This window comes from Talpa occidentalis, unplaced genomic scaffold (genome assembly GCF_014898055.3).
Source record: "Talpa occidentalis isolate TD23 unplaced genomic scaffold, MPIMG_talOcc4v2.1 talOcc4.5, whole genome shotgun sequence".
NCBI classification, from domain to species: Eukaryota; Metazoa; Chordata; class Mammalia; order Eulipotyphla; family Talpidae; genus Talpa; species Talpa occidentalis.
The window spans coordinates 104303015-104375103 of NW_023604861.1; the positions used below are offsets into that span (position 1 = coordinate 104303015).

General features: G+C 41.0%; 1 long non-coding RNA gene across 2 annotated transcripts; it reads right to left on the reverse strand.

Moving 5' to 3' along the window:
• Positions 1 to 25017: 25017 nt before the first annotated feature.
• Positions 25018 to 56943, reverse strand: LOC119259936 (uncharacterized). Of its 2 annotated transcripts, XR_005128606.2 has the most exons (6): positions 56766 to 56943; positions 35070 to 35305; positions 34450 to 34524; positions 30072 to 30201; positions 27335 to 27509; positions 25018 to 25279 (listed from the first exon to the last, which is right to left on the reverse strand). It is a non-coding gene; the product is annotated as an uncharacterized LOC119259936 (long non-coding RNA). The 2 variants fall into 2 exon arrangements; XR_005128605.2 differs by lacking the exon at positions 30072 to 30201.
• Positions 56944 to 72089: the final 15146 nt, after the last annotated feature.

Below are 72089 nucleotides of genomic sequence, written 5' to 3' on the forward strand. Positions count from 1 at the left end.
GAGCAGAAGCAAAATAAAATAGGACATTCAATTCATTCATTCATTGACTCAGAGCAGCCACTAGTGTGACTAGCTCTGAAACACCCGATTTTTAAATTGTCTAATAAAAACAATCGAGATTTACTAGAGGAGAGCTCAATAAAATGTCCACCTCCGATGGGCTGGCCGGTGTTTCGGCAGTGGACAGTATGTACCTGGCTCCTTCCTTCTCGGGAGCCCCTGGTGCTTGGCCATGTTAATCTCATTAACCTTCCCTATCAGTTTCAACAGGACAGAAACGAAGACTTGAGAACGTGGTGTTCCTGGCCTGCAGAACTCAAGTTTTGGCTCCCTGCCAGTACATTTGATCTGCCTCCCCAGGCCTCTTCCAGGGTCTTTTTTTTTTTTTTTTTTTTTTGAGCAAAGGAAGAAAGTACAAACAAGGAAACCTTGCCATAGGAAATCTAGCCATGTTTGACCCCATGCTTCCCTCTTCCCTCCTCCTGCTCCAAGGCCGATTCCCAGGAGCAGCTGTGCTGACTGCCAGCCATTCTCCAGGGGCAGTCAAGCATACCCCAATTCCCTGGGACCCAATCCCTCGGAGAATCCTTTGGGGTGAAAGATGGAGGAATGGGGGAAAGGAAGAGAAAGGAAGGTTTTCCTCCTCAGCAGGTCTGTAAGGTGAGACTCAGGCACACTAACCATTTCCTGATGTGCAAAAACTGAAATTTGGACTTCTTTTCTTGTTAGCATTTTTTAGATAAGCAAAAAATGAATCCAATGAAAGGGAGTCTCACAATATACTTAACTTGGATGATTTTTGTCAAAAAATGAGAGAGATAAATCAAACAATTCCTTATTTTTGAAGGCAGGGTTAAAAAACCTTAAAAATCTGCAACGTGTAAGAGAATAAAATCCACACCCTGTAGACCTTAAACTGACACAGTATAATATGTCAATTTTATTTCAATGAAGCTGGGGTAAAATAAAATCTTAGAAAGAAAACCACAATAATAAATGCATGAACTTCTGCGAGACTGGGAGGGCTATCATTTCCTTCCCGAAATAACTTACTTGCTAATAGTTATTTCAAAAAGAGTCAGAATATTGCTATTGAAGAGGCAAAATCTCACTTAGAAAAATTAATATTTGAAGGAAATGGTAGCGTTTAATGTGCACCGCACCAGCTTGAGAAAAAATAGGTAGCTTTAATGGTCCAGGAAAGTTTCATACATTAAAATATTCCATTTCCTTTTTTTACTATCTCTAAACTGGAGGTAAAAAATCCAAAGTTCAGGCCCCTTAGAAGTTTCCTAAAGGTCCCTCCTAACAACTCTGAGAATCCCAGAAATGGCAGTGCTCAGTGTGTCTGGGAGACACCCTTTTCGACGGTCTCACCCATCACCCCACACTACAAAGGTTCACAACATGACAGTAGCACTAAACTCTAAACCAGCAATCTCAGTCTATTTGTAACTGGTCTGCATATTACTTAAAACTTTCCTTCCACTTAACTCTTTAAAATACTGGCCTAGAGGCCTCCCTGGTGGCGCAGGGGTTAAAGTCTCAGTGCTATCAAACTGTGGCCAGCCACTGTGACATGAGTTCAATTCCAGGCCAGGGAGATAACCCACATAGCACAGAGAAGACCTCCCATCTCACCTGCTGCTCCCCTCAGCAGTGTATTTCAGTCAATCCCCATGTTCTGCTCCCCACTATGCATCTCTGGTGAATCCTCTCAATCCCCAACCCCCACACCTCTGGCCTATACCCCAGTTTTGTCTATGCATAAATAAATAAAAAATAAATCTTTAAAATAATATAATAATGATAAAATAAAATACTGGCTTATATTTATTTTTTAACCTGAATTCAAATATTAATTACATAATTAATGTTCTGTGATTTTTTTTTTTTTTAATAATCTCCCAACTTCCACTGCCAGGACCACAATTGCCTGTGGCCTGTCACAACTATAGAAATTCTTACCTTCTCACAGTCCTTTCTCCATAAAGCAGTAAAAGCAATCTTAAATCAATCGTCGAAGGAATTATTCCTCCCACCCAAACACCCCCAAGCTCCTTGCTTAAAGCTCTTCAATATGCACAACTCTGCACTGAGAGTGAAACTAAGACATGCCCTCACTCGCATTGCCAACCTTCAGTGGCAGCTCTCTCCCCTCTTGATTCTTGTCTTCAGTTCTTCATGCTCAAGAGTTCTCCTTGTCCCAGGGCCTTTGCATATGCTTGGGATGGTGTGTCCCAACTCACTGAATGCCTAGCTTATCTTCCTTTAGGAGCTCAGCTGAAAAAACTACCCAGAAGCTTCCCCAGACGGTGCTCTCTAAAGTAGCTTTCTCTGACCCATTTGTGTCTACCTCAGTATCAAGTCCATGTCCTTCAAAACATACTCCTGTGTCCAGGTGTTTTAATTTTATGTCTGTTTTGGTCTATCTCTTAGAGTGATAGTGACTCTGGTTTACCATCCCCAGCAATCTGTACATTGCTGGCACAGAGCTGGGCCTCAGTAAATATTTGCAGAAGGAAGGAAAGCGTGAAGGAGCACAAGACTGAAATCAATGCTCTACTTCCCGACCCAGAAATATTCTGTATTACTCAAGGTAAAACCTCAGCTCTTACATTAAATAGATTCCAGAATACAGTGACTCATGTTACAGGGCAGGGTAAGGGGCACCCCAAAACCCCCAAACCTGCCCATTCTAAATAGGTTCTGATGGAGGACAAGGATAGAAAAACTGGAAAGGAGGCCTCACAAGACTAAAACCTGACTCACACAAGGAGGTGGGGGTCGAGGGGAATAACACGACCATTAACCCAGCCATAGAGGTCATGACCCTTAGGCACCAGTGCCTTATTACAAGGCTTGAGACCCAAGCAGGGTCAGACTGCTATAGGGAGTGCAGCACAGGCCTGAGGGGAAAGATATGGAGATTGGGCCCACCCTGGGATCTCTGGTCACTTTCTGGTTTTGCTAGTTATCCAAAATCAGCAACAAGCATGCCACTCCACAGAGGAGTGACCCCTCCCAAAGAGAAAAGGACTATATCAATGCAGTCTCTCCACAGACTTGGGGCAGCACTTCTTCTGCCCACCTGTGACTCTGCAGGTGTTTCTTTTCACCAACTCTCTCCCTCTGCAGGGCAGTAGCCTCCTGCCTGCCCAAGACCTGTACCATGCCGGGACTTCTCTTCACTGACCTCCCTCAATGGAGGCTGCTCTACTCAAGGCTGCCAGCCTGCAACTGTGCAGGCCTCTTAGCAAAACCTGTCCCTTTCCCTAATAAACCTCTTCTTTAAATATGACAAACATCTCTGTCTCATGGAGAAAAGCACCTGGGGAATCCGCCACGTGCCGCTGAAATTGGAACTCTGGTGAAACCTTTCTCAGAGTGAACCCAAGGACCCCATACTCTGCAAAAGGATATCAGGTTCTGCCATCCACCTCATAAAGACAAAACATACTCTAGTGCATAAGACCTTTAATGGAAAGTAACTTTAATACAACTAGTGTGCAAGAAAGAAAAGACAAAGAATATAGTTTCCAAATCAAGCACCTAAAGTTACCCATCCCCTCATGGGTAAATGTCCAGCCAAACAGGGTTGGCCCAAAGCATGACCACTGGGGCCAGAAAGCCTGTAACAAGTCTAAGGCACCTCCTGGTGGGGACACATAGAAAAGGGTCAGAAATGGCCAGAGAAGTCTGGAAGGAAAAGAGCAAAATCAAAATCAAGATAAAAGCTGCCATTGTTAACCTCCCCATGGGTCACTCACCCACATTTGTTCCTACCAGTCCAAGACCACGAAGCAAGTGCAGCTTCTTCACAGGTCTCTCTGCATCATGTGCCTCTTCCAGGTCTCCTTCTGGCTCTCCAACCTTCTTCCTTTTCAGTCTCCTCTCCAGCTTGGCCTCCTCCCTGCTCAGCTCCAACCTTTCTTGGGTGGGGCAGGGAAACTGGACCCGCCCCTTTTCCTGTGGGCCACCCTGTTACAATAAGATGGAATTGTTTTCTATTTTACATAACACTGTGGAGTTGGATAGCTCAGTCTGATAGGATTTTTGTTTCTCATAGTGATTAATAGCTCAAGATTCTTTCCCGATTGTTGCTCCTCTGGTCTTCAGAGCACTGTGAACCCACTTGGTTTAATGGGGTAGCCAGTACATCCAGGTTCCAGTGCATGAAAAAAAGAGAAAGAGGGGAGGTCTAGGAAAAGCAATTTCATTTAAGATGTGAAAGAGAAATGGTACATATCACATCTGCTCACATGACATAGGCAATACCTTAGTCTGATGGCCTGAGAGAGTGGTTGGGAAATATAGTCTCCTGCCAAGTGGATTCAGGTTCAGGGAGACAGAAAAGATGGATTTGGGAGAAATGAATCATCTGCCATATAATCCTAGAATACTGTCTGCATGGAAAGCACTGTGTGACCCATGTTGTGGTAGGAAACTGTGCAGACTCCGCCTTTGATTCAAGGAGGCAGAACTTCCACCCAGGGTACCCCCATCATACCTCAGAGCTCACCAGTACCACCTCTACATTGTCAATCACCACAACTGCTGTTAAGCACTGAAACTCAAACATCCTCAGTCCTTCCTTTCCTCTCTGGCACTACAGCTCAGAGAACACCCAGGCACATTTTTTTTCACACCTAAATTTTCCTATTAAGTTCTTCATTCAAGAAGAGAATGCAAAAAGCAGTTGATCAGAGTGCCCATTGTTCTAATTCACAGCAAGGCTATAGGCAAGCAGATCTCTTTCGTGTCCCCAAGTTAATCCCAGTTTAATGTCTTCCTTCAGTGTGATCTTGAACAAATTATTTAATATCCTTAAACCTCATTTCACTCACCAAAATGGGAGCTAAAATAACTTGCCATATGCTTTTTACTAGTCAATTAAATGATGCATGTACATGTAAATGCATTAGTTGATGCATATAAAGATCTTTGTTTTTTTTTAAGAAATACCTGGCACATATTTAATTTACTTTTCCTTCCATATTGATTTCTCATGCTAAATCTCAGCCTGATAAACTACTTCATTCAAATTCCTTCCTGTTGTTTAAACTCCTCTGAACTAGTCAGTAGCCTTTGTCTCTCTCCTCTCATTCCTTCCCCATGCTCATTCACACGTTTGGATAACACCTCATGCTCTCCATTCATTATCTCCCGAGTATCTGCCAAGTTTCGTTGGCTAGACTGCAAGTCCCCTGAAAGTAGTGTCAACAGATCTCATGTCGGTTCTGGTAGCTCGTAATATCTAACACAATGGGGTTCATGATAGTCACTCAACAAACATCCCATTGCGTCATTAAAACGGACACATCAGCAGATCAAAGCCAGGTCCACGTGACACAAGAAAAATAAATTAATTCAGCAGATTAGTCCTAACCTCTGGTTGATTCAGGATGTCTTTTTTAAATAAATAGTAAAATGAGATTTTTTAAATAGTAAAATGTTCTACTAATGTGAGCTGAATGATTAACTTACTATCTCTATGTAGAAGTAGCTGAAAATATTGCTGAAAATTATACAGCACACTGAAACTTCTGGTAACCTAGGATGTTGCCTTCTGGGTGGTGTTTATTTTGTGCCACAAACACCTGAATTACTGAAATTGAAGTCAATCCAGATTCTGTGTTTGGGGTTCCAGCACTTTGTGGACTGGCACATGCGCCTGACAAAAATCTGAGGAATGCTTGCTCTTTCATTCCTCTGAGAATTATGCCATTTTCCAAGAAATGCTAAATAGCTCATTCATGTTTCACTCTCTGTTCTTCCAAGCTGGTTTCCTGAGGATATTTTTTAGCCAGACTGGTATTTTTTTAATAGGTTGCTGGAAACCGGCAGTTTTAAACTTAAACTTACATTGAATGATTCTTGAGTGCATCATCAAGTGAAGAATATCATCCTTATTTCATCTATTGTAGATGAAAAAGTGTACACAGGAGCGATGTCCATTCAGTGACTTAAGTCAATAAATCCCCCCGAGTATAACTCAAATCCACCTGAAGTCTCACAGTTGCTAAGGGAAGCTAACTAATAAGTACCATCAGGAAATGAAGCTGTTACTTTTTTTTTATTTCTTTCTTCATCACTCTGTCAAGAGAAATGGGGAACTTCTATTTCAGTAGTTTGTTTTTTGTTTTTGTTTTTTACACAGGAAACACTACTGTAGCCTTAAGACACACAAAATCTCTGGAAAGGAAGTGCAGGAGTAACCTGAACAACTTAAAGAGAGAAGCAAAGCTCTTTGTCCAGAGAGCATCCATCAGGGTGTTCCAGAAGGAAACTGGAATATATAAATCACCCACAAATGTGGCATGTGCACCAGACCAACTAAATCCTAGAACCCCATTTTCAAAAGGAGGAAATTCTGTTGAACTTCAAAGCATGGAGCCCTGACCAGATTTACTCTCCAAACCTTGCCAGTAAATTTAAATGCAGACAAGGAAAATACTTGATTTGGTTTAGCAGACAGTTCAGGCCAGTGTGAATTGGGCAGATATTAAAGTCCAAGAGTCTATAAAAGTTCTTTAGAAAATCAAAAGGCACTGGTCCACAGAGGTGGTCTGGTGATAGTGAATTTGCTTCCCCCAAAACTAAATGTAAAGCCCCCCAGAATGTATCCAAAATGTTCCTGCTGCTTATGTATGATAGCAGATAAACATTTTAACTTCTATACTTATGTTCTCCATGGTCAACATAATTTTTTTCATAATTAAGAAAATAAAAATGGGGTCTCCCGGTGGCACAGCGGTTGAGTGCCGCGCTGCAAAGCACTCTGTAGCCTCTGCAGTGCCGGTTTGATTCCCCTCCGGCCAGGGAGAACCCCACATGGTGCAGCAGACCTCTCCTGTCTCACCCGCTGCTCCCCTCAGCAGTGTCTTCAGTCCGTCTGCCCGTTCTGCTCCCCCCTCTGGCTCTGGTGAATTCTGTCACTCTCCCGCACTTCTGACCTTTCCCCAGTTCTTGTATAAAATAAATAAATCTTTAAAAAAAGAAAAAGAAAAGAAAAATGAAAAAAGATAAAATGCCCCCTTCCTCAAACTGATGAAACCAGTAAAGGCTTCTGAGAAAACTGGGAATAAAAGTGCATCGTGATGCTGAGAAAGCTTTCGACAAAGTGCAACACCCATTCATGATAAAAGCCCTTGAAATTCTGGGGATACAAGGAACATACCTCAACATCATAAAGGCCATCTATGACAAGCCAACAGCCAGTATCATTCTCAATGGTGAAAAGCTGAAAGCAATTCCATTAAGATCTGGAACAAGACAAGGATGTCCACTCTCACCATTGCTTTTCAATGTAATACTGGAAGTCCTAGCCAGGGCAATAAGACAAGAGAAAGACATCCAAGGAATCCAAATAGGAAAAGAAGAAGTCAAACTATCACTATTTGCAGACGATATGATATTATACATAGAGAACCCCAAAAACTCCACAGAAAAGCGAATTCAACTCATCAATCAGTTCAGTAAAGTGGCAGGATACAAAATCAACACGCAAAAGTCAGTAGCCTTCCTATACACAAACAATAAATCTGAAGAAGAAGAAATCAAAAAGACCATCCCTTTTGTTATTGAAACAAAAAAAATCAAATATTTGGGAATAAATCTAACAAAAGAGGTAAAGGACCTATACAAAGAAAACTATAAAACACTGTTAAAAGAAATAGAAGAAGACACAAAAAAATGGAGAGACATCCCCTGCTCATGGATTGGAAGAATAAACATTATTAAAATGGCCATCCTACCAAAAGCAATATACAGATTCAATGCTATTCCAATCAAAATTTCAATGTCATTCTTCAAAGAAATAGAACAATTATTGATGAAATTCATATGGAATCACCAAAAACCCCGAATAGCCAAAGCTCTCCTGAAAAAAAAAGAAGGGAATGGAGGCATCAGACTCCCAGACTTCAAACTATACTACAAAGCCATAATCATCAAAACTGCATGGTATTGGAACAAGAACAGACATACAGACCAATGGAATCGAATAGAAAATCCAGAAATAAACCCACAGATTTATGGTCAACTAATCTTTGACAAAGGAGCAAAGAATATGCATTGGAGCAAAGAAAGTTTGTTCAATAAATGGTGCTGGGAAAACTGGGTCGCTACATGCAAAAGAATGAAGCTTGACCACCACCTCACACCATACACAAAAATCAACTCAAAATGGATTAAAGAACTAGACATAAGACCTGAAACCATAAAATATATAGAAGGAAATATAGGCGAAACACTACGTGATTTGCACATCAAAGACATCTTTACAGACACATCACCCAAAGCAGTGATAGTGAAGGCAAAGATAAACAGCTGGGACTACATCAAATTAAAGAGCTTTTGCACAGCAAAAGAGACAATAACAAAAACAAAGAGAAACCCCACCAACTGGGAGAACATTTTTGCACCCAACACTAATGATAAAGGACTGATCACAAAAATCTGCAAAGAGCTGATGAGACTCAACAACAACAAAGAAAATAATCCAGTCAAAAAATGGACAGAAGAGCTTAAAAGAAACTTCTCTGAAGAGGAAATGCAAATGGCCAACAGGCATATGAAAAAATGTTCAACATCACTTGTCATCAGGGAAATGCAAATCAAAACTACCATGAGATACCATCTTACACCAGTGAGAATGGCACATATTAAAAAAACTAGCAACAACAAATGTTGGCGAGGGTGTGGAGAAAAAGGAACTCTTCTGCACTGTTGGTGGGAGTGCAAACTGGTCCAACCACTGTGGAAAGCTGTATGGAGATTTCTGGACCTACTAAACATAGAGCTTCCATATGATCCAGCAATTCCACTCCTAGGTATTTACCCAAAGGACACAGAAACATCAATTCCAAAGAACACCTGCACCCCTATGTTTATAGCAGCACTGTTTACAATAGCTAAGCTTTGGAAACAACCCAAATGCCCAAAAATAGATGACTGGATCAAGAAGATGTGGTACATATATACCATGGAATATTACTCAGCATTCAAAAAAGATAAACACATGCAATTTGCAGCAACATGGATGGCGCTGGAAGGGATCATGCTCAGCGAAATAAGCCAAAAAGAAAAAGAAAAATACCGGATGGTCTCACTCATAGCAGGAATCTAGAAAACTTAAATAAGGGACCAGGAAAATGAATAACTATAAGAAAGTGAAAATCAAAATCAACAAAAAACTATGAACCAGAGACACTTTTAGGGGGGCGGGGGTGGGAGGGGAGGGATTGGGGTCAGAATGGGGGGGCTGCAATTGTATGGGGAATATAACAATAAAATTTATTAAAAAAAAAAAAAAAAAAAAAAAGTGCATCGTGAACTGGGAATGTCCAGCAGAGAAGGCAGGGCTGGAGAGAAAGAGTCCCAGGCACCACATTGAGGTGCTGGGTCACCCACCTGTAAGCTGTTGGGAGCTTGCTGACCTGTTCTGTGAATGAAGAGGCAATTCTTTGTCACTCCCTCCCATAGGAGGTGCTGAAGGTTGGCCAAGCATTGCCAACCACATCACTGCCTTTGAAGGGCATGCAAGGAAGGCATCCTTGTTTATAATGTATTATAATGAGACCCGCTCCTTATGAACAAGTCAGTCAGTCCTAGGGAGCAAGGTGACCTGAACCCCAATGACATTAAGTCCAAAAGAATGCGGGTGACAATAAGCAATATTACAGATAAACTGAGGCCTTGGAAGAAATGGCATTTTATCCCTAGCTTTGCCTCCTAACCCCTGTGGCAGTCGGGTCCTGCTAGAAAACAGATGGCCCATTCAAATAGGTAGCGGGGAGAGGCTAATGAAGGGTCTGTTTACAGAGATGTCCATAGGGTTAAGAAAACCAAAACAATGAGCCCTTATCACCCCTGGGCTTGAAGCAACACAGGGGAGGAGTGATGAAGCTACAGGGGAGAGGAGTGATTCCCACCCAACAGAAAAGCAATTTCATCACCCTCAGGCTAGCTAGCATTGTACCCTGACCTCATTTTGAGTTCTCCAGCTTCCAGTTCCTGGTCCAACTAGACCCTGAGGGCAAAAGGCCCTCAGGTACTACCTTTAATGGCTTACCTCTCCAGTTAAGCACAGTGCTGGGTGCAAAGGGAGATGAATGTTTCTGGAGGGGCAAATGGAAAATACCCAGCCCACATACTATTGACTTTTCTTTTAAACCTTTGTTTGTCATTGTCCACCTTACCCCAGTGGAACTTAAGCTTCCTGAGGCTCTGAGGAGAGAGTCTAGGTCAGCTTCTCCCGGCTGCCTCTGAGTACCTACAGAGCACTCAAAGAATGCTGAATGACCGAATGGGAGCAAAGAAGGGAACCAGCAAAGTGGAGCCCCACTTTTAACAGCAAGCACCAAGAGACACGCAACAATTTTATATAAGGTAAAATTATTCCTTAACAGGGTGTTTCCCTATGGTAAACTGGTTCCTATTTTGACTATTCTGCCCAAAGCAAAAGCTAGCCAAGATATATAAGGAGGCAAATACAGTGGGGTATAAGATTTGCTGCAATGATTCTATTTATGCTTTGCTTGGAGTGAAAGTTTTGGGAAGCAAATCGATGTATTTTAAGTTGCCTGAGAAAGAAGTATAAAAAATATATCTTTCTCTAAACTTTTCAAACCTGTGGTCTAAGAATGAGGGGCAGTTGCCAGGATTATTAAAGAAACTCTCTGTTAAACAGTGGAAAGATGTCAGGTTGTGGGTTTTTCTGCCATGGGAGGTTTTAGAGGCCAACATTGTCTGGATTTGATGACAGGTAATGACATTAACTAATTACAAAACTAATCACATTTGGAGCGGTGGAAGCTGAGATCATGATAAGCATAATCAAATCTCTGACTTCAGGGCTTCGGGAATCAGAGGATAAGTTTTCTCCCCTTGTAAAGCTTGACCAGATGCCTTTCCTAGGCCTTTGTCTGAATGTTTGGGTAGCTACAGATACCAAGGAGAGTCAATACCAGTGTTCTGAACTGCAGCAGCCAGTGGCTGGGCTGGTACTAACAGGGGAAGGACACTGTAGGGAGCCCCATGGGCTGGTATTGACCCATGGCCATGGCTAGTCTTGCCTGGCCTGTCATCAGGAGCTCATCAAGGTTAAGTTCCTGGCCCTCAACCTTCTTTCCCTTCCCCTAAAACATGAAGACCTGTATCCCCCATCCCTTTAACCATTGGTTGGGTCACATTCCAATCCCTTGGAGCCTGTTTCTTCATCTAAGAAGCGGAGATAGGGCCTCCCCTGGTGGCACAGCGGTTGAGCACTGGGCTGCGAGGCTGCCCGCAGCCTCTGAAGCGCCGGTTTGATCCCCAGCCGCCAGTGAGGGTCCCACATGGCGTGCAGACCTCTCTTGTAGCGCCCGCTGCTCCCCTCAGCAGTGTATTTCGTCAGTCTGCCTGTTCTGCTCCCCACTCTGGCTCTGGTGAATTCTCTTGCCCTCCCACGCTTCTGATTGTGCCCAGTGCTTGTATAGATAAATAAATAAATCTTTAAAAAAAAAAAAAAAAAGAAGCAGAGATAAAGATTTACCTGCCCCATTCACCTCAACAAATTGATATGAAAATCCGTTGAAATAGAGTTAGTGTGGTATAAACTGGTATAAATCTCAAAAATATTGCTAATATTAAGTAGGTACCTGTGAGATGAACACGTCAATCACCAAAAAGATGGAGAACTACTGAAGTGAAGAAGCCGGCCACCTCCCCTGCTAACTCTGCTACTCCTCTCCCTGCTTGGGCCTCAGGGAGGACGGGAAGAGGGAAACCTTCTAGGTACTCAGCCCTTCAAAGAGAGACAGAGGAGTGAGCTGTGCTATGGAAATGCTCTAGTCATTCTTCTCATCTAGTGGCATTCCTTATGCTCCAATGGAAACCTTGAAAGCAAATGAAATCCTAAATATAAACACCATCTTTCAGTCACATTGAAATTTTTCTCCTCTACTTTCTCTCACCAATTCACTCACCCTCAATAAAAGCCCTCCGTTGAGTGAAGCCTCACTTTTCAGAAACTAAGCAGTCGGGTTGGTTGCTTGGTTAAGAAAGAGGAAATCACTTAAGAAAGAGAAAAACATTAAGAGATCCAGATTTCAATTAACTTTGCCATTGATTTTTGTGTAATTCTGGGGGAGGCATTATTCTTTTGGTAAAGTGGGGGCAAGAATTCCAAGATTAATGAAGGTCCTAGTGATGGCAGTGGGCATGGGACGAGACATTTGAATCCTGCCCCCCTCCCCCTGCACCACTCCCCAGTTCTTGCTGAGAAGCCAAAACATCAGGAAAATGGCCTGGCAGTCAGACCTGCTAAATTGCCTAAGACAACAAAAATCTGTCATTTAGGTAGAAAATCTTTGGTGAATAGTGTTTCCTTGTACTTTTCATCATAATGCAATTTATGTATTTGGTGTTTTATGTAACTGTGCAATTTTTTTAACTGGCCACTAAAATATATATCCAACTTGGCTCTTTCCAAAGCTGCAATTGTTCCATAGTTGCTGAATATATATCACTCATAACAAGGGACCATTGGGCTTGTTTGTGTTTTCACACATGCACACACGCACACACATAGACCACATAAATACAGTCAAGGAACCGCTGATACAGATATAATTTTTAATGTATTGTGTCACTGAATAGTGATCGGAAGAAAAAAAGTCTCTGTGAAAATAGATTTAAAACAACAGGCAGTTTAATCAGATAAGTACACAGCATTCATCTCTGTCCCCTAGAAATATGATTTCAGCATAATGAATGAAGGGAAGGAACTGATCAGAATACATCTCCTCTGAGCACCAGAGTGAAGCCAACTGTCATCAAGAACCCTCTCCTGGGGTGGGGGTTCGAGCAGGATCTGGCGGTGTGTGGGTTGAAAGAGGAGGATAAAGATCATCATCATCGTCAATAGGCAAACTATTAGAACTGAGCAAAGGAAATAGGTATAACTGTAAGTGATGCAATTGGAGGGATTTTTTTTTAATTGATTTATCATTGGTTTAAAACAGAGTTTTATCTCATAAGGTTGATTCCTCCAACAGTTGACTTCCTGATGAGAAGTTCATCCCTGTGGCACACTTGAAATTGCCCCCACTGGGGTAGAGCAGAAGTTTCTCTTTTGTGGGGTTCAGTGATGAGAAACCACCTTTCAAGAGAGTCCAGGGGAGTGAATTGAAGCAAAAGCCTTTTCAAAAGAAACGCAAAAAAAAACAAGACTCTCACTAGCCACCACGACAGAGCTATAACAGGGGGTTTGCTGCTTGCTGCTGCTCTTATTGGAAGGAAAGAGTTAAGATTTGTATCTGGCAGTGTCATTCTTTTGTGGTGATGCTGCATGTTTACCATCCAGCAATGCTGAGTGCCCATCCCGATCAGTGGCATGCTCCCCAATAGGGAACAATGGGTTAGCGAGGGAGTGTGGCAGGGGTCCCTGATAAGCATGGCAAGGGCCAGTAAACTAATTCTCCTGCACACGCTGTGGGCCAGTCCTGTTCCAAGGGCCTCACCCCTCACACAACCCTGTGAGTGAGTCCTGTTACTTGCTCCACTGCATTCAAAAATGTGACACAGAAATATATGAAGCGACTCGCCCAAGGTCATACAATCACATTTAACAGGTGGCAGATGCATTCAAAGTCAGACAGCCAATTCTGAGCATACCAAGTAAGCCACTGTGCTGCTGCTCCAGTGAACTGAATCCAATCAAAAAAGTGGTACTCTTAAAAGAAGGAGGAAATGATCTGGCTTAATTATAAACATCTCCAAAATAAAAAAAAAAAAATGATTTGCTCAATTCCCCTCCATCTCGGTAGTGTTCAGCAACATTTCCATGAGAACAAAGAGACAAACACCCTCCCCAAATTATAGCCTGAATTTACCCGAAGAATGGAATCAGCCCTAGAACTATAAGCATTTCAGAGGATCCAAAAGAAAGAACAAGAGGTCCAGCACAAATGTCTCTAGCCACAGTAGTGGTGACCCCCAACAGCCCTGCCTCAAAGCCCAGCACTAAGGTCTGTCCTGCACCGGGACAGACCAGAGCAGGCAGATGCCAGGGTTCACCCCAACATGAATCATGCATATAAACCTTCCAAAGAGTGCTGCTATGTACTCTACCCATCTTCACACTGGTGTGAATCTTGATCCACAGGTCCAGTAAATACAAAGTACAACATTTTTAATAATTTAATAGAGTTTCTATTTTGAAACCTCATTCTTCAAGGATGGCAGAAATTCAGTATTAGGATCTCACCTTCACCTATGTCCTTAACTGGATTCTGGGTACTCTTTAGTTCTAAGACTTATGGGAAAGAATCCATCAGTGCTGGATGCCACGTGTGTATTCAATCCCTGATATGTCATTCAATGCCCCCTCTAGGTCCTCAGACATCAGTTCACTTAGTCTGCCTGGATACGCTCTTACTCACCCTCATGGACCCTCCCCAGGCATCAAGAAAGCAAGGACAGGGCCTCCCCAGTGGCGCAGCGGTTGAGCGCTGGGTTGTGAAGCTGCCCGCAGCCTCTGCAGCGCCAGTCCAGTCCCTGGCTGCTCCCCTGCCACTGGAAGAGGGTCCCACATGGCGCACAGACCTCTCCTGCCGCCTGCTGCTCCCCTCAGCAGTGTACTTCGGTCCTTCTGCCTGCTCTGCTCCCCACTCTGGCTCTGGTGAATTCTCTCACCCTCCTGCACTTCTGACTATACCCAGTGCTTATATAAAATAAATAAATCTTAAAAAAAAAGGAGGAAAAAAAAAAAAGAAAGCAAGGACAGCTCTCCTTCTGTCTACACACCCTGACCATCTGACTGTGAAATGTCCCAAGACTTGCTCTCTCAAGTCTTAACTGGGCTCTATGGCCTTTGGCCTCCTGAAAACCAAAGCCATAGTAAAACAGATGATATGTTGAGTAAGGCTTGCTTTTGGATGAATATCACAGAAACCCAACAACAGAGACCTTGACCAAATAGAAGTGTATTAAGTTTATTGGAACAAATCCCAAAGATGTGATCAAGGAAACAGGTTTTTTCTCTCTTCTAGTCAGAGACTGGTTAGCAAGGGCAGCTATTCCCTGGGCATCCCCTGCCTACTGAGCAGGGGAAAAAATGTCAGAAGTGGCTATTTCACAGGTCAGCACTGGAGACATCTGCCCACACAAATTTGTAGGCTGTGTTGGGAAGGTGAGCTTTTAGCTTTTTAGCAAATGCCAGTAAGAGGGGGTTAAAGAGAGGACAGAAATTTTCAAGCTAAAGAATCTGCCACAACCTGAAGACTCATTTTTCACTGTCACATCCCTCCCCAAAATGAGTAGACATTGGTCTGGGTGCTTGAATGAGATAAAAAGGAAAAGAAAAACTAGAGATAAAATGGTGGATAATGCTTCACAATATATTATCCCTCCACAAATTCAAGAACGACTTTGTCTGGGAACCCAGCCCAGAGAAGTCCAAATGCTACTGACTCCCCTGGAGGACCATGTTCAACAAAGTAGACACTTGAGACCTTTAGATCAAGCCCCTTCTGCTCACAAACTGCACAACCTCTACCAGGGGCCTCTGTACTTCCATCCATATCACAGCCTGATCCAAGACTTAAATTGTATTTCAGATCTACCCCGATAATCCAAAGGAATCTCACCATACCAAGATTCTTAATCACATCTGCAAAGTCTCTGGCAAATAAGGTAACATCCACAGGTTCTAGGAATTACGATGAAGATACTTCTTTGGAGGCCAGTAATCGGCCTCTCACTGTCCAGAAGAGTAAGCAATCAGTTGTACTTGATGCTGAGTTGGGAATATGTCCATACCACATTCTTGTACTTGCTCCTTTCATCTTAGAAACTTCTCCTACTCTTGGACTGTAATCTCCACTAAAGAGTCAACACATGAGATTTTCCTCAAGCTCCTCTTATGGGGGAACTTGAAGTAATATGGGAAAACCATGAAGAACATTGCACAGAGAAGTAAGATGGCAACAGAGTGAAGACCAGGCTTGCCTTCTCTATCTATTCACAACTGAATTGCAGTAAATATAATAATCCCTGAAAGGAAAATAAATGACAACATCATACCTGAGGAGCAACTGTCTGGTGTGACAGGGTAGGAAAAAAATGTAATTGAGCTGTATTTGCAGCACATTCACAAGAGAGAGGGGTGGCTGCAGTATGGAGCCCCCTTGCAAATTACTGTTTCAAGGGCAGATACCCACATTGGGGACTTTGGAGATCTGGTACTGCATTGGATAAAGGAGTTCAGAGTTGGCATCCAGGATAGAAGGTGATCTAAAAGTAAACTATTAGAGTAGGGGTGCAAAGTAATGTTTACTGGCTTGAGCTGAAGACTCCTGATGTAGAACAGCTGGAACCCTAACCAACAGGTAAAGCTGGGTCAGATCACTTGTGCCTCCTGATAAAAAGGCTATCATTTGCACTAGGTTGTGATATTCAAAACGCCTGTCTTACCTCCATCTAGTGCCAAAGCTAGAACAATTGAATGTTTTCACTAACCAGAGTTTAAGTACCTGGGATCTTAACAGTAGGTGCAAGCACCCCAGGGTAAGGCTCTCACTGTGAAAACAAAGAAATCAATTCTCATCTTGCTACACTGTCTCACCTACACCACACCCAGCACTACATCTAGAGGCTGAGGCTGGAAAAAGACTACACATTTAGGCTGAGGAGTTGGCATGGGGACACAATTATTGTAGATCCCCACCACACAACTCTGGTGCCTTCAGCACAGAAAGAAGTTTGAATCCCTAAAGCTCAGTAAAAGGGACACTTCAGTGCCCTACTGTCCTGATTCCTTTCTCCTTATTATCCCTTGCCGGTACCAGTTCTCTGGCTGTATGAACAGATACAAATGCAGCCATCTGAAAATGTATCCTTATTACAACCCATAAAAACTAAAAATGAAGAGACAGAAGAGCATATCAAAAATACTGGAACAAAAAAAAATTTCAATCCAGCAGAACTTCAGAACAATACTTGCTGCATTTTTAAAATGAGTAATGTAAAACAAGAACAGAATAAATAGAAGGAAAATAGGAGACTTAAAATTAGAATTACTGGATCAAAAAATACTATAACTGAATTAAAAAGTACAATAGAATGCCAACAGAAGACAAATGCAATCAATGGAAAGAAGTAGTGAGCTCAAAGACACAATGTCAGAAAACACAAATAGAAAAACAAAGAAAAAAGAACACAAAAAAATTAAAACAGTGTAAGAGCTCTTAGGGATAACCTAAAAAGAAATAATATCCATATCATGGAGGTCCCAGAAGAAGAAGAGAAAGAGAAAGCCATAGAAAATTTATTTGCAGAAATAATTGCTGAGAACTAGCTCAAGCTGTAATGAATCAGATGTCTTGATCCAAAAGGCCCAACCAATACCAGAAAAACACAATCCAAGACACATTATAGTAAAACTTGAAATTCAATGACAAGGAAAGAATATTTAAAAGTTCATGAGAGAAAAAAAAGTGACCTGTAAAGAAACATCAATTAAGCTGTCCAAACACTTCTCAGTAGAGATCTTACTAGGCAAGAACGTAATGGTAAAAGATATTTAAGGGACTTGAAGAAAAAGATTTCTTTAGAATCCTTTACCCTGTGAGATTACTATTACTATTCCTTCTGTCTGAAGACAGAAGGAAAAGTAAGGAGCTTCACTGATCACAATCATAGACATTGGAACAGCAATAAAAAAGCTTCCCAAACACAAAAGCCCAGGGCCTATGGCTTTACAAATGAATTCTATCAAAACTTTAAAAAGAACTTATGTCCATTTTATTCATTCTTTCTAAAAATACAAGAAGAGGGAATGTTCCCTAACACATTTTACAATGTATATATTACTTTAATATAAAAAACACATAAAAACAGCAAAAGAGAAGAAAATTACAAAGGACTATTCCTATACATTGATGCAAAACTTCAACAAAGTACTAGCAAATTGAATACAACTGTATATCACAATGATTATACATTATAATCAAGGGGATTTATCCCAGGAGTTCTAAACTGTTTATATCCATCAAAGTAACACATAAACAAAGGCAAAGATAAGAATCATATTACTGTATCAATAGATGCAGAGAAAGCATTTGATAAAATTTAGCATGCATTTATGATGAAAACTCTAAACAAATGGGAATAGAAGGAAACTACCTCAATATAATAAAGAGTATATTTTCAAACTACCGGCCAATATTGTTTTAATGGTGAAAAACTGAAAGTTTTCCCTTTAAGATCAGGAACAAGACAAGAATTCCCAGTGTCAACACTTTAGTTTAATTTAACATCAGAGGGTTTAGATAGAGCAATCAGCCAACAACAGGAAATAAAAGGAATCTAGATTTAAAAAGAAGTGAAAATATCACTATTTGCAGATGATATGATGTTATAGAGAGAAAACCCTGAAGACTTCACCCAAAAACTATTTAAATAATAAATTAATACAGTAAACTGGTGACTTACACAATCAACATACCAAAATACATCATTTTTATATACAAATAATGAATGAAATGAAAAAAATCACAAAAATAATTCCATTCATAATTGCTTCAAAAAGAATCAAATATCTCAGAATTAACCTACTGAATGAAGTAAAGGAGCTATACACAAAGTCACAAGGTGTTATTGAAGGTTTACATTATGACATAAGGAGATGGAAAGACATTCCATGCTCATAGATAAAATGTGTGTGTGTGTATATACCCCTTTCTAGTCAAGTTTTCATTCATTCCTTCTTATATATACACTATATATATTAGGTTATAAATATTATATATAGTTATATATAATAATATATAATTTTGTAAATATATTTATATAATTATATCTACTGTATAATTTGATATATTTTTATATAATTATATACATTTATATTTTATAAATATATACAATCAAAATTACTGTCCAACCTAAAGCAATATATAAATTTAACACAATCCCCATCAAAATACCAACAATGATCTTCAAAGAAATTAAACAAAAAATATTAAGTTTTATTTAGAACCATAAAAGACCTCAAATAGCAAAATTAATCCTGAGAATAAAGGAAAAATATGGAGGCATCATGTTACCTGACTTGAAACTATAATATATAGCAACAGTTATTAAAACAATATGGTATCCACATAAAAAGAGACACATGGATCCATGGAACAGTTTTAAAAGCACAGAAATAAATCCACATGCATATCCATACTTAATTTATAATATAGCAGCCACAGTCATACCACAGGGAAAGGAGACTCTCTTTGACAAATGGTGCTAGCAAAACTGGGAGGCCATATGTCAAAGAGTGAAGTTGGATCACTCTCTTATTCCATGCACAAAAATAGATTTCAATGGAAATATATAGAGAAGAAAACATAGGCAAAACACTCCAGGACATAAACTTCAGAAACATCTTTGTGGTCTCATCTCAAGCAACAAGGAAAACAAAAGAGAATATAAATAACTAAGACTACGTCAAATTAAAAAAAACTTCTGAACAGTGAAAGAGACAGTAGCCACAATGAGGAGACACCTAGAGAATGGAATATTTGCACACCATACTTCTGATAAGGAGCTGATATTGAAGATCTACAAAGACCTTATACAACTCAACAAAAACAAAACAAACAACCCAATCAAAAATTGGGCAGAAGAGCTAAATAGGCACTTCTCCAAAGAAGACATGCAGATGGCCAACAGACATGAAAAAATGTTCATCATCACTTGTCATCAGACACATAGATCAAAACCAAAATGAAACATAATTCACACCTTTGAGAATAGCCCATATTAAAAATAGCAAAAACAACAGGTGCTGGTAAGGGTATAGAGAAAAAGGAACACTTACACTGTTGGTGGGAATGTAGATCAAAACCAAAATGAGATATAACTCACACCTTTGAGAATAGCCCATATTAAAAATAGCAAAAACAACAGGTGCTAGTGAGGGTATAGAGAAAAAGGAACACTTACACTGTTGGTGGGAATGTAGATTGGTACAGCCCCTGTGAAAAGCTGTGTGGACATTCTTCAAAACACAAAAATGAACCTGTCATATGACCCAACATACCCAGAGAACACAAAACACTCATTTGAAAGGAAACCTGTACTCCTATGTATATCGCAGTACTATTTATAATAGCCAAGATATGGAAACAACCTAAATGCCTCAAAACAGTTAAGTGAATCAAGAAAATGTGGTATATGTACACAATAGAATATTATTCAGCGATCAAAAAGATTAACTCATGCCATTTGCAGCAACATGGATGGAGCTGAAGGGATTATGCTAAGTGAAATAAGCCAGAAGAAAGATAAATATCAAATGGTTTCACTTATATGTGAAATATAGAGAAACCAAACTAAAGGTCAGATAAAAACAAACTTTGAAAGTTGACCTAGATCTGAGGCATCCAGAAGGGGAGGAAGAGAGAGGGGTGGAGGGGTAAAAATAGGAGATGGAAAAGCACCTTTAACTATGACTAAAGCTACCAGAAGGGGAATATGGTGGTATGAGAGCAAAGTGGAGAGGGGAGTCCAATGGAGGATTACTGGAGATTTGGTAGTGGGTATGGTGAAATAACACACACTTGTAGAAGTGTAAACCTAACCTTTAAATATATATTGTGCTGTAAATCAGTATCACCTCAATAAATATAACTTTGGAACAAAAAAAGATTAGTAAATGAATAGCAGATCTTGACAGACAATTCATCAGAGAGGATATCCAAGTCATAGATGTGAAAAATGTTCATCATCAATTTTACTAAGGAAGACTCAGGTTAAAACTACAATGAGGGGCCTCCCAGTGGCACAGCATGTTAAGCGCAGTGGTGTGAAGCTGTCTGCAGCCTCTGCAGCATGGGTTCGAGTCCCAACCGGCCAGAGAGATACCCACATGGCGTGGCAGACCTCTCCTGTCTCGCCTGCTGCTCCCCTCAGTGTTTTCAGTCTGTCTGCCTGTTCTGCTCCCTGCTCTGTCTCTGGTGAATTCTCTCATCCTTCCGCGCCTTTGGCCTGTGCCCCAGTTCTTGTATAAATAAATAAATCTTTAAAAAAAAAAACTACAATGAGATATCATCTCACAGCTATAAGAATGGCACACATTAAAAAAAAACAAACAAACAATAAATACCAGAGAGGATGCAGAGAAAGAAGAGCCCTAATACACTATTAGTTGGAATGCAAAGTGGTGCATCCAGTTTGGAAAATGATCTGAATTTATCTTTAAAAACTAAAAATGTAAGCCTCCCCGGTGGCGCAGCAGTTGAGCGCTGGGTTGCGAAGCTGCCTGCAGCCTCTGCAGTGCTGGTTAGATCCTCTGCCACTGGGCGAGGGTCCCACATGGCGCGCAGACCTCTCCTGCCGCCCGCTGCTCCCCTCAGCAGTGTACTTCATCGGTCTGCCTGTTCTACTCTCCGCTCTGGCTCTGGTGAATTCTTTCACCCTTCCGCGCTTCTGACTGTACCCCAGTGCTTGTATGTATAAATAAATAAATAAAAAGATTAATTAATTAATTAATTAAAAATGTAAGTAGCATATGATCTAGCAATTCCACTCTTGGGCATGTATCCAAAGAATTTGAAACCATAAACTCAAAAACCTAGATGTTCTATACTATTTATTGCAGCACTATTTACAATAGCTAAGGACATAAAAACAATCTTGATGACTATCAATAGAAGACTAAATCAATACGTGCTATATCTACTCTATGAACACTAGCTATAAGGAAAGATGAAATGTTGCCATTTACAGCAAAATGGAGGGACTTTGAAGGAATTATTTGTAGTACAGCAAGTTAGAATGATAAAGACAAATACTGCAACTTTAAGTAGTGGATGATTAGACAAAGTAAATACTTATTAAAAGTAGTAGTTATTAAAAAAACAAAATGAGGGCCTCCCTGGTGGCACAAGGGGTTAAGCACAGCACTATGAAGCTATTGCAGCCTCTGCAGCACAAGTTTGACCCCTGGTCAGCCAGGGCGATACCCACATGGTGCAGAAGACTTCTCCTGTCTCGCCACCCACTGCTTCCCTCAGCAGTGTTTTCAGTCAATCTGCCTGTTCTGCTCCCTGCTCTGTCTTTGGTGAATCCTCTCACTCTCCACACCTCTGGCCTGTACCCCAGTTCTTGTATGCATAAATAAATAAATCTTTTAAAAAATGAAGTTTCTGAGATTAAGGGGGGTAGGGAAAATGTCAAAGGTGATCCATGGGATGGTGGTGAGGGCAAAAGTAATGGTAGTAATAGTAGCAGGAGTAATATAATAATATTCCCTACAATTTTCAATGAGTTAGAACTTTTTCCCAGAGCATTTCTTAATCACTTAAAAATAGGTTTATACACTGAGGAAATGGAGGTCATCTGTTTCAGTGGAATTTTACACTGCGTTGAAAGATTTATTTCCCCTCTGCAAAACAATTCCCACATGGTGACAATTTTTCAGTGAAGTACCTGCTAAAAGATTAGAATTAGAAAAAGAACGGTTCCCCCACAGAAAATGGAAGAAATGTCACTCCATTATTACAGCAAAGTTATATAAAATACTTAATACTTAGAATTTTTATACAGATGAAAAGTATTATCTCTATCACTGCTCAGCCCAGCTCTGAATATGCTTTTCATGTACTAACACAAATTACATTTCCTAAAACAGCATCATCCTGGGTCCTGGGACTATCTGAAAAGTAACACAGCTTCATGGATGAGTTGCAGATAACACCACCTCCAAATTTATAAAGCAGGGCTATGACTGCCTTCTGTGGGGAGTGAAAAGGGAACAAGAATTTTCTACTGTACCTCTCACAGGTCTTAGTAGGTGACAATTATACATGGAAGATTCTGGAAGATGGGTTTTTTTTTAGAAGGCAGCTTCATCGGCACCTTCATTTCAAAGAAGCATATGACTTTGGTTCACATATAAACCTGAAGGAAACAAGTATCCAATGACATTAAATATGAGGAAGATATTAGCAAACCTCCCTATTAAAAGGGAAAGCATTAAAAACAGTTAGAGAACCACTGAAAAATTCCACCTCGCTTAACTTGACAAGGCAAATGTAATATTTGCCTTATGGAAGCAGATTTTTTTTTGCTTATGTAACATGTTTTTATTGAGTATCTTTTTTGATTTTTTTAATTTAATTTTATATATTTTTTACAACATTTATCCTTTTTGCACAATGTATATGCATTTTCATCTTGGTTATATTCCCCATACAATTCCCACTCCCCTTATTTTGACCCTAATCCCTCCTCCCCTTCCCCTCATAGTGTATCTCTGGTTTATAGTTGCTTATTGATTTTGATGACTGGATCAAGAAGATGTGGTACATAGATACAATGGAATATTACTCAGCAATCAAAAAAGATAAACTCATGCAATTTGCAGCAACATGGATGGAGCTGGAAGGGATCATGCTCAGCAAAATAAGCCAGAAAAAAAAAAGAAAAATACTGGATGGTCTCACTCATAGCAGGAATTTAGAAAACCTAAATAAGGGACCAGGAAAAAGACTAATTATAATAAAGTAAAAATCAAAATCAATAAGCAACTATAAACTGGAAGCAGATTTTTCCAGGCACATTTGATAACTTATTTCAAAAATTATAAGGCACATAACTGAGTGAACACAATCTGACTGAAGACTATTTAACTATACATTAAAATAAGTCCTCATCTGACACACCTATGTTATATCTGTGTCATTTAGCTGTACAGTGCATATTTGAAAATTTCTCTAATTTGGATTCCTTTGGACTTTATTTACCAGAATCTTAACTTCCAAATCTCTAAAACCTATATTATCTCCATCCTTTAGTGGTTAGAACAGTGTGCTATCAATATTTCAGTATCTCTCTCTTTCCTTTTGTGATATATAAACGCACACACACACACTCAGGTGCATACACATACACACGACTTAAAACATGTCTGAGAACATTTTGTTGAATGACAGGACTGCTCTCCTTTTTCATTGTATTTACTTTCTCTTTTTCCATATCACAAATAAGAGCCAACTCCTTGGGCAACACGGGAAAATCAGGAGGAGAATCTCTACTCTTTTGAGGATTTCAGTCATAGAAATCCAAGACCAAAATTATTCTTCATCTTCTGACTCGTCTTCATATAGTCATCACTCCCCTGAAATGATTTCAGTTTATAGTAGGCCCTCAAATAATGTTGAATAGTGTATGAATGAACACATGAACTAAAGAACTGAGCATTTTTGAAACTACAAGAAGAAGCATGATGTCATAAGGATGTGGTATACTGGAAAAAGCAGCGATGTAACACCAAGACACCTAACTTTCAGCTGTTCCACAGGCTTCATGTCTGATATACTATGTCATCTACCTAGGTTTAATCTCTGCATGGTGAACAGAAATAACAGTCAAACTTTATAGACAATCTCTATGCCACAAATTCAGCACCTACGGTTTCAAAATTACTTCGACCTGTCCTCTCTCACGTGGCCCTCCCAACAACAACTGGTGGCAAGGTGCCTCCATTTTTTTTTTTTGCCTCAAAATTGAAGTTTACAATGTTGACCATAAGATCTTGAAGTGAGTCATAAGGGTATATGCCAAGCCATGTCAACACCTCCTTCTCCAGGTAGCAGACAAGGAAAATGCCAGGCATGGTCAGTGACTTGCCACTGAGACAATGATAACACCTTACCTCAAACTATAGCTTCCTGTCCCAAGTCCTTGTCACTTCCTGCTATCTATCCATCTATACTGAACCACAACATGAGCAAAAGCCCTCAGTATTTGGGTGAATGAGGACCACATAAAAATCCCTATAAGCAAATTTCTCAGATGGAATAGGAATTCAATAGATACTCAGTGAATTGGATCTACTCTATGAGGAGTCAGCAAGCCTTTTCTGTAAAGGATCAGCGTAAATTTCTCAGTTTTTATAGGTCATTTGGTCTTTGTCACAACCACTCCAAGTTGTAAAGCAAAATTGCAGTAGACAATAGATAAGCAAATGCATATGGCTGTTACAATAAAACTTTATTTACAAAGACCAGCAACAGGTCAGATTTCACCTGTGAGCCTTTGTTTGCCAACTCTCAGGTTACATCAAATTTGAAAAAAGTCTGAATGTCAAAAACATTATTTTAACACTTCCTTTTGGGGCAGGGTGCTGATAACGCCTGATTAACACACATACACAGGCACTCTGTCCCTTTTTCTCCGCTGTCTCAGATAAACACCAACTGGCAAAGAGGATACGGAGCGTTCTTCTTCAATTGCAGTTATTCTGAAAGACAAAGCAGGGGCAGAGATTAAAACCAGAACCCGGGTCTTTGTGCCAGCAGATCAAGTGCCCCTCTTCAAATTGTACTGAGTTAGCTGTATACCTAATAAAGAAAATAGAACTATTCTTTCACTTAATAGCCTTTTAGTAAGAGTATGGGGGGCCAGGTTCACTGAAGGCCCTTATAAAATGCCGGCTGAAAGGAAATAATACTCCTTGGCACCACGGAATCTTTTTCATGTGAAGCTACATGATCACTCTTCATTTTGTTTCTCAAGCACCCCATGGCACCTATCCATGTATTAGGCTAATAACTGCATGAATCTAGTTAAAAGGAACCAAGCAATTATTTTAATTAGAAGAGAACAAAAATAACACTCCTGGATTCTGTTTTAAGGGGCAAGAAGGAAGTAGTCAGGGTTCAAAAAGATCCCACAAAATATTTTTGTGAAAGGAAAAATAATTAAGGCCAAATTTAGAATGTACTTGCAATAATGGGCCAAATAAAATGAATGGCACCACTGTGCAACTAAAACCCATTCATATATAAGAGCCCCAGAAAGTCCATTTTTATGTGATACCATTTTGAGGGTATAGCCAATTTTACAAAGTGAAAGTGAATGTCTAGTAGAGACTTTAATGATCCTTGTGAATCTCTTATACAATTTCTTATAGATTTTCTGTGTAAACTCTTTTATTAGTAAGAGAAAAGGGGAAGAATTTTGGTCAATTTGCCTTTTAAGTAGGATTATTTTTTTTCATTTAAACTCTTAGAGTAAATTGTCCAAATTTGTTTCTCTGGAAAAATCTATCTTTAAAGAAAATCCTTCCTACTAATCCATTCTATAAATGCGGATTCCGCCATAAGAAAGTTTTAATCATTTGAGCTGCATTCTGTTATACAGGAAGAGATTATGTCTGTAGATTTTTCCATAGCCTTTGCCGTCCTACTTCCCTCTGGTCACAACAATTTGACCATGTTATTCCATCTTAGGCTTCCAAAAATAGATAAAATGATACTGCAACTACTCAACTAGAGACTGATGTTTCTTCGTTGGAATCTATGTTTATTAAGTGCAGGCTATCTCCCAGTACACAGCAAGTTATGGAACTATGTAGATGATGAAGACCTGGGCCCTGCTTTGAAAGAATTCATGGTCTAACAACAGTGACACAGTCATGGGCAGACAGGAGACCATGCAGCCCCAGCTACGTGGGGTCAAGAGATCTGGCCTGAGATGAATGTTAAGAATGGGTTTTCCTGGAGAAAGACATGACAATTGGTGCCAGAAAGAAAGCTCAGCATAGGCAGAAACTGGGTCACAAGAATCCCAGGATGTGCACTAGGAATTGCAAGCAGCTGGAGCCGCTGGTGTGTGAAGCTGAAGACTGGTGCCAGGCAAGACAACAGTCTGGAGAGGGAAGCAAGAATCAGGCCATGGAAGAACCTTTGTGCCACACTGATGAACTTGGACTTCATCTTGTGAAGCAATGGTGAGTCAACAGATGGTTTTCAACATGTGACTAATGCAACAGGCTTTCAAAACACTTGAATGGCTGAGCAAAAGATGAAATGAAGGCCACGAGTCTCACAAATGCCATTGTCCAGGCAATAGGTTGACAGGCCTTGAACTAGGACAACAGCAAGCAGGAATGGAGAGCAGTATGAGATACATAGTACTTATTGTTTGTTTAACCCTGTGGAACAGTGACTGAAGGTATCAAAACTAGGAGGTGAAATTGGCTTTAAAGATTTTCATTGGGCATTGGTGTTTTATCAAAGTGCCAGAATTGATCTAAAGTTTCTTATCTCAATATGATCTCCTTTAAACCCAAACAGATCTTGGCCATAGGTGTTGGATTGAGAAGCAGTAACAAATTCCAGCCTTGGGCACATGAGTAGATGGCTGAGTGCCATAAAGAGACTTCGAGAAGATAGTCTAACTTCTATTTATTTTCCCAAGCAAAACCCACAAAAAAAAAAACCAATTTCCTAGTAGAAGTCTAAGTTAAAATATACTGAACTTGAAAAGAAAGAAAATTGTAGTAAATACTTACAGTAACTGTTAGTTTTATATGCAACTTGACTGGGATCAGGGATGTTCTGTGTTGCTGGCAAAACATTTCAGGGAGTGTCTGTGAGGATGTTGCCTTAGGAGATTAGCATTTGATTTGGTACAGAGTAAAGCTCGCCCTCACCAATGCAATGGACATTATCCAATCCATTGAGAGCCTGAGTAAAAGAAAAGGAGAAGGTGAATTTTCTTCATTTGCTTGGCTTGAGTTGGGATGCCCATCTGCTCCTGCCCTTGAACATCAGAGTTCCTGGTCCTCAACCCCTCAGAATCCAACCAGGACTTGCACCACTGCACCCACCCTCTGATCCTCGGGCTTTGGACTTGGATGAATGACACCATCAGTTTCTTAGCTCCCTGGCTTGCAGACACCAGTTCATGGGGTCATTAACTTCTGTAACTGTGTGAGCCAATTCCTATAAGTCTCCTCTTCTAAATCACTCTACATATCCTAGTTGTTCTGTTTTTTTGGATAACCCAATACACACACACACACACACACACACTCACTCTCTCTCTAAATTAGAATCATTTACGTTTGTACATTTTAAAGCATGTAAAGAGGACTCTTCTCAACTCATGATCACTCTAAATCTTGATAAAAAATTTGACCAAACATGACACTAAGGAAAATTACAGATAAATTTCATTCACACACGTTGTAGAAATTATTTTGAAAAAATTTAAGCAAACATATTCAGAAATACATAAAATGTTACATCATAACTAAGTTGCCCTTACTTCAGAAATGTAACATTAGCATAACATTCAAAGATGCCATTAAATAGTTCACCACAGGGCCTCCCTGGTGGTGCAAGACGTTAAGCACCGCACTATGAAGCAATCCACAACCTCTGCAGCACAAGTTCGAGCCCCAGGCAGCAAGGGAGCAACCCACATGGCGCAGCAGACCTCTCCTGACTCACCTGCTGCTCCCCTCAACAGTGTACCTTGGTCAATCCACCTGTTCTGTTCCCCACTCTGTCTCTGGTGAATCCTCTCACCCCCCCATACCTCTGGCTTGTACCCCAGCTCTTGTATGCATGGATGCATAAATCTTTTTAAAATATAAATAAATAAATAAATAATTCACAGAATAAAATTTGAAAGTCACTATTATCTTTCTTTAAATGCGTGAGTGTTTAATTTATGACAAGTGTGCCATATCAGAACACTAGTTAAAGGAACTATTTTCCATTATGGCTGTAGGGTAAATATATATTATGGAGAAAAAGACAAACCTCACACCACATACAAAAACCAGTGTCATGTGGAAAGGTAAAAGATGAAGCAATAAAGCTTCCAAGAGGTTAAACAAAAGAGGATATTTCATGCTGATGGAGTCAGCAATGTTTTCTTAAATAAGATATAGAAAGTACTAACTAAAAGAAAAATACTGGTTTTAAGGTAGCTTAAAACCAAAACCTTCTGTTCATCCAAAGACTCCACAGAGAGAAAAGTCAAGCTCAGAATAATAGTAATTAATATTTGTGATGTTATGAGGTCTCCCCTGGTGGCGCAGACAGTTGAGCACAGCACTGTGAGGAAGTCTGCAGCCTCTGCGGCCCAGATTCGATCCTGGCCAGCCAGGGAGCTACCCACATGGCGCAGCAGACCTCTCCTGTCTTGCCTGCTGCTCCCCTCAGCAGTGTTTTCAGTCAGTCTGCCTGTTCTGTTCCCCACTCTGTCTCTGGTGAATCCTCTCACCCTCCTGCACATCTGGCCTGTACCCTGGTTCTTGTATGCATGAATAAATAAATCTTTTTTAAAAAAGTATTCGTGACGTATGTAACCAAAAAAGCTTCATATCCAGAATATATAAACACCTCCCACAAATCAGTAAGAAAAGATGAATAATGCAACAGAAGAATAAGAACACTTGAAAAATCCATTCACAATATATCCAAATAGCTAACATACATGAAGAGATGCTCAAATTCAAACTACAATGACATTCAACTATATACAACCTGAATGACCAAAATCAAAAAGACTAAGGACAGCAGATGCTAACAAGGGTGCAGAGTCAATAAATCTCACTCACTGGTTGGCGGGAGTGGAGAATGATATACACTTTTTGGAAAACCATTTGATATTATCTATTAAGGTGATCATAGTTATACCCAACAACTTAATAATATCCCCTGTATTCTATATACCTCACAGAAATGCATGCACAGACCCACCAAAGATGTCACAAGAAAGTTTACAGCAGCACTCTCTGAAATAGCCTAAAGCTGAAAACAACCCAAATGCTCATCAAAGATAAAATGGGTGAACTAGAGTCCATTATTGACACAATGGCAGGAGATAGAACAAGGCAAATATGCTTCGATTACACCCAGCAACATACCTACAGCTCACCTGCTACTGAGGGAATGAAAGCAGACACAGTAGAACACCTCTCCCGTGTAATTCCATTTAGATGAAATTCAAAACAAAGCAAAACAAATCAATGTTGTCAGAAATCAGGAAAGTGATTGTCTTTGGGAAGGGGGGGTTTCCCATCACAGGGGCAACCGAAAACACAGGTTATATTTCTTGTCCTGGGCCTGGGAGAGGGTGTTACAGGGGTATGTTCACTCTAGAATAAGGCACCAAGTCACCAGCCTTTGAAGATTGCAAAGTTTCAAATATTGCCTTCTGTTTTCTTAGAATAAGTAAATGGAAGGATTAACATAGAATACCTCCATTTATAGCAGCAAATGTTTTGCTCTTACCTGGTTTCAGTTTGCATCCCTGACATCACAGGGCAGAAAGGAGGAAGAGGAAGAACCCCACATGATTATCAGTCAGCTGGATGAGGAGAAGAGAGTGCCATCCTCAGGCCAAAACAAATATATCTGGAACCTTTGCAGTTTGGTAAAAGGTGAGTAATGCATGAGGAGAAAAAACTTAAAGGTTCAATGTATAAAACTGATAATAATGAGAAGCCTTCAGGGAACACATATATTTCTAGGCTTATTATATAAAGCAGGATTAAAAGGTGACAAATTTTGACTGGCTACAAGGAAATGCTTTCTTACCGAATGTATAATTAACCTGTAGCAAAAGGTTTACTAAAATCCAACTCCTCTCTCAAAAAAACAACAAAAAAAGGCTATTTATAGCAGCCAAACCAGCATCTGCAGTTACACTGAGTAATATCATGTTACAAAGACTCCCCTGCTTCCAGGCAAAAACTGGGGTCGAGAAGAAAAGTTTCCCTTTTTGGCATTTCACAGCTCTGCTATCTGGCATGGGGCAATCTGCTCACTCTGGGCAATGGCACTTGCTCTGGCATTAGGGTGCCACACAGAAATGGGTTATTGTTTTAATTCTGGATGGCAACACCTGTAGGCCCTGTATTTTGGCAACACCTTGAGTTTCCAAATGGTAAACACAATGAATATAATCAAAATTGCTCCTAACACTACTGTTTTTACATCAACAATCTATAAATATATGGAAGAATCCAATATATGTGTGAAATAAACAGAGCAGGTATGCCTACACTGCGGTAATTCAACACGCTATAATTTAGCAGCTTGGATTTCAATTGTTACTTTTTTCGGTATGAAAAACATATTATTCTTCAAAGTGATTGTCCTGTGCACTTGTATACCTTATATAATTTATTTTGGGGGGCTTTTTATTTCAAAGAAATCACTAGCTAATGTCATTTCAGACTTTAGAATTTTTCTGATAACACACTGGAATTCCCTCAGGGACAGGATTGTGAATAAGTGGATTTTTTTAAAGATCATTAACAGATATTACAAACCAATTCAAACTGAGCATTTTCTTTGCAAATTACCTTTAACTTTTAAAGCCATTGGAAAAAAAGACAGTGAGTGATTTAATTTACTTAACCTGTCTACAAATTGCAGCTTTGTGCTCCAACAGCAATTGCATTTCCCACCAAAAAATATCTCTATTAGAGATATTTTTCTAAATGATCACACCCGATGAGTGATATTTCAAAAGTCAGAAATGTTTATTTTTTCATTTAGCAAGATCCCCTGGAATTGAGAATGTTTATTTTATTGATATGTTTAAAGTAAAAACAGCCCAGCACTGCTCTATCTATGGCTTAATTAAAACTCTCAGGTAATTAGCAGGTTTATCATCTCCTGAGCAAATGGATGGTGGAGCTTCAATGGTAGATTGTAGATTTTGAGGTATGGTTGGGGAAACACTTTCATTTAACGATCAAACCACAGTTTCTGGGCTAAAGAGCTAATATTTGGGGTGAGAGGCACCTTTATTCCCCACTTGTATCAGGCCTGATTCTTATTTGCATCAACACCCCGTTGTGTATGTTTTCCATTCAAAGAGCTCCCGTGGACTTCAAAGGGAGTTGCCTGCAAGGACCAGCTACATGTGGGAGTCTTGAAAGGCTCCAGAATAGGCCCAGAGCCGGGAGAAATCATGCCAAGACCCTCTCACGCTGGAGCCCCCAAACCATGTCACAAAATTAAAGGGTCTCCCCTGCCTACGCCATCCCACAGAGCACATGGGAAATGTCCCCGGGCTTGCTAAGCACTGGGCTGACTTCTCAGCCTACTACTTATAAATATTTGATGAGTGGTGCTCCATTTATAAGAAAGTATGTTAATAAGAATATTCTTTGAAACTGATGTCCAATGCAAGCTTTAAAAAGGCTCATTGTTTGAGCTACTATAGGTTTCCTTTTTTTCCCTTTCAAAGTGTGAAGTCAACTTAACACAAGTCAAACAAAGAAATATAACATCCTCCTGGCTGTCCCACAAACAAAAAATTAGTGGGATTCTACACTGAAGTACATTCTATTTTTGGAGGATTCATTAAATGACTTAGGACAGAAGAACACTGAAATGAATATTTTTTGAGTGTCTCCTATGGGCTAGATATTGGGTTGTCAGAAAAGTCGTGACATATTTTTTATACTTTTCTGACAACCCTATATTTCAATTCTCCTTAGTACTCCTCACCAATAAATTGAGGTAGATTTGTCCCCATTTTAAAGATGGAAAATGTGTCTCACAGAGATCACTCAAATGTCCTGCCACACAACAGTCAGTGCGCTGCTGGTCTGGAACCCATATCTACATCAAAGCCATGCTTGTTTCCCTACCTCACACAAGCTCCCAGGTACCTTCCCATTTCAAATATCAAGTTCACATCTTGTAGCAACTGTCATTTTTCTGAAGAGCTAGAACTCAAAGATTGCAGGTTCCTTCAATTCAAACTCAGAATACTGTATTTTACATCCTGATCATTAAGGTGTGAATCATTTTGCTCTGAAATTTCCAGTATGATCCTTCCAGAAACCAGTAAATCCATGGTGGCTGGAGAGCAACACTAGTTAGCCCAATTGCCATGTGTGCATCCCAAAATGCTGACCACCTCCATAGCTTAACTATCGTAAATAGTGCTGCCATAAACATAGGGATGCAGGTGCCCTTTTGAATTAACGATTCTGTGTTCTTTGGGTAAATACCTAGGAGTGGAATTGCTGGATTATACGGAAGCTCCATCTTTAGCAGACTGAGGAATCGCCACACAGTTTTCCATAGTGGTTGGACCAGTTTGCACTCACTCCTACCAGCAGTGCAGGAGAGTTCCTTTTTCTCCACATCCTTGCCAACATTTGTTGTTGCTAGTTTTTTTAATATGTGCCATTCTCACTGGTGTAAGATGGTATCTCATGGTAGTTTTGATTTGCATTTCCCTGATTACAAGTGATGCTGAACATTTTTTCATATGCCTGTTGGCCATTTGCACTTCCTCTTTGGAGCAGTTTCTTTTAGCTCTTCTGTCCATTTTTTGACTGGATTATTTACTTTGTTTTTGCTGAGTCTCATCAGCTCTTTGTAGATTTTTGGGATCAGTCCTTTATCATTAGTGTTGTGTGCAAAAATTTTATTTACAATAGGTAAGCTATGGAAACAACCCAAGTGCCCAAAAATAGATGACTTATTAAGAAGATGTGGAACATATACACAATGGAATATTACTCAGCAATCAAAAAAGATAAACTCATGCAATTTGCAGCAACATGGATGGAGCTGGAAGGGATCATGCTCAGCAAAATAATCCAGAAAGAAAAAGAAAAATACCAGATGGTCTCACTCATAGCAGGAATTTAGAAGACCTAAATAAGGGACCAGGAAAAAACCTAATTATAATAAAGTAAAAATCCGGGCCTCCCCTGGTGGCGCAACGGTTGAGCGCTGGGCTGGGAGGCTGCCCGCAGCCTCTGCAGCACTGGTTTGTTCCCCGGCCTCCGGCAAGGGTCCCACACACACACACACACACACACAAAATAATAATAATAATAAAGTAAAAATCAAAATCAACAAGCAACTATAAACCAGAGACACACTATGGGGGGGGGGGGGAGGGAGTAGGATCAAAACAAAGGGGGTGAGAATTGTATGGGGACTATAACCAAGATGAAAATGCATACATTGTGCAAAAATGAAAAATGATGTAAAAAATGTATAATTTTTTTTTAAGTGGGGAAAAAATGCTGACCACCTCAAAGCACCTCAGACAATAAGGGTGATGCTAGTTGCAGGAGATTCTTCTGGAGGCAAGTTCAAGGAGAACTGGATGACAGAGAACACCATGTGGAAAGAGAAAGTTGGAACTGACCGTGGGCCCCTCCCCAATCTCAGGACTAGGGAGCCCTAATTAAATGTAGAGTGTGGAAGTAATCAGAGTGCCGAGTCTCCTACTCTCTGGCCAGCAGAGATGGGCTGGGGCACACAGTTGCAATGAGTGATAACTAAGGTTTCCATGTCACATGTCAGTACCTTCCTACTCCCATAATCTCCTACTACAAGGACCCCAGAGGTCACCAGAAGAACCCTGCACTACTCTATGTACCACTGTGACCACCATTTGTCCTGACATCACAGAAAACTGACCAGGCAGAGGCATGCATGCCCAGGACTGCACATAGGAATGTGGTCTTGTCACATCTCTTTTGCTTCTCTGAGACTGTTTCTTCACCTGTACCATGGATGCAGTATGGATACCTGCTCAGCCTACATACTGGGCGACGATACAGATGGGTGACACAGAGCACCACACGCAACCCACGCTGCACACACACCATCTCATTAACCTTACCTTTCACTTAAGACACGTTTCTCGACATCAGACTTCTTCTCATCACTGTAGCTTGGTCTTTTGACAAAAATAAATCTAAATGGGCATAAGTGTTCATGTCACAGAAGTTAAAATCAATGTTTAAAAATAAAGTGAGTTGTTTTCTGAGCATGGAACATAAACTCATTCATTTTGCACTCATTGAATATATTTTTGCACACGCTGAGTTAAGCCATGAGTGTTGCATCATTATAGTGGATTTTTATGCACGCTTAATCTTGCCTTTGCACTTAGGATAAAATCAACTTTCTAAACATGAACCATGTATGAACGCAGGTGTGATCCCCAATTTGTCTCCCTAGGCCCCAGCACAGTGCCTAGCATTGGACCACACAGGAAACAGTGTTACCTTGAAGCAGCTTATCTGATGTAAAATAACATAAAACCCTAGTCAGATACATTGTTTCCTGTGCTGCAGTGGCATCCTTTGAACTAGGGAGAAAATTTCTTTCCTCCTCCTGCAAGTTCAAGTTCTTCAAGTTCTTTCTCCTGCAATTAATGTGTGCCTCTTCCTTTAAATGTAGCGATGCACACCTGATCTGGAGGGGTCTGTGTTGCTCCCAGCTTAGGAAGTGTCTTACCTGTTGGCCAGAGTACTGCCTGCCAAGCAGGCGCAGCGTCCCTGTCATCTAAGTGTGATGTGATGAGTTCAGCACCCTACGGGGATCAGGTGTGATTCTCAGTAGCTTCCCGGGGCTCCACTGACAGCTCGGAACTTCAGCTCCTCTTCTTAATGAATTCCCCATCCCATGTGCAGAGTAGAGGGTGGCAGCAGCACTGACAGCATATATGTCTTTTTAATCTTACATTCTTTTATCTAGATTAGGTCATTTTCAAATTAAAGAAGTAATGAATGATAGTTTTAATGAGTGATACTATATTTTAAAAGGTGAAAAAAAAGCTATGGTAATTCTTTCTCCCTGTCCCACCTTATTACCACTTTCTGGAGATTACCACAGGCAAGACTGTATCACATATATCCATATATTTATACATAGATAGATAGATAAATAGATAGATATAGATATACATACACACATGTATACAAACTATATACACACGAACACACATATAGCAAATGTATCTATATTTAACATATTTATATTAAAGTATATATATATGTACATGCTGGGAGAATTTTAGTGAAGAATTTTCTTTATTTAATTATCACCTATCTATGTATTTTGCTTGCCTTTCCCAGGTGTGGTTTCTCTAGGGATTTACTAGAAAGCACAGGTGTACTGGGCCAGAGGACCACACCTACATGCAGTGGCACTGGTTGGTTTCTTTGGCTTGAGAGCAGCTGAGGGCTGGCTGCCTCCCATTTCAGGGAGCCATAGACTAAACCTGAGTTTGGTCCCTTTAACTCCCCTGGCATCTTGCTCCCTGTTATTTCTAATTGGCTCACATTTTGAGCTGCCAGCCCCTCTGTTATCTCTGACCTTACCTAGTTCCAGTGACCTTCTCTAAGTAACAAAGCTCTAAGCCACCACATTTTTCCCTTTATGTGTAAGTGTCTCTCCCCATCCCTCCACTGGCAAAGTTTACCAAGCCTCAGTTCACTGCCTGTTTACTCAGACTCTGTGTCTGCAGGAGACCATTCCTGTAACTCCCAGGGTACCATTCACAACTGTGTTGCTGAATTTCCTTGTATGTTTAAAACATATTCAAATAGATTACTTCAACTAATTCTTACAAAAACCTTATGAAATAGGGAGGGGTAAGAATATTGATCCCCAAAATATATGACTCATAAAAGACATTAGCAATTTGCAAATAAGACATTAAAATGATTACAGGAAAAAAAATACTCAGTCTCAATATTAATAAAAGAAATGCAAAAAAGAAAAAGAATGGCAAATAAAATAACTGATTTACTTTTTGCCTATGAACATAATTTGAAAGGAAAGCTGCACTCTTATATTCATTCCTGAATAATATCCATATAAAGATATGAAAACAGGGGCCTCCCTGGTGGCACGAAGGGTTAAGCACTACACTATGAAGCAATCCGAAGCCTCTGCAGCATGAGTTTGATCCCCAGCCGGCCAGAGAGCAACCCACATGGCGCAGCAGACCTCTCCTGTCTCGCCTGCTGCTCCCCTCAGCAGTGTATTTCAGTCAGTCTGCCTGTTCTGTTCCCCACTCTGTCTCTGGTGATTCCTCTTACCCCCCGCATCTCTGGCCTATACCCCAGCTCTTGTATGCATAAATAAATAAATCTTTAAAAAAAATAAAGATATGAAAACAACCTAAATGTGCCCTGCCCCACCCTCCCCCTGACAAAAGATGAGTGGATCAATAAGATGTTGGTAAACTCGTGCCATTTGCAACAACATGGCTGGAGATAGAAGAGATTGCACTAAGCAAAAGAGGCCAAAAGAGAAAAATTATTACGGGGTGGTATCACTTACATGTGGAATATAGATAAACCAAGCAAAGTATCTGACAAAGAATCATCAAAATCAAAGCTTGAAAGCTGACCACATAAGTGAGGAATCCAAGTGGGGAAGGAAGGGGCAATGCACAATGGACTATAGTGAGGGGCCATGGGTGACTGATGGTGGGAGGGCTACGGTGGCTACTTCTGAGAGGGATGTCCTACCTATACTGTCAAAATACTAATGAGGATGCAAAACAATGCTACTTCAATAACTTTTTTATTTATTTATTTTTAAAAGATTTATTATTTTTATTTATTTATACAAGCACCGGGCACAGTCAGAAGCGCAGAGGGCGAGAGAATTCACCAGAGCCAGAGCAGGGAGCAGAGCAGGCAGAAGGACCGAAGTACACTGCTGAGGGGAGCAGCGGGCGGCAGGAGAGGTCTGAGCGCCATGTGGGACTCCCCTCCGGTGGCCGGGGAGCAGCCGGGGATCGAACCGACACCGCAGAGGCTGCGGGCAGCCCCGCAACCCCGCGCTCAACCGCTGCGCCACCGGGGAGGCCCTCAATAACTTTTTTAAATAAAATTTAAATGAAAGAATGAAGCAAAGGAGAAGAGTAGTAGTACACCAGATTGTGGCTGGCAGGAATGCATTTTCATGGCACAACATTCCAGCACATAGTGAGTTAGAGAGCCATGAAACCATGCAATGGCTTTCAAAAGAATTTATCCCAAAGAAAATAACAAAGCTATGTAGAAAGTTTAAACTTCAAAGATGTTTTAATATGTGGACTGATTAAGTTGAAATCAAGTCATGCAATAAAATGCTCTGAAAAAATAAAGATAATAATATGAAAGAATATATAATATCACACAATACTTTTCATAAGTTAACAAATTATATAATAATATATACTGTTGAGTTCCATATATGACAGAATACATGGAGTTATAAATATCATGTACCCTAAAATATCAAGGTTAAATCCAAGGAATGACATTATAGGTGATTTTTATTTTCTTAATTTCTGCTCATCTCTATTTTCCAAATTATTTTCAATAACCAAATACACTTTTGTAAAGAGAAATACAAGAAAACAACAGAAATGATCATTCTTGTCAGTTCTACATTTGAGTCTTTCATCCACTCATGTTTCAAAAAAGTACTGAATTCCCTCTAGATACAAAGCATCCTGCCATGTAACAAGAGTACAGTAATAAAAATTGTCTTAAATTTAAAAAATAATGGATGGCCTCTTCCCTAGTAATGGGAGAAAGCCATGGGTGGGTGGAGGGGCACTGCACAGCTGGAGCTCATTAGGCATTATTCCTCCCTCAACCCAAGGAAATGGCCTCAGAGGTTATCAATGTATCCTTCATGCTCAGGTGCAATTTGGCCTTGGAACTGGACCTAGGCCTGAAGGAGTGGTTTCTAGGATTAGAAAATGGATAGAAAACCTAACAGTGAGAATAACCCACAATTTTCAAGCTCTTAACTACTGTGTCTCCTGCCAGTTTGGGACAAGTTGCCGGAGTGGCTGGCTGTGGGAGAAATGGTCCCATGGTTTGCATGACTACATCCATTAATTAGAAGACCCAAAATGATCCATCTTTTAAATAAGTGATTAGTGAAAATTCAACAAAACTCCCCCAAAAGATTCCCTGTGAGTCTGCCTCTTAAATAACATCCAACCTCCTACTGTTCCTGGATGACACTTTCTTGAACTTGCACGAATGGAACTTCCCACACACATCAAAGCCAGCATGGAAGCCACCCTCAGGAACTGTGGCTCTTCCACAGTCTGCAGGAAGCTCTTGTGGCCTCTAGGGTACCATTCTGTTACCCCATGAGATCCTTGTCACATTCTAAGTTCTCAAGGCATCTGCTTTGAGTTTTTTCCCCCCTGCAAATGGCGAGCAATTTGTGTTGATTCTTCCCCAGAAGGCCACTTGTGACTGGGGTGCATTTGGAGGCCTGGCTGGGCTTGGAGGGGGACCATGGTGCATTGAACCAGCCCTCCTGGGGACTGAACTCATGACCTCATTAGCACAGGGTTCTAATCAACTGAGCCACCAGGCACTTAAGATACTGAGGCAGTAATTTGCTAAATGTTAATTCTTAGATTAACTACAGATGAGTAGAGTTCCTAAGGGAAAAAATGAGAGAGATTTGTTAATTCTTGAAAGGATTTTTTGGGTCATCAGTAGATGATCCCTTCAGTGAGTCTTACGACAAAAATCAAGTATCTGAAGATGATACTAATCAAGAATCTATGCCTCTATGATTTTTTAATCAATATCCTGATCAAGAGAATTTCAAGGAAAAGGTAGCTGGTATCATTTCCACACTAGCAAGACACTACACAAAGATTTTTGTATAGATTCCTCTGGAGTTTTCTATATCTCAGACACAAAACTTAGGTGGTGACATGAAAGATTTCTTTATGTGTGGCAGGATGGTCCTTCCAGAGTGTGTAGGGCTAGACCTCATCGCCATTCCCCTATCCCCAGATCCCTAATTCCTGCAGAAAGCAGACCTTCCTTCCACTGGGAAGGGGACCTCCCCCCCAGCCCAGTCCAGAGCCCATCTCAAGGCAGCTATAACCCACCCCACCCACCTCCTCACCTTATCCCTCCACAGTTCCCTGAGGAGCTGGTTTCACAAATAGCAAATATGGTTTGGAACAAAATTTTGACACTGACTCAGTATCCTGTGCTCATATTACATGTCTATGAATATTCCACCAACTTTTCAACTAAAGAAGTTTCCGCTCCAAGGCTGCATTTAGCATTCAGGCCATTTCAACTCAGCTGCTCCCACCCTGACAGCGATCTTTGAAACTGATATGGCTCTGAGAGAAGCCAGAATAACTTTTTAAAAATATTAATAATGGGCCAGGTTCCCAGTCTTTGTAAACTGTGGAAGAACCTCTGTGAGAACACACATGGGAAACTGAATTGAACGTGTGCCCATGCTTACTTTTCCATGGAACAGTCAGTTTGAAAACAGTTGTTTTGTAGGAGAGCATCTGTGAACGAGAAGCGGATGGGAATCTAGCCTCGCATTTGGCACTTAGCACCTTTTGCCCTAGGAGCTTTAAGATCATCAACCTAATCATTGCTCACTGTAAGAGAGGCCCCACAATATACAGTGCAGGGAACCAGCCTGATGTCCCAGGAGCATCCCAATTCCACCACTTGCCAGTTAGGGACCCATGGGGAAGTTACGCATCTTCTTAGATTTGTCAGTGTCCTCACCTCTAAAATGATGTTACTTGTAGTTACTATAAAAGTTACTATCTCCACATGAAACAATGGATGTGAAATTCTTTAGTCTATTGTCTGGGACACAGTAACTACTCATTAAAAATTAACTGTTTGGATTGTTTTGTCCATACCATTTTTTTTTAAGTTTGTTTATTTATGGATACAAGAACTGGAGTGTAGTCCAGAGGTTGGGAGGTGAGAGGATTCACCAGAGACAGAGTGGGGAACAGAACAGGCAGATCTACCGAAATACACTGCTGAGGGGAGCAGCGGGAGAGACAGGAGAGGTCTGCTGCACCATGTGGGTCAGCTCCCTGGCTGGGGATTGAATTGGTGCTACAGTAGCTGGTGATAGCATCATAGTGCTAAGACTTAACCACTTGTACCACCAGAGAGCCCCCCTCCACCCCATGCCTTTGTTTTATTTCTCTATAGTCCACATGAGTGAAATCATCCTATACTTATCTTTCTTCTTCTGACTTAATTCATTTAGCATAATTTCCTCCAGTTTTACCCCTGTTGTCACAAATGGTAAGAGTTCATCTTCTCATAGCTGAGTAGTATACTATCATTTATATATACAGAATCTCAGAATCTCCTTAAGCAAAACAAAACCTAGAAATATGACTGCAGAATTGAGGCTACTAGAGAGATAAGAGTGGGAACCAGCAGCCTATAATAAAGAAGTATGGGTGCTTTGGTGGTAGGAATGGTTGCAGTGACGTACATCTGAAGCAGTATAAGCCTATGCCCCTAAATCATATACAGAGTTATAAACCAGTGTTACCTCAATTAAATTAATAAACAAACAATAAATAAAATAGAACTATTTTAGAGCTATTAAATAAAATAGAGCTATTCCGTCTCCTGGGAAAAATATGACTAGCTCAACATAATATCTCTACATTCCAAATATCCCTTCAAGTAGTTACTATAGTTGTACATCTATGAAAAAGATAGTGATTATTAAACTGAATACAACCAAACTTAGTCTGCTCTGATTCAAACAGTTAAGAGGTAGCAGCTTAAAATGAAAATAGTAAATCCTGATTTCTAAATGACTTTTAAATAAATGCTGTCTTATGAAATACAATTTAAAATGGCTCAAGAAAGTTCCCAAACTAGTCTTAAAATCATAATTCTCCACAACATACCAAAATTCCAGTCAACCAGAAAATTCCCAGTAATTTCAAATTCTGAATATATAAAAATAATATCCACCAATTCAAATAACATCAGACCAAGTATATTTTATCTGAAAATACAATCTGAGACAACCCCATCTTATATTCAAGGACTCTAACAACTTAAAACTTCTACTCAAGTACAAGTTAACAGTTGGGATAAAGAAATAGAAACTAAGTTGCTGAATATATTCTTTCTTCCAGTTGTCAGCTCAATTTGCTACTTTTAAAAAAAAAAGATTTATTTATTTATGCATACAAGAACTGGGGTACAGGCCAGAAGTATGTGGGGGGGGCGGTGAGAGGATTCACTAGAGACAGAGTGGGGAACAGAACAGGCAGACTGACTGAAATACACTGCTGAGGGGAGCAGCAGGCGAGTCAGGAGAGGTCTGCTGCGCCATGTGGGTTGCTCCCTGGCCGGGGATCAAATTTGTGCTGCAGTGACTGCGGACAGTCTCATAGGTTGCTTCTTAACCCCTTGCGCCACCAGGGAGGCCCCAAATTTGCTACTTTAATCCCCAGCAGGAGGTATTAGTTGAATAAATAAATATTTTGTATTTCCCCTATGCATTTCCTCAAAGCATGCCAACACATTTATGTATGGACCACTTAAAAGATGTTTTAAGTAGCCCCTTCCCACTTACTCTAAACAGGATGCCTGATTTTCATATGAAAATGAAGAAATGAACATGAATGAGGGTCTTCCTGGTGGCATAGGGGTTAAGTCTCAGCGCTATCACCCCTATGGCCTGAGTTTGATACCAGCCAGGGAGCTAAGCCATATAGGGCACAGCAGACCTCTCATGTCTCGCCTACTGCTCCTCTCAGCAGCATATTTCAGTGAATCCTTCTGCTCTGCTTCCCAGTCTGTCTCTGGTGAATTCTCTAACCACCCCCTCCCCAGCACCTGTGGCCTACACCCAATTCTTCCATAAATAAACAAACAAACAAATAAATAAATAAATAAATAAATAAATAAATAAATGATTTTTTAAAAAGAAAAAGAAGTGAACACGAGTGTTCATTGTTCTAAGACCTGAGCCCTTAATCACTTCCAGTTCTGATTCATCAGAAAAGTAATACTGTTGAGGAATTTTTTTTTTTTGGTCACTAAATATTGTCTTTCATTTTGAGATTTTTTTTTTCTTGCCAGAAAATGATACTGTATTTTTCTTCTAATGATGAAGGATGAAAGATGGAGAGAATTCCGCCTGGTGATTATTGGACCACAAAGAAGTAAACTGATTCAGAAAACAAATCCCCAAAAGAGAAATAAAATATATTATGTGAGGTGGAAGCATGGAATTCCCGGCAAATACTCAGTTGCAGTCAGGATTGGTAATTTAATAACATTCTCATTTAGTTAATATGTGGTGAGGAGGGAGGGTAATGCTCTAAGACTCTAGCTTTGGGTCAGAATCTCTCGACACTGCTCCATTACTTCAGCCAGCAAGGGTGCTTAAAGATATCAACGCCTGGGAGCCTTGCAGGGGGTTGTCAAAACTACATGACTGAGGGCAATGTTCAAAGAGGCCATCCTTCCCCACATTAGTCAGAGTCTACAACAGAACTTTGGTGTCCACAGCTCTGTGGGGAATGAGAGTCACCTCCAAAACCCACTCTAACACTATTCCCAGAAGCTTAGAGCATCTACCCAAATCAGAGCAGACTGATGAATGGTTTCATGATATGAGAACTGGCCACTGCAATGATTCTGCCTTATCATTAGGATTCACTGGGTAATTGTGCCATTTCATTTTGTACTTGGTCCTTTTAGCTTCCCCCTGCTGGTTGCTGAGCAGACATTGGCAGTAAAAATAGCCCCAACTTTGAAAATCCTGGTCACATCTGTGTACTTCAAAGAGGTACACCTGAGTGGTATATGCAGTAAAGGAGTTACAGTAAGTGCTGCAGTAATACACAGCCTCTTCCTGGGACCTGAAGGTCATAGAGTGTGTCACTTTTTAACTCTGGGTTCTCTTTCAAGTATAAAGGACTACAGAAAGTGCCTGGGAAAAAAATTGAAAGGTAAAAAAAAAAGACAAATATAAGAGAAAGACAGGTTTAGTCTAAACCCAAGTCCCCAAGACAGTTCTGAATCGTCACTTTTCTTACAACCTTTTTCATTTCCAGGATTATGCAATCTGTAGAAAAGAATATAATTGCTATGAATCTTAATTATATGGTCCCCATGATGGTCTGAAGAGAAACAGTGTATGAATCATGCAAGTATGTTTGCATAATCATAGATGGTGGTAGTAGTGGAAGTGCTGGTGGTGGTGGTGATGGTGGTGGTAGCAGTAGTGTTAGTGCTACGGGTAATGGTGGTGGTGGTGGGGGTGAGAGTGGTGTTGGTAAGGGTGCTAAGGGTGGAGGTAGTTTTGGTGATTAAAGACAAATCCCCCCCCCAAATAAATTCAACACTTTAACTTCCATGTTAGAGACTTGAGATATCTCTCCACCTATCTTCTCTGAAGTCTTTATCTTCCTTATTCATCTAATGTTGACTATTCTGCTCATAAAGATGTTCTCTAGTTAAGACTTGAAAGGCACTTTCAGAAGAATGGGGAGAAGGAGGCTTAAAGCAACTTTTTAAGGAATGTATTTCTCTCTGTGGGTTTTATTCATCTCTATTATTTTTATCATAGTCATTGTCACTGAAAGCACTTCAAAATATCAATAGTCCTTGAAACTCCTGTACCATAAGATTCCAAGGAGCCAGAACATTCATTTCATGAGGACTATTGTGAAGACATATGACAACACTTTTTACTTATGCTCATAAATGTCTGGGACAGAGAAGTCCACAATGGCAGAACTCACTCAAACAGAGAGACATCTCCTTCCTGTGTGGTTATGTTTATCACATAATGTGGTATCAATAGGCAGTTTATATTTCTCTTTCCGTCTGGTATCAGAGTAGAATTAAAGGCCCCCACTACTTTGAAGATAAGTGTGGTCATGTGACCTTTTCTGACCAATGTCAAGTGAGACGTGGCAGGTGTTACTTCTGGACAGAAGCAGCCTTGAAACCATGGTCCTGTCCCCTTCCATGGTGGGGATGAATGCAGGTGCAGCTAGAAGTCTGCATCATCCTGAGTCCCTAAGTATCTACAACTGGCAGGCTCCTCTCTAACCCACAATGGACATGCAATGGGAACAAGAAATAGTCTTGTTTTAATCCTTGAGGATTCGATGGGTTTTCTAGCATAGCATATTCTGCTGTTTTCTCAGACACAGATGGCAAATAGTCAAAACGAGGCAGCTTGAAGTCACTGGTGGTCACATTGGCAAAAAGGAATCTACTTCTTTTCAAGAATACAACATACCCTCAAGGCTTTCTGTTAACCAAATCACTAGCTCTGAGACATATTTTCATTCCCTAGTGAGTTCTAGACAAAAATACCTTATAAAAAGGGATGCCCTGACTGCTGATGTTTTCCTAAATACTTGATGACATCAAACTGCAAATGGGAAACCACTGGCTGCCCTCACCCCATCTGAAGATGCTTCGAGCCCCAATATCCAGAAATCTTCTTAACTGGCTTCCCTCAGGACTACCAACTGGGCTTGTGGTTTGCTTAGATCTTTAACCTTTGCTTTTCTTTTGTTTCTGTAAAAATGTCTCCTGTTGCCTACAGAATATAGACTTACCTTTGGGGCCCACACTGGACCATCTCCAGAAATTAAATACAACTGTTTAATTGGATTGATCTATTCTTAAGAGTGAAGAAAAGTTCAATTCAACTTCTAAACTGGAAGTTCCAAGGTGGGCCTGTAAGAGAACACACATCTGCCACCCCAAAAGATGTCTTTTTGGCAAAGCCAGATCTTATGATAAGGGCTCTGAAGGCTGAGTGAAGGTTGTTTTTGAAATTTCTCTCTGTAAGGGCTTCTCCCAGGAAGACCTAATCTCTTTATTTCTTTTCAATGGAATAGACAGAACTCAATTTGCCTGAGTTTTGTTTGTGTGCCTTCCTAGAACCACCATAACTGACTCCCTTTCTCTCCCCTTATCCCAAATTCTCCTGTCTGAGCTAATCTATTTAAGATGGCATCTGAAGTCACATGGGCAAGTTATTTAATCAGTCTGGGTCTCTCTCATGAATGTACAGAGATATTCGTGTTATTAAAACTTCTTTTAGGGGCCTCCCCTGGTGGCTCAGCGGTTGAGTGCTGGGCTGAGAAGCTGCCCGCAGCCTCTGCAGCACCAGTTCGATCCCTGGCCGCTGTTGGGGGGGGTCCCATGTGGCACGCAGACCTCTCCTGCCACACCTGCTGCTCCCCTCAGCAGTGTATTTCATCAGTCTGCCTGTTCTGTTCCCCGCTCTGGCTCTGGTGAATTCTCTCACCCTCCTGTGCTTCTGACTATACACAGTGCTTGTATAAATAAATAAATAAATCTTTAAAAAAAAAAAAAAAAAAAAAACTTCTTTTAAAATTTTTCTCGGGCCTCCCCGGTGGCGCAGCATGTTGAACACAGCACTGTCCGCAGACTCTACAGCACTGGTTTGATTCCCGGCTGGCCAGGGAGATTCCTATATGGTGCAGCAGAACTCTCCTGTGTCACCCGCTGCTCCCCTCAGCAGTGTCTTCGGAATTAGGGGCAGAGCTGAGTATCCAGGTGGAGCTCTACAACATGGAAATCAGGTGGGCTTTTACAATCTTGCTCTGCAGCCCTGCTTGTACCTTATACCGCTGGGAAAGAGAGTTGGAGGAAACCCATGGGGGAAAGACACATAGGGAAACCATCCTTGGCTGAGACAATGCCAGCCATTATCTTGATTCATAATTTTGTGTCTCTCCTTCAATTCCAGACTCGCCTGACCCCTTTCTTGTGGTTCGCTGCTGGCGTGTTCTTTGGACTTGCAGCGAGCTTTCAGGCATCAGTGACCCTGCTGTAGGCCTACCTTGTCTGGCTGGGCATTTGCCTGTGAGGGAGTGGGTAATTTAGGGAGTTTTGTTGGGAAACTATTATTAGGACCGTCCTTTCTTCTGTTCTCTTTCTCTTTCTATGCATATTAATTATACTGAAGATCTTTCACACTAAGAGTATGCTTCCTTTGCCTTTGTGCAGCACATGGCAGAATCTCTCTTAGAGCATACATCTCTTGATAGTTTGGGGTCAGGGCCTCCCTGGTGGTGCAGGGGTTAAGCATCAGCACTATGAAGCAATCCACAGCCACTGCAGCAAGAGTTCGATCCCCAGCCAGGGAGCTACCCACATGGCGCAGAAGACCTCTCCTGACTCACCCGTTGCTCTCCTCAGCAGTGTATTTCAGTCAATCTGCCTGTTCTGTCCCTGACTCTGTCTCTGGTGAATTCTCTCACTCCCCTGCACCTCTGGCCTACACCCCAGCTCTTGAATGCATAAATAAATAAATCTTTAAAAAAATAGTTTGGGGCCCCTGGGCACCCCCTGGTCACTTGCTAACATTATCACTATGCAGGCAGACACAGATTTTTTTACCATCTTCACAACTGTTCATTTAAAGATGGCACTTTATCCCTCCTTTAGGAAGCTTACTTTTAAGAAAACCAGATCTTATGAAAGTTAGTACATTTACATATTCAAAGTGAGAAAATGAGGTGGCAAATGTGAAAAGCCCATCTGTGTCCACCTTCCCCTCCACCTTACAAACTCTCCCACCACCCAGAGATAGAGCTATGCATGAAAAATCTAACATATGCAAAATGTAGAGACTCTAAAAATTTGGCACAGTGTATCTTATTTTTTTTTTTTTTTTTTAAAGAACATTTTTTTTTTTTTTTAATAGAGGCATGTTTTATTTATTTATTTTATTTGTTTGTTTGTTTTGTTTATACATGCACTGGGTACAGTCAGAAGCGCGGGAGGGTGAGAGAATTCACCAGAGCCAGAGCGGGGAGCAGAGCAGGCAGAAGGACCGAAGTACACTGCTGAGGGGAGCAGCGGGCGGCAGGAGAGGTCTGCGCGCCATGCGGGACCCTCCTCTGGTGGCCGGGGAGCAGCCGGGGATCGAACCGGCGCTGCAGAGGCTGCGGGCAGCTTCGCAACCCAGCGCTCAACCGCTTCGCCACCGGGGAGGCCCTGGCACAGTGTATCTTAGATGTGAGTTGCAGTCTTACAAAATCTTGCCAACAACAACAAAAAGGAAAGAAAAGGAAGGTTTTCTTTTCTCTGAACTTGGGAATGAAATATAAAACTTCTTGTTTCTAGGAGGCTGAACGGCTCCAATTTTCCACACTCAGGATGATCTCTTACTAACCATTACCTTCATAAATAGTATCCATGTGACTTTTTAGTGGGCATTTCTTTCCTCCCAAATTAATCACATGGCAGCAGTGGTCCAAAGAGAGGCCCCACTTCCTTACTGAGTGGAGTGGCCTCCTCACCAGACCTCATGGTCATTATAAAAAACAAAATGAAATCGATGATATGAATGCGATTTGAAGAACAGAAAAGTGTTATATCAATGATCTTATTTCTATCACACCTGACTTCCAACACATCTAATGTGTCTAAATCGTACTCTTTTAAGTTTTCTGTATCTCTACATAGGTAAGTAAGAGGGAATTAACACATTCTGGAAATGTTCCAAGTGCAAAATTCCCATCAAAATCCTATGAGTTGGGTTTTACAATGTCCAGAAAAGTAGAGAGGTGAGGAGAGCTCGGTGAGTCACCCATCATGACACAAATGGTGATTAGTGCAGGGCCCCAGTCAGAGCCCCGCTTGCTTCCAGTAACCCCAGGTGCACACACACAGTACCACCTACAACATCTTCCCACTACTACTCAAACCTGTTGCTAAGGCCCTCCCTGGTGGCGCAATGGGTTAAGACGCAACCTATGAAGCTATCCGTAGCCACTGCAGCACAAGTTCAATCCCCGGCCAGGGAGCTACCCACATGGTGCAGCAGACCTCTCCTGACTCGCCCACTGCTCCCTTCAGCAGTGTATTTCAGTCAGTCTGCCTGTTCTGTTGCCCACTCTGTCTCTGGTGAATCCTCTCACCGCCCCCCCATACTTCAGGCCTGTACCCCAGCTCCTGCATGCATAAATAAATAAATCTTTAAAAAAAAAAACCTCTTGCTAAGAGATTGGGTGTGGCGGCATCTGATTAGCCGGTGAGACTGTCAACCTAGAGTCTCTTAGATGCAACAAAAGTCTACCTAACTGAAATGGATTCAAACAGCCCAGTGACAAAGAAAAGTTGGGGACTGAGTCCACTGGGAAGAGGGGGAAAACTACAGACACAAAATTAGGGAACAAGGCCAATTGGAAATTCAATGAAGACCATACGAAGAATTAGTTGTCCATCAATATACATTTGTTTGAAAGTTCCAATAACTTGGGAAATATCTACAGAAGGAAGACAACACACTGTGCCTATGAAAGCAAAGAGAATAGGGAGAAACAAGGCTGCTATGAATAAAAGATAGCCGACAGATGTGTAAGGAATATTGAGAGGGAAATCAGAGGGTGGGGTAGAAAAGGAATCCCACAATATCACTGGGAAAAAAAAGCGAAGCAGAGCAAAGTAAAGGGGAGGGAGGAATATATTGGAAATGGAAGATTCATTTTAAACATTAAAAGGGAAAAGAAGGCCTCCCCGGTGGCACAGCGGTTGAGCGCTGGGTTGCGAAGCTGCCTGCAGCCTCTGCAGCACCAGTTCGATCCCTGGCCACCGGCGAGGGTCCCACATGGCACGCAGACCTCTCCTGCTACACCCACTGCTCCCCTCAGCAGTGTATTTCGTCAGTCTGCTCTGCTCTCGCCTCTGGCTCTGGTGAATTCTCTCACCTCCCACGCTTCTGACTGTACCCAGTGCATGTATAAATAAATAAATAAATCTTTAAAAAAAAAATAAAAGGGAAAAGACAGAAAAGGGAAAACCCAGGGCGTAAAAAGGAAAAGCTAAAATTGAGGTGTTTGACATGGTCAAAATTATGTCTGTGAAATGGAAAAACATACTATCTCCTTAGGAAACAAGTTGAAACAGGCATCAGGGATATCAGCAGAATAGCCAAGGGTCAAGTCATCTGCCCCAAATGTAGATAAATGCACTAGTTACTCAAAAGGCATAACCAATATAAAAGAAAGGAAAAGCATTTAATATTCAAAACACATGCAATTTTTTTAAAAAATTGTTTTTGTTAATAAAACTTTTAGATTTTATGTCTTTCCCTGCACTAATTTTCTTACTATATATCTGTAAAAAGTTACACATTCATCTCAAATAATTACCACAAAAACTGCAATCTATCTCTTCACTTCCCCGCAAATGACAACGTAAGAAATTCCTTTTATTGGGCCTCCCCTGGTGGCACAGCGGTTGAGCGCTGGGCTGCAAAGCTGCCCGCAGCCTCTGTGGTGCCGGTTCGATCCCCGGCCACAGATGAGGGTCCCACATGGCTTGCAGACCTCTCCTGCCGCACCCACTGCTCCCCTCAGCAGTGTTTCGTCGGTCTGGCTGTTCTGTTCCCAGCTCTGGCTCTGGTGAATTCTCTCACCCTCCCATGCTTCTGACTGTGCGCAGTGCTTGCATAAATAAATAAATCTTTAAAAAAAAAAAAAAAGAAAGAAAGAAAGAAAGAGAAATTCCTTATTGGGGGTGAGAAATCCATACCCCTTTTCAGCATTCTTTGATTTTGATCTAATTAAACTATCCTATTCATTTTTTAAAATTCAGTCCTAGTTAATTTGTTTACTAAGTTAACTGGTTCAACAACTTAACTGGGATTTGTAGCTGAATTATCACTCATTTGAGTTCAAATAGGCAGCCATTTAAAGATATAGACACATGATGTGCTTTCTGTAATATTAATTAATTTGCACTGCTTCCTTGTAACAGATCATTGGCAAAATGCCTTTTCTTATATTCTGCATTTATGATATGAACATTCAGTTTTGCATAAATTCTAAAAGTTAAAGGGGAAATTTAATAGCCCGTGCCACCTTATTGTGATAATTTACTAGCCCATGTCTATTTTTATGGAGAATTACACCTTTAACAAGAATATTTCCTGATATTAGTTGGTAATCTCTTCCATCAGAAAAATCTTCCTGGCTGATAATATGAGGAAAAAAGTACATTTCAGACCTTATATAGTATTCTTAGATCAACTATTTAAAAAAGAAAAATGTTCCTATATTTAAAAATGATACGGTTTTCCAGGCCCAAAATGTAAAAATATAGTGAATGAAAACTGTCCTGGATCATTTGTGAATGTCACAGTCATATTTTCTAAATAATCTCTACAGAAGAATCATTTAGATTTCTGGTCTCAGGGCCTTTCACTGGAGAGGAGAAAGGTGACAGGACATTTGATTTTTTTTTTTTTTTTAATCCAGGTGCCTGTTTCCTATATACTTAGCAAAACTGCTCTGGAATTCACACAGACAATTAATTAAATAACTAAATATAAAAGTTCAAGAGACATAAGAAGATATTCTCCACGCAGACCCCAGATTAGAAATAGTAGTTGAAGGATCTCAGTTGTCATTTATAATCCAAACGCATAACCTCTCCATGGTCGAATCCCATTCTCCTCAGTTCTGAAAATTTTTCATTGTAATCAACAAATGGAGATTCCAAATTACAGCAATGTGTGTAGTATTAACTACCAGAGAGTTAGGGTAGGGACCTGAAAAAGTCTTAATAAAGTACATTGTAAAAGAGTGTAGCAGAGTCTTTTTTTGTCTGCTTGTTTCTCTGTCACCATCCATATTTTTAAAGATTTATTTTATCTATTTATACATACTAGAACTGGGGTGCAGGCCAGAGGTGCAGGGGGTGAGAGGACTCACCAGAGACAGAATGGGGAGCAGAACACATGGGTCTACTGAAATACACTGCTGAGGGGAGCAGCAGGCGAGACAGGGAAGGTCTGCTGTGCCATGTGGGTTGCTCCCTGGCTGGCCGGTGATCGAACTTGTGCTCCAGTGGCTGCCAATTGCTTGATAGCACTGTCTTTAACTCCTGCGTGCCAAGGGAGGCCCCAGAAATGTGTTTCTGATTTTGACAATGCTTTAGAGCATTAAATTAAGAACCTTTGGAAATAAAGTATATTTTTGTTTCTTCATTAAAATTTTGCTTGACATTTCACTCTTAACTGTGTCTTCTTTTGTCATTTCAATTGATCATGAAAAGTTCTGCCAACCATTAGAAATATGTGTAAAGGTTTTCCTTCCTGCCTGCCTGAAGCGCCATCACTATCAGTCAGGAAGGACACAGTAACTATCAGGACCAAGAAGTTCATGACAATTGTCTGCTTCAGCAAACAAACAGCCGTTGATGTCCTTCTTGCTGGGCAGACAATAGTACCTAAGGCAGAAAATTGGGAAAAACTGGGCTGGCCTCCCTGGTGGTGCAAGGGGTTATGCTTCAGCTCTATGAAGCTATCCATAGCCACTGCAGAACCAGTTCGATCCCCGGCCAGCGGCCAGGGAGCTACCCACATGACGCAGCAGACCTCTCCTGTCTCGCCCACTGCTCCCCTCAGCAGTGTATTTCAGTAGATCCACCTGTTCTGCTTCCCACTCTGTCTCTGGTGAATCCTCCCCACACCTCCAGCCTGTACCCCAGTTCTTATATGCATAAAACAAACAAATCTTTAAAAAAAAATTGGGAAAAACTGGCCGAAATAGAAAAGACAACCATGTTGGAGGTGGCAAGACAACTGGCTTTGGCAAGATTTATGATTCCTTGGATAATGCAAACAAATGTATGTATTGACATATGGAAACTACCAACTCTTGATGCCAGTTTGTCTCCACTGGAATATATCTGAAATATGATGGATATTCTCTGGCATGAACCTGTCCTCACTGCTTCTCCCCACCCCAATTAGTGAAGTGACACTTGAGGTTCTACCTAGGAATATCTTGGTGGGAAACTTTGAACAAATCATTGATAAAAGAACAACAATGGCCTATATGAGAAGAAAAAGACCTCAAGAAAACAGTGAAAGGAAGACAAGAACAGAATGAAGAAAGTCAGTGGCACTGCAAAGGCCAGAGTTGGTGCTGGCAAATGGCAAGTTGGAGATTGAGCAACAGAAGTAAAGATTCTGCAGTGACTTTATCTGTGTCTATGGTAATTGTGCAGCTTTTTCATGAGAGGATAAATAAAACCTTTTATGTATTCTTGCTTACAAACAAGAAATATGAATTAATAACAAATAAATCCCAAAATTCCCAGATTTCCTAGTGTCAGCAGTACACATCATAACGTGTGTGATTTAAGTCAAAATTCACATGATGTTCCTAACTGCAGACATCAGCTGTATGGGACCCAGTTAGGCCATCTTCCCTGAAAAAAATAACTTTCCTAGGATTTCAACCCAGAAAAAGTTATCACCACTTGTTATACAGAAAGAGTTTTAATGAGTCTGCCAATATATACAAATGTCTGGGGAAAGAGAGAAGGAAATAAAGGTGGGGTTGGTATCTGCCTCTGCAGTTAGAATCTGGTTTGTGGTATACATGTGATGTAGCCCCCTCAGCTGCCACCCTGACATGACTGATCTAAATGGCTCAAAAAAAAAAAAAATGAGCTATCCAATTAATACCTCTCAAATTAAGCATTTTTGTACAATAGATCAGTTTTGGAGGTTAGGTCTATATGACACTGTTATAACTAATTGGAAAATGAAAACTTTAGAAAGTTTTCTAGATGTTGGCCCTACAGCACATCAAATATATAGAAAATGTGGTGATTCCTCATATCCTAAAGCCAGGAGGGCCACTAGAACAATATGCCACTAGAACAATATATTCTACTTGGGGAAGGTGGGTCTCCCCAAACTGACCACATCACCAAGCCAATGGAGCTTTCCCCAAGTGCTACACAGCAGCCTCCCAGTCCTATTTGCCCACCCACAGAACTCTCTCCGACCTCTGGGCTTGAAATACCAAGCTGAACCTTTTGGAATTTATCATAAGCTTGGCATCTGTGCTCAGCAGTGGAGCCTCTGAATTCAAAACAGGACCGTTTCCTGGCTCAAAACTCCAGCTCCAAATTCCTTAGACTCAAAACTGATGGGAAAACAGATCTTCAGCATTCTTCTGATTTAGAAATCATTCAAACTGACAACAGATAAGAAATTGACACGAAGATATGAAATTCTTAATTTACATAGCTGTCTCTTTTTTCCCTCTACATTGCAAAGAACACAATGTCCTTAACCTTGATTTTCTCACTTCTCTCAGTTTAAAGCACAGCCCACAACATTAATTAAAGTGTGTGTGAGCTAGAGGGTACAAGTTATATTTCATATGCTGTACCACATGGCATATTTTAGGTGTTCTTCTTCCCCAACTTGATATGTATGCAGCCCTACACACTATTAAGCATAACCTCGTCTATACTCCATAACGAAATTTTGCAATAACAACCTAAAAGTGAATGCAGTGGATAGAATAAATGCTGAGGGCACTGGTGGCTTAAGGATTTAGACGGAGGTAGGTTTCTGACTCAGAACACAGAATGCTGAAAGGGGTATCTGAGATTATTTAGCACAAGCTTTAAATTTCATGAAAGAGACCAGCAGAAGGCAGGTGGCTACAGAGGTAAGTTAAACCACTACTCAAGGGTAACTCCAAGTATTTTTTGTAATTCCAAGTCTTTCTACTACATATGCCAGGATCATCAACCTCTGTGAGATATGGATGAAAACTAGTCCTTTTCCAGGAAAAAAATACTCATTTGTGCAAATACAAACACACACACACACGTTTGCATATAACTTGGTGGCTTCAGAGTCCCTGAAGCTTATCCAGCAATGCTTAACTGGTCCATAATGCCCAGATTTAAGAACCCCTTCTCCTGAAGAAACAGCTTTTCCAAGTAAAAAGTGCTATATTTAACCCTTTCCAAAACTTAACTCCTGTAGAATATAAACTAGGTTTAATAACATAATCTCTAAAGTTTAAGGGGAAATCAACTCCAACAATTCAAGTAGCTGAATTATGCCCTAATCAATATCTCCATATTTTTAACACATATCAAGTAAAAAGAGAATGCATAACAGAAATTTAAACCTACAAGTATTTTACTACCAATCTCACATATGGACACGAAATATCTTTTCTCCTAATATGGAGATGGCTCAGCAGTATTTAAATGATTCCTTATTCCAAGTCATATAAATATGCACCAGATGTATCTTTTGTAAATGTTATGTTTTTCAACTTCTCAGCATTTGCAAGTAGTTGAAAGCTATGTCAAGCATGCTTTAATGGGGCATAAAAGTGTATTGTATTCAAAGAGATGGCACGGTTCTATGATAGGTGAAAATACAAATGTTGTCAATGGATACATTTTCATTTTATTGATTTACACTGCATAATAGAATGGCCCATATTCTTTTTTACATGCAAGTCTGTATCAATTGAAATATAACTAGATATTTAAAAATCATGCTTACATTAATGGATTCTCTAGATGACAGAAAATTCAAAACACAGAATTTTATGACTAGAAGGCAACTTAAAGTTCAACTAAATACCATACCCTGATTTAACAGATGAGAAAACTGAAAGCAAACCGCTTACATAAAGCAACCAAGTCACTAAGTCAGTTGTGGCTGAGTGCCTGAATTTCTATACCCCTAAATGTAAGGAACTTTACTGAGCTCTTTATATGTCTGCCTATGACCACCTAAGCAAAACAATAACAAAAGATAAAATATATAATTTATTGATTTTCTAGAACTTACTGGGAAGACACAGACATGATCCATATTTCATGAATTATTCAATTTTGCAAGATACCAAATTATCTTAAAATAATAAAGTAAAATGTCCACTTCTTGCTTTGAAGATTGTCAAAAAATAACATAACGCTTGTTCTCAATGTAAAATTCTAATGAGCCCAAGAGGCACATTTTATTGTTAGTAGAAAATATAGCACAGAAAATTGCTCTCGTATTTTCTTTGAGATTAAATATAGCAAACATTTTGAAGAAATATATTTAAGTCACATATAATTGATAATTCCTCTTGAAAACTGTCTTTTAAATAAAAGTTAACAAATTGATAGCTTGTTGTAAAATTCTCTTATTAATTTTCTATTTTTTGCTTGAAGAAAGCAAAGCCTATCTCTTGCTATTTGGTATGACTTTCAAACACCTCTAAGCAAGACACAACATTTGAGGGTATGCATTAATTTATACTAACTTTATCCTCATTCATTTTCTGACCTTCATTTCTTTCTCGCATATATTTTTATAACTGCCTCAAAAACTTTCTTGGAATGAGGAGAGTATTAATTAATTAATTGTTCATTTTCTGAAAACTAAGTAACCTTTTCACTTTTACAAATAACAGTTTGCCCTTTGGGGACCCCTGACAGCTATGACAATTTCATTTGAAATGAAATCCTTACTGAGGGTTTTCTACCTTTATGTTACTATTGCTGAGTAGAGTGGCAGTGTTCCTCCAACTTCCATAGCTAGCTACATTTCCTCTTAGAACCCAAACAAAGCTACACATTTTCCCTCAACCCAGAAACCAGCATTTGCACACTCTGTTCCCTGGTCAGTGCAGGGTGGAGCAGTGCCCAGATTCAAGCATTCCCTTGGGTGTGGGAAGTGGGGGACACAAAGTCCAGTCTTGCTGATTTAGCCTGAGCTGGCCTGAAAGCGCCATTGTCTCCCAGATCAACACCAAGAGCAATGGGGAGGTTTGAGGTAGATGCCTTGCTTCTGAGTGTGAGGTATCTACAGAGTCCCTGCAAGGGGGTGGTGAGCTGCCCCCGGGCCCCTTCATCAGCCTGGAAGCAGGAGCCATCTCTGGTCTCCAGATTCAATAGTCAAGATCATGTCTAGGGACAGTACTTCCCATGATGGGTTGTTCTCTTCCTCGGGGTGCTCCTATACGAAGAAACAGACATTCTCCGTGTATATTTAGCGTCAGAGTTTCCAGCGCCACGTGCACTAGCTGGGACTATGATGGCACCTTGCTAGGATTCAGTGTAAATGAACCATCCAAACCAAATTGTAATGATCATTTTAGGTTAATATGCTGAGTTTATTCAGTTCTTATGGTCAGATAGGGTGGAAGATGTGGCTCGCTATAGTAATGGTGATCAAGGAGGCCTGAAGAGCATTTGTTTTGATCTGAGATTGGAAAGGATGCCACACTCACAGACTGCTTTGCAACCTAACATAGAGAGTGTCCCTAAGAGGGCAATGTCTAGAACTCCAAGAAGAGGAGAAAGCAGCAGGAGTCCCCCAGAATTTGGAAGGCAGTAAATTACTGCCCTAAAAAAGCACATTGTCTCTAAGACATGACTGAAATTTAAAACCAGGGACCGGTAACACATGACATTGGGCAGGTGACTTAACCCCTGGAAGTCTTGTTGGCTCAAACCTGAATAACAATGAGCTGTAGTTCAAAAAGCTTTTAGAGACTGATATAGAACAATACATATAAGATATCTACTTCAATACCTGGTACATGATGAATCCTTAGTAAAATGTGGCCATTGTTGTTGTCATGGTTGTTGTGGGCATTCTCTCTTGAGTCATTAGGTTTGGGAATGAGAAAAGGTTTGCTTAGGAGAGCTCCCCTTTTCTCAACAACTCAGAGAGTGAGCACAGGCTGCAGGAGTCTGGTGAACAGCTCTCCCTCCAGTCTTGCAGAGATCTGAGATCACAGTGGAAGAGGGGATAGTGCCCAGGGCTGGACTGTGACCTCAATTCTCCCGTCAGTGATGACTGGGCAGTCCAGCTGCTGCCTCCCTGAGAGTGGCTGCTTGCTCTCAGGACGGCAAGAGCATTTTCAGAAGGAGCCAGAGGAAAAATCTCATAGATTGACACTCCCCCTGGCTCCCCTCCCAGTTTATAGTGAGGACAATGGAACCCCTTCTGTTTCAGTTCCCAGAGGGCAAGAAAGGAAAATCCTATCAAACTTAATGTAATGATAAAGAGGTGGTGTCTTTGGGGGTCTGGGGGTGTAGAAAGTCCATACTAAATCACCTCAGTCACTTCTATGGGTTAGCCTGCCATTCCTCAGGGCATTCTCCATAAAGAACACGCCACACTAAAATTGATAGCCAATAACAATGGTTGGCAAAGAGGTTGCTTCTTCGAAAACATCACCCACACCACTGTTACACCACTCCTCCTTCTAAGTTTCTCCAATGCCTTAGGAAAATAACTCAATGCTTTCTCAACCCTCACCATGCAGACCTGTCATATATTAAAGCATAAGGTTTGGCACAAGAAAATTTAAAAATAAATGACAGATCTGTATTCCATGTATAATCCACTTATCCTGTAGGAAAATATATAAAAAGCTTTTTTCCTCACTACAAAAACCAATTTGTTTTATCAAATACCATTGAATTTACTAAGACTGCAAGTTAAAATCAGTTCATTGACTTCTAAGACCCAGAATTCAGAGAGAATGTGTGGTAGAGGTCTGTGTTGCATTTTCCATGAAAGAGGGACTAGGTTTAACTTGTACTACTACAGCAGAGCTACCCACCACCACACACACACACACACACAGTATTGTTACAGGGCCTGGTGGGCTGGACATATTTAACACTCTGTGTGACCTGGGAAGGTTAGAAAGATAAAGACATGCCTGTGCCCGGGCTCTTTGAGGGTCATTTGTGTGGCTGCAACTTATCTTTGTTGTCCACTGACTTTATTTCAAGGGCACCTAATCGCTCCAGATCTAGAGACTCACAAATGAGAACTTTACTTCCAACTAACACAATGGTTGCTAATATCTCCAATGCACCAATGTTAGTATTGGAAAACATTATTTTCAAGATGCTTTGTATTTACTATACAGGGCATTTTTCAAAAATTGCATCAAAACTGTTTTTGAGATCTGCTTTTTTTTTTTTCTTTAAGGACACTGCATTTGGGGCTAGGGGCAGTTAATAGTAGCCAGTCCTGATTGGCCAACATCTGTTTCTTTATAGGAACCTTACTTGCCAAGTATCTGGACAGCAATACCCATTGGTATTCATGGAAAGTACTTGCCGAACAATAATGACAATAATTGCCGCTGATTCTTGTGTTTACAACACTGCCAAAGTATCATTAGGGCCTTATTTATAGATAATAATGCTTATTAATCACAAGTATTTGAATTTTGGAATGTATTAGATTAATATTCTTTTGTACCTCAGCTCTGTACTAATGTTGTGAAAGACATTTACTGAATGCAACTCATTGGGAATGCTTATTTTGAGCTGCAAAATAATGTGTGTAATTTGCAGGTGAAAGATAAAGAAATTACATGGCTACCTCTCAACAGCCTCCACCGTGATCAACGGCCAACATGGAGAATTAAGCCTTACTCTAACATGAAAGAGGAAAGAAAGCAAAGTAAATTTACCCATAGGTATTATTTCCCAAAAATCTTGTAAATTCTTCTGACAGCAGAACTTCTTAGTAATATGACTATCATTTTGTTTTGCCTTGCTGTTCAGTGATGGCAGCACTATCAAACAGAGTCTGGCATGAGGACTAATTAGTGATTCTTAAACAATTTCAAATTGTATTTAATACAGGAGAAAAAAATAATGTGGGATGACCAATGGTTATAAGAACCGAAGTACAATTTAATGTCTAAATGCCTACTTGTTAAATTCTTTCATTGATTCTTTAATATCTTTCTATATACTTAATATCTATGTAAGCAAACATTAAAGCAATCAAGTATTTCCCTATTTTCATGAGCATCTAAGAATCTAAAAATTTCAAAAGGTCATCACATTTTTTCTAAGATTAAGACAAAGAATATAATTTCTGTCAGTGTAATAAACAGACTTCCTAAAGAAATAAAAAGCTTTACTAGCCCATAGTTTTCACTTGGCCACTTCTTCCTGAAATTATAGCAAATATGAAATCAGCAACATTTTCTTCTTATCTAGCATAAATTTTTATTTGTTCTTGGGGTATTCATGTTTTACGTGTCAGAACAATACTTCAGCTTGTTTAATCAGATGAATGCAAAAATTTAGTGACATCATTTTCCAGAAATTTTGGAGGAGAGCAAAGCTCATTAATATAGAGTCTGGATGCTATTTTTAAAATATTTGCAACTACTGTCTTTTTTAAAGTTGCCGATAATTAATGTTTACTAATGTTCTTTACACCAAACCCAAAAAATGCTCAGTCTCATCCTATTCTACCAAAGACTACTTTAAAATAGTCTATGGACCTAATTGCCATCTATAGTACATAACATTGTCCTCTTGTCTCTCAATTTTTGTTCCCCCACAGAAAGTGAAGGGGTAGCCACCTTTCAATTCACAATTACACTGAGAAAATTGACCTCCATAAAAGGCCCCTGAAAATGTGTTCAGCAAATTTTTAAGTCAGAGTATACAAGGAAACTAAGATCCTAATTCATCAAATGTATAATGCCAACATTTTAATCCATTGCTAAATGTAAATAACTTTAGTGATCCCAGTTGGACTATTCAACGTTAATTTGAAGTATTTTATAATATATGTGTGTGTCCCCTCTCATGGGGCTAAGTATAAAGGTGAACAATTATCTAATAACTTTAATCAATGTACTCAGTCAAACCTGGCAAGTCAGGCCTCCTCTTCCCCCACCCTCTCTTTATTTAAATAGCTAAACGTCTCTGCTGGATGTCCATTCAGGTGTGTGCACCACTCCTTATAACATGGGAGAATGAAGAATCAAACAATATCTTAAAGAATGATTTGCAATCCTACATATTTAATCACTTTATTTGCCAATCTAGAGAACACAAATTTCAAATTTCACAGTTTGTTTTTTTTTTCCTTAATAGCTAGGGAGAAGGGAGTGGAGCAATGCCTAAATTTTCCAAGTAATTAATTTAATTCTGATCTATTCTGCCTTTGATAGATCGCCTGGTTCTTTCTTTAAAAGACATTGGAAGTTGGATTAGGAAAGAAAATAAATGTTTCGAGAGAGCACAGATACATCTCACCTAGATGGGTGACCTTGATAAGACCTAAGCATTGAAGCTGAATACCTGAAACCCCCTCCGGTCCCTCTCTGAACCTTACTAACTTAGCCTCAACCAACTGATTACAGTATTAAAAGAGAGAGAGAGACAGTGAAAGAAAGAGAGAGAGAAAGAGAGAGAGAGGAGAGGAGGAAGAGGAGACAGGAAAGAAAATGGTTAGTCTATGAAGTCGGATTTCAGATTTGAGGGTAGTGAAAAGATAATTTACTATGAAAAATGGTTTGACAGAATAACTTGTACTCCACCAACATGCTAGCAGTTTTCTAAGAGCCTAGTTGGATATGGAACTTGAGATCTGTCAACATTTTATGGCTGCCCTGATTTAATAAGCATTTGCCTCCTTTTCTTTAACTGCCAAATTTTTTAATGAAATTGAATCCTGACGGTTACATTCTGGGGAGTTTTATTTACTATATTATAGTTGTGTCTGCTTTTAGGCCACAGAATACCGAAGTATTTATTCTTACATATCTCTCTATATGTATAACTTGAGCCTACTAAAATAGTCCTTTATCCACTTCATTAATTAAATCAACAGAAAAGATTATTTTACATTTTTGTAGTGAATGACTCCTCATCCAAATTTTTGAATGAACACTGCTTTTAAATCATTACATAGCCCATGCTTCCTTATGTCACACCACACCATTAGATAGAAACTCTCTAAAATAAAAGATTAACTTATTTTTGCAGTGGGATTTTAAACTCCATCTAGAATAAAATGCTTTTATCTCTTCCCAAGTTATTGTTTCTTAAAAAATTTCATTGTGGCATTTCCATCATTTTAACTTTCAAACTTTTTAAAAGATTAAAAAACAAATCTCGAAAAGCAATGAGCTAAACTGGTATTTATTTTCACAAGTTCATCACTAATATTTAGACACTACTGATAAGTCATCAGTCTTTGAAATACTCCCTGAAAAAAAAATAAGCAATAAATTACATATGGGAATAAATGCCATCATAAACATCATATATGCTTTTCAGTAAAGAAATATACATTTGCATAAGCACACAGAAAAGCCAAGAAAAATATTTTATAATGTCAGTAAAAATAACTTTCATTATATGAGAGAGCACCCATCATGGTCTTCAAGAAAATTTCAAAACTTTATCACTTTAATTCTTTTATCAACTAGGACAAATAGCTTTTAATGCATAACATTTAGGTATAAAATTTCTTTACATTGTTCAGAGTAAATGAGTATTTGGATTCTTGCCAATGTAGTCATTTTTAACTATAACTCTTATTTTAACCAAGAAAAGTCTTTGAAAAATGCAAAGATTCAAAATACCATTAAATAAGAAGCAAATAAGCAATGTCATACCACGTTATACAAATCATTTCAAGTACAAATATATGCTTCAAATTTGCTTTTACATTTTGAATTATCGCTAGACTACTGAATGTCTTATAATGATTTAAAGGCCCATAAAATAAACTACTTAAAAATTTTTGCGGTAGAATGAAAAATAAAACTTTCTTTTTTATTATGTCCAAAATTTAATTTTTGTTTTAAGACAACAGGATTTAATTATCAGGAAAACAAAAAGCAAAGAAAAACCTGACTTTAGATAGGATGTGTATATTTTAAATGTGCATTCTAAAGTATACTATCCTTTTTATTTTATGTAGAACAAATTAAGTTCATAGTACTTGTAAGTGGGGGGTATGCTTAAAATATTAATTTTATGCAGGCATGTATTATTTACTGATCTCTGTGGTGTCATCACTAGTTAACACACAATTCAGATTTCAAAAGAAATTTAAATCTTTTTTTTCAATAGAAGTAAGATTTACTCACTGCTCTTATTTTAAGACTATCTGTTATAGGATGTATTGTTAATCATAGAAGTTGGTATATTACACATGGGCATGTTATATGCAAATGTATTCAGTTGGGGTATGTATATATTTTGTTATGTTATGTACATAAACATCTACCCTTCTGCATATGTATATTTACATCATGTATAAATATGTGTATATTACCAAACTGTACTATACTGAAGGAGGAGGAGGAGCTTCTAAGGATTGCCATACAATATTTTAGTTAAGTGAGTGCTATTTTCTATGAAAGTGCTTGGGCTTTTTTTTTTTTTTCCAAACAATATCAAAGGTGGGTGTTTATAGACATAATTGAGTTATTCACTGTTTTCCAAAAGACTAGTTTTATAATCTTGTGACAACATATGCTTTAAATAAATTAAAGTGATTCTCTCCCTCCCTCCCCTTCACCTTTTCTCTTCTCTTAGAAAAGGCCTTTGGGCAAATAGCTTGATAAATAATCTAAAGAAAATCTTGATAAATAATCTTTAAAAAATCTAAACTTTGATTCCAAAAACAAAAGCTTGGCTATTTAAATATTAACACTTGACCATTAACATCTTTATTAAAATTCAGCTATCTATAAATTATATTATGAACAAGAATGATTTGAAATTATATCAAGACACTGGCTGACGAGGAGGGTCTCTTCAGGTTAGTGTGTGTAAATTTTCTTTAGTCCTTAGAGGACTCTTGGGGGAGGGGAGTGCCTGATAAAAATTATGACCAACAGTCAAATCATCTAATATTAATAAATTCAAGAAACAAAAATATGCACCACTCGTATTTCTAAATTACTGAAAATCCTCAGATACAAACATTAGGGCAAAAAGGAGGCAACTAAAAGTCCTGATGAAGTTTCTTTTTAGGATTCTCTGAGTCTCACGTTAATAAAAATACAGTTTGGCATGTTTGGCAGTTTGGGTTCATATTCTCCACGATGGAGAGAAATATGTAGCTTTTCTCTACATTTTTTCTGCCCCTTTTTCCCCCGTTGACTGTTGAACAATCTGGATGGGATTGGTTAATGTTTTAAGAAGGAGGAATTTCATTTGGCCCAAGTTTTCTTCTGCTGGTCTGCTCCTCTCTTTTCTAATGCGAGATAACTGACAGCCCTGTATTGTATGAAATTACAGAAATCACAGACTGGAGAAAAGGGGAGTCATTATTTCAGAGCTGAAAAGGCAGGTGTTTCCTTCCCCTCTACCCCCCCCCAATTTTTTTTCCCTGTCACTGGAAAGGAGCCTTTAAGTTGGAAACAGGCTGAGGGCAGGGGCGCACACAGAATCGGACCACAACCGTTAAGCCTAAGAGAGATTTTCCATTGGCCCCTGCCCCATCCCTGTTCCTCCAAAAATAAAAACAACCCCCAAGCAGCAATTTTTAAGGCTAGGAGGGAATGGAAGCAGAACACTCGCCCCTGAAACATGGCTTCCCAGTGCGTGAGAAGCTAAAGGGCAGGCTGAAAGGGTGAAAATGCTCTCAGTGGTATTTCTCAGCGCACATTGTCCCTTTCAGCCTCACGGTCGCTCACGTGGGTGACGGTGTTCCTGAATCTCCCCGGACCACAAGGGGGATCTCCTTGGGAATCAGAGGGGATAAAGGTGCAAGAGGAAGACGCTTGCACGGCAGAGAGGGTGCGGGGTGGTGATAAACTCTAGGGTTGCAGATTTAGATCTCAAGACTGAAAAGGTTACGCCTGCACCAGAGCATCCTGCAACGCCTCCTGCCCTGCCCTGCGCGCGCACAGCACTCACACGCACGCACGCCCTCGCACACGCACACACTCGCACGCTCACACTGCTCCGAGCCGCTCCGCTCGCCAGACTGCAGGGGAAGCGGCCCTCGGAGGCGCGCTCGCCGGAGGTGAGGCCACCCAGTCCCGCCGGCGCAGGGCACAGCCCCTGCGAGAGGACAGCGCGGCCCTCGGGGCTCCAGAGCCAGCCGATCGCGACCCGGCGCGCGGCCGCCGGCCCCAGCCCCGGCCGCGGGGCGCCCAGCGGAGAGGAGGCGGGAGCGGAGCTGCAGACCTGGGGCGGGGAGGGCGCTTCGGAGGGGCGACGCCGGCTGCACCCGCCCCGCGCCGCCCTCCGTGCCCTCGCTCCTTCTCTGCCCTCCGTTCCACCGCAGCTGCGAGTTCGCCTTTGGAGAAGCCTCCGGGCGCGCGTGGACGGGGGCGGCGCGCAGAACCCGCGCGGCCCGGGCAGCAGCGCGGGCGGGGAGCAGGCCCTCCCGGCGCCGGCCTGCAGGGGGCGCCGACGCCCGCGCGCCCCGCGGGGGCCCAGCAGCCCGCCCAGGGGCGCAGACTAGGGGCTGGGATGAGGATCCCAGCACCCGCGGGATTCCCCGCGCCCCGGGTGGAGGGTGCGGCCGGGCCCTGAGGCTGGTGCTCACCCACCAGGCTGGGAAGGTGTGTTCACACTTGTCACCAGCGAGGGGCCGCGGGGCCGCTCTCCAGTCTCCGCGGGTGCGGAGGCCTCGAGCTGACCGGGGAGCCTGGCTCCTGGCTGGTTGGCACTGCCCGACTTAACCCTCACTACGGGGTTGGGAGTGGGGAGCTCTGCTTTCTTTCCGTGCAGAGCGCTGGAAAGTTTCCTATCACTTGGGGGACCCGGGCGGATGAAGCGCGAGCCTCGCTTCCTGGCTGGGATGATTCGAAAGCACCAGAAATCTAGTTGGCGAGCTGCACCCTCGGCTTCACCGTCAGGGACCCTCAAACCCGAGCTGCTTCTCTGGCGACAGGACTCGAAGCTGCCTTAAAAAAAAAAAAAAAAAAAAAAAAGCAAACAAACAAACAAAAAAACCGGCGGCCCCCGGTCGCAGCGGGCCCCGGGTTGGGGGCCGGGAGAAGACCAGAGAATCCGCTGCCCGCGCCGCGCCCCATTCGCTGGCCACACCCGCCTTCCCTCTCGTGGGGCTCTGCTCCCCCACCCACGGGGATCTGTCCACTCTGCAGCTTCGGTCGAGGAGAAAAGTGGGGCCCGGGTTCCTGCGGAAACAGAGTTCGCATCCTCACAGGCCACCGAAGGGGCCCCGATCCGGCCAGAGGGCTAGGCAAATGCTCGGGGGGCTCCAAAGTGTCTTTGGAGTAGACCGGATTTTGTGAAACCTCGAATTCCGGGGTGTCCGCGTCCCTCTGTCACGCCACAAATTCAGCTGAGCTTTGGCTGGCGACTGTTCGCCGGTCTGATCCCGACCCAGCCACCGAGCCGAGGCTAGAGGTGTGCAGATTTTTTTTAAAGACCCACATCTTGTGTGAGATTTTTATCAGGCAACGCAGATTACTTAAAGCGTACCATTTCTCCCCTATCCAATTTTATTAGGATTTACTCTCATTTGTGCTTGGCTTCTCTGGGGAAATAATGCTTTGATTAATGTAATCCTGGCCCGGGATTCGCCACATGCCCCTCGCCCCTCTCCCAAGAGAAAGGGCCTGTTTGACAAACAATAACAGAGCAGCAACTCTTGCAATCTGCCCACACCTTTGGGGGTGGCTGGGGAGAGGGTGACACACGTTCACACGCCGTTTGCTAAACGCAACGGTGAGAGGAGGGAGCGGGCTCTGCAAGGACGAACTTTCCAGACGCAGAACCTGGACTGAGGCACAGGGGGCTCAAAGGGAGGGGCTTTGGATAAGGTGCGCCGGCGGGTTCTTTTGAGCACCTGCCCTCTGCTCGCTCTAAGTATCAAGCCCTTTGTCTCCAGCCACAAGTAACCACGCCAGAGATCTGCACGCTCTCCGTGGGCAGCCCGCGAGTCCAGGGCGTGTCCACAGCGCCCACCCGCGGCCCCAAAGCAGCTCGAGAGCAGATCTTAAGGGATAACTAGTCTCCGACCTCAGGAGCCCTGCAGCTGCCAAAACCTTGGCTGGAACCTAGAACAAATTCAGTGGTTCTTCTCAGGCAAGCATGCATGAGGCCATCCATCCATGCACACATGCATACAATACAAATCTGCGGACGCTGGCACGAAAACCTGCACCCCACCCTAGTTCGGGGCTGACAGCCGGCGCCCGCTTTCCCGCTCTGCCTCCTCCCATGCAGCCCTGACCCCCCTACCCGAAGGGAGAACAGCTCAATTACGAAAAAGGAGCGAAAGAATGAGATTCCAGGCTCGGAGGCGCCCACAGTTGCTCCTCTGGTCTCCGTCCCTGCCGCCCCGTCCCCACCCCCACCGTCCCCCACTCAGGGAGGGCGGGGATGCGGCGGTGCGAGGGGTCCTGCCCTGCGCCGCCAGAACAAAGCCCACCGCGAGAGCCCGCCGCCGAGCACCGAGCCGGTGACAAAGGCGAGCGCGGCGCGGAGCTCCAAGGCTGCGCTCCAGCGGCGGGGCGGGAAGGAGGCCTAGAAGATGGGGTGCGAAACGCACAGGTTTTCCTGGGCTCTGGCATCTCGCTCTTGTTTTACCCGTGACCTTTGAGGATGACTCCTAGCTTTACCTCTTCGCACCCCTATCTCCCTCTCTCTTGTCACCGTCAGTCCCCAAATGCCCTCTGCCTCCCCCTACTTTATTCTCCACCTTACTGCTTTTAACTTCCCCCACCAGCCCCCAATTCACTTTGCCTTTTTTAAAAACCTCTATACATTTTTCTCTTCCATAGAAAAACAATGCTAATTTGACTTCTGAAGACCGGTCTGGGTGTTCAAATAACAGACTGAAAGACCTTGCAGGCCTAGTTCAGGGAGAAAGGAGAGTAATGGTATCCTTTAAATTTTATTACGCAAACTGCATTCTGCATAAAATAAAATGCAGTATAAAGAAGCAGGGCTTGGCCATAGGCACCCTCTTCCCCATAGTTGCTACCGATTCAAGCAGAACTTACTTCTGATTAGCACAAATCACTGTGGGGGGGGGGAGTGAAAGGGGGAGGAGGTAGAGAACCCCACCGACGTGGAAGGGTAACCTAGAGTACTGGTGTGCCCCAAGCACACCCACCTAGGGAAGGTTCCAATCTGACTTTTTAACCCTGGAAAGGAATAGCCTGCCAGCCACCCAGCACAGAAATTAACATTTTCAAACTAAGGATACTTTAATAGTCACTGTTTTTTCCCAAGTGAAGTTTTACTTGTTTTTGCAATGTGAATTAAAAATAAAGGAAACAGATATTTGAACAACTCGTGTCTTGACTTCTGGAGATTTTCTGCACCCTTATATTCTATTAAATGAAGATCTGACTTCTGTCAAGCACCACAGCGAGTTTGCATTCCACCCCCCTTAGGGTCCCTATAAAAATAGATTGGGAGGAGGACTGAGTATCCAAAGCAATAGGTACATATAACTTCTAATTAGGGTCTAAAACGCCCAAGTTGCATAAAGCTACAGCAGCTACATCACTTATTTCTACCACCAAAGTCTCCTTTCCAGATATCTTAGTGCTGAAATTGTATTGCACACCATCGAGTTTTTGAAGTATCAAATATCAGTAAATATTGGTATTGCATGTTAAAGGTGAACCACGATAGCCACACCTACTTGAAGACCTCCTGAGGCTGACATGTCCAGTGTGGACAAAGACAGAGAGTAGGATAGTGAAGGGGGAGCTTCACATTCACAGGGGAGAAGATACCATATAAGCACCACGGGGGAGATGCCCAAAAGAGCAACTGATAGGCTGCAATCTGCACCCAGCTCCTCAGACAATAGCTAAGTTCAAAAGTCAAAAAAATCTAATAATAAAATACCAGGGGCACCAAGGTGCAGGAATAGTCTTCTGGTGAGCCACAATGACTCCAGCATGTGAGAACCAGTTGCAACCCAAAAAGGAGACGCTGTTTTATGTACAGGGAAGGTTTAAATAAGGAGTGTCCCCAAGGGAGAGGAAGAGTTCAACTGTTAAGCTCCCAAGCTAAGAAAATACAACCATCACCCTCTGGTAAAGCTGAGTTAATATTTCTAGGTTTTATTTAAAAAAAAAAAATACATGTACACATTCACATACCAAGTTGACCTTGGTATCTTTTTCTAGAACATACGCATTTTTGTTAATAAATCATCATCACTCTGGTCAATCAGCTGGGCTCTCCGTTATGTAGCACTGTGAATTTAAATTCCAAGAAGACCATTTTGTTGGAGGGTGGAGTGGGGAGGTGAGGGGGGCAGGAAAGACTAGTCCATCACATTTTGTCAGTCACCGCTTCCCTAGCGAATGGTAGCTTTCATTACCGGACTTGTCAGGTGCACACAGGCAGCTAAAGTAGGCAAACTTGGAAATGGATTGTTTTAAAAGCATGTACTCAATTAGCCTTCTTAACTTAGATTCCAAAATCTGAAATGGCCTGGAGTTTAAAGCTATCCTGTAAGCATCAGAAGTAAAGCTTCTTACTTTTCGGTGAAAAATCAGTGTCTGAATATATTATTGCTCCTTTAAGCCCACTAAGAAAATTAAGTGCTCGCTCCTTTCCTACAGATCAGCAAAATCAATTATCAAAGTGACACAAAGAACCGGGGTGAGGGTAAGCTCGAAAAACTTAGCAAAACCAAGAAACAACTATGCACTGCCTGGATGACAAATACTCATTTCCACCCAAAAGCTATTCTGCTGAAGATCCCCTGCTTTTGTAAATAACACACAATATGGATTATGAGTATGCTTGATATTTAAATTTGTAAGAGCTAAAGGCAAATGTGCTTGTGCACTGTTTTGGTATCAAAGCACCTTATTCTCAAATGGAAGCAAATGAGTAAATACCCACTTTGTGTTTTGTACATTTGACCCAGTAATGTCTTCATTCCCTCATTTGGCAAAAGCAATTTCACCATCCCCAACAATTAAAAGTCTGTAGCTCTGCCCAGCACTTTGGATCTTAATTCATACCCAGCTTGATCGTTTCAATCTCTAAATCATTACAGAATGCTAACGCAGTCTCTATAATATGTCCGTTCTCAAATTAACTTGTTGCTTTATTCAGAATTGTTCACTTCTGTTTCTTTCACTTGAGGTAACCTAAGGCTATAGGTGTCATAAGGAGCAAACATTTTTATTTGTTGTTTTAAGTACATGGGTTGGGGGGGGGCGGAGATAAAGAACAGCTGAAATAGTAAAAATTACAGATCTCACTAAAAGTGAGACATTTACACTCTAAATATATGCCATTATTGCTTAACTGGAGTTTTGTAACATGTCTGCTAGCGAAATAGAAGTTTCCTTTTTGCTTAATAATTTTAAAGTGCATTTATTGGCCCCAGACATGTAAAGTAAAGTGGAGCTTTGAGGCAATGGTCCAGTTAAAAGTGGAACTGCCCCAGAAGTCTTTTGTCTGAAATGTCCTGAAAGCTGAAGCAAAAGCAATGTTTGGGCTCAAATTACACACTTTCCTCAATTTTTCCACTTTGTTTTATCAGTACAAACCTGACAGTACATTTCCTGCCTCTAAATGTGAGAACTCACAAATAAAAATAATGGAATTAAAATATTTTTCAGAATGTCTCCTTTGCTTATATTGTTCCATAATCTTTCTTCTGTCATTGCTTAAATACCATTTCACTCCAAAGCTTGACTTTTTAAAGTTAGTTTCAAAGGAAAACTTCTCATGGGCAGAACCTGGTTGACTGTAGTGACCTAGAAAGAATAAGGTATTTTTTCCCTCCTGGTCCAGGGAGACAATAGAGCTTTCCCGTAAATGTCCCTTCCTAACAGGCTCCAGGACACAGTCCCAGGTGTGTCCCACTATTGAATGGTGGGAGCCAGCTTCTCCCTTCCAGTCACCTATGGCTTTCCCTTCTTAATCATCCTGTCCGGGGAAAATTGTTAGTAACAAACTAGTTCCTCAGAAACGGTCAGGATGTGTCCTTCACTATTTTAGGAAGTTTTCCATATATCTTTTTCATACTTTCCCACACGAAGTTCAATCCTCCTGGGAAGTACCTAAGTGTCTGAGAAGTGGAAACCTAGTGCTCTGCTAAAACTTTTCTTCAACTTTGTTATTAAGTAATTTTGTCCTAAACAGGTTTAAGGCCACTGATACCTCCAGCCAGCGGTTATTTTGCATTTTCTTTTCCCTACAGAGACTTTCAAGGATAAATCCAAAGTATTTCTGTAATCATAGGTGGTACCAAGAATTAAAGTAGCCATTAAGTGTCAAATGCAGTAAAAGAGATCCTGGATGCTTTGGCTAAATATCCATAAGGCTGGGCTTTGATTACATGTAAGAGTATGTCTCAGGTTTAAGAATGTTCATAATTTAATACTTAATGCCTTAGAATGCGTTTTGTTTTGTTGTTTTTTTTTTTTTTAAGAAAGCATTTTGGATTTTTTTTTTTTTTTTTAGTTTCCCACAACCACCAAAAAAAGCAAACAAAAACCCTGAAGAGTATCTTCTTAAGTAGCCTATCACATATCTTTAATAATTTTTTGAAAGTGTTTAAGCTTTCACAGCCCCGTTCTGTTTTCAGCCCCATATACATTTCACTTAAAGAAGTAGACAAATACTTTTTGAACTGTTATTTCCTTGAGGGCCTTTTCACCAAAAAGGGTAGGTGGGAAGTGAGGAGGTCATTGTCCTCCTGTTTTAAAACCGTGTGTTATGTATTGCATGCACTCCTCGTTGTGAATATGCATAGAAAGGTAGGAGTGTTTGTTCCTTTGGCAAGTTTAGATGAGCAGATTTGCTTTTAAAACAGCTACATTTTACTGAGTACCTTCTAAGACGAGTCAGTGCGCCCCCTGCTGACAAGTCAATAGAGCGACTCAAGCACTTCCAAAGTTTATTTTGTTCAGTAAACCGTGTCATATAAAATTAACAACCACCAATAAAATTAGCTTATATGTTTCAACTGTAAAAGTCCAAAACAAAATAAAGCTAGTTTTAGTGGCGCTAGATATCTCTAGTTTGGCTTCTTCTCTTTGGCTGAACCAAGGTCCTTTTATCTAAAGCCCAGTGCACAAACATATAGCTTAATGTGACTAGTGTTCTTCCTTTTATTTCTTTCTCTATGGCAACCAATATGCTCTGCTCAGAAATGTTCCCCATCAAGGAAACAAATGATCTTCAGGGAGCAGCTCTATATGGCATCTGGTCCAATGGAGCACAGAGAGTTAACCTCAGTCAAAAGCGATGCTGCCAAGCGCATAAACAAGGAGTGGAAAACTGGCAATTCTTACCCCCTCCCCAACTGAAACCTCTTCCTCCTGCCTTACAAACCATTTCATTGATTTGGCATCAACTGTTTCCAAGAAATTACAAATTTTAAATTGCAAGGTGTTCAGGATATCAAAGTGCAATAAAATTCCAGCCATTTGATTCCACCCCCTCTATCACCCCTGATTCAGCTTCCTTTTAAAAGAACAAAACCAAGAAGCTATTAGAATCCTCTCCAGCCTTTTTCATTGAGGTAAGGTGTTCTCAGGGGCTTGGACTTGGCCTAGCTATTTCCTCCAGCCACATTTATCTAATTAACTGCATCTAGCAAGGAACTCCACCCTCAATTCTTACAAAACTCAGGGCCAGTAGCAAGGAAGGGGGCAAGGCTAACTGTCAAAGATGGAAAACAAAGTAAAATCCAGTTTTTGATGCTAAAGCTCCAGTCTCCTTTGGGAATAAAGTGTAGGATGTCCTGGTTAGTTGTGATTGATCACCCTCTTTCTGATGGACTTTCACTACCAAGCTGGGAGGCTGCAGCTGACTGCCTGCTCCCCAGATACAGCATTAACCTGGGGGTGCCCAGACTTCCTACCTCTTTTTTCCACCCACCCCCCCTTCCTTCTCCAGCTCACTGCCCTCCCTTTACCAAGCCCCCCTCTCTCACTCCAGCCCACTGTGCCCAGCACTAATCCTCCACCCCAACCCCAGGCAAGCACAAACTCAGTCCACCGCATCACTATTGGCTACAGAAAAGGGGGTTTCGTCCCCTCCAGTCCTGATTCTCTAGGGGAAAAAAATCCAAAAAGCAAGAAATGTTTATAGTACTGCCTGCTTTATAATCGCTTCTTTTCTAGGATCTTTCTTCCCTGACGATCAACAA